At 40.7% G+C, this 72,089-nt stretch overlaps 2 protein-coding genes across 2 annotated transcripts; both read left to right on the top strand.

The window, feature by feature from the left end:
* Positions 1-38,422: 38,422 nt before the first annotated feature.
* Positions 38,423-39,031, top strand: LOC149265145 (uncharacterized). Its single transcript, XM_089401902.1, has one exon. The coding sequence runs from the start codon at positions 38,423-38,425 to the stop codon at positions 39,029-39,031; it is 609 nt and encodes a 202-aa protein (XP_089258028.1).
* A 1,125-nt stretch (positions 39,032-40,156) lies between these two features.
* LOC149265144 (uncharacterized) lies at positions 40,157-40,828 on the top strand. The gene has a single exon (XM_089401899.1). It carries the CDS (start codon positions 40,157-40,159, stop codon positions 40,826-40,828), a length of 672 nt encoding a protein of 223 aa, XP_089258025.1.
* The last annotated feature ends 31,261 nt before the right edge of the window (positions 40,829-72,089 follow it).

Genomic DNA, 72,089 nt, shown 5'->3' with positions numbered 1-72,089 from the left:
TCATTTGCACTTGCAACGTCCTCAACTGAAGTATGCGTCCTCCGCTTCCACAAAATGATTAACTAGTCATCCTCCACCGGTTTTTCTACCTGCCTTTGAGATTCTGTTGTGTATCGGGCTCGCTCAGAGGTACAGTAGCATTCTACAGAAACTGGGGGGGGGTCTTCTACAGGAAGTACGGCACAACTTTCCAGAGCAGGGAAGCCTAGACCTTTCCACGTCGAATTTGGAGTTTCGAGAGAGGTAGGCTCGAAAACACTCTTCCATGCATGGTATGTTTCAAATAGGTGGTGAGATTGAACTGTCTTGAATTGGAAAGTCCGAGAAAAGTCTGCCTGTGAGTTAGTGATGGTAGTTGCCTGTGTATTTGCACGGAATTTCTCAGTCGTTCTGCGTCAAAATTTTCCTCCACAGTTCCTGTTAAAAAAATTCTCCTATAGGAAAGATAGGAAACTGTGAGGGCTCGCCTATATATAAAAAATTTGATTTTACACGTTTGTATGTATTATGGGAGTAAAAATTGAAGTGTTGTACCCTGTCTGTGGAAACCAAATTTCTCCCTCCATAAATGCGCAGCTGAGTTCTGGGTAGCAACAAATGTAGAACCAGGGAATCGGTGCTAATTGATAGTTGAAATCCCTTGTCCAGGGGGGTAATCCATACACGACATACCCTTTTCTGATCAGAGCATAAAATAGAGCACTCTCACCATGCCAGGGGGGTTTATCAGGAAAGAACCCTTGGATCCCAGTAAGTTGCACGAGCATCGAGGTGGTGGACCTTTTCACCCGCACCAATTGGATGTCCTTTTGTGACAAAGTTCAGGGTTATGACGATGAGATAATGGAAGAATTCTTAATGTCCCTAAAAACTGAATCAAAGACATAGGCCAAAAAAGCACAAAAAGAACAGAAAGAAAAAAAGGGAGAAAGGGACAGATTCTTGAGCCTAAAACAGGGGAAGAAACAACAGCAAAAACACCAAGAGAAAAGAGGATGTAGCGCAGAACAGAGAAGGCCGAAAAAATCCAACTAAAGAGTGTCACAGCCAAAGCAACCACACAGAAACAAAAGGAGAAAACATAGTCAACAAAACAGGCAGAAACATGCACAGGGATTTCTACAGGAAGCGGGGAAAAAGAGCAGTAAGAGGAGAAATCACCTGAGATATTGGCTATGGAGGCAACAACTGTGCTTGCTGCCCTAAGCACATATCCAAAACAAAAAGGGAGGCGAAAAAGGGAGATCCCCATGTGCTTTAAGGAAAGAAGGAGCACACGGATAAAAGTGGGCAGACCCAAACCACAGTTAAAAGAGAAAATTACTATTGAGGACGCCACAACTAAATAAAAGGAGGAGTCTCATTCAAAGATAACCATCACCTATGAATGAGGAAGCCAAAAACCTTCACTTGGAGAGAGAGAATTCAGATGATGGACTCAAAGACAGCTCTACAGGAAGCTGAGACAGTTCTACAGGAAGCTGAGAATTCTCTACAGGAAACTTAGGCTAAGCTAAGAGAGACCAAGAAATTAGAGGAAAAGGTGGCCAAACAATCACAGGAAGAAGGAAAGACTAGGAAACATCTGATGAACAACAAAGAGAGGACAAGCTATAGGCTTAGGTTGAGGCGCTAACAAAACTGCTACAAGAAAAGGAGCAGAGGCAGTGGGAAGAAGTAGAGAGAAAAGCATGGTTTCATGACCGAGAAGAGGACATCACTTCAGAAGCTTGGCATGACAGGGAGGCCACTAGGGCCATCAAAGATGAAGAGATAGATTAGTTGCTCAGAGGATGAGCAACACTTTCAGTAGGGTGTGATGATGAGCCCCAAAAATGGATAATTATATGGGCTCATTCAACCTCCTAATTTGACTTAATCCACCATTCTCATTAGTTTATTGCATGTTTTTTATTATATTTATGCTAATAGAGTGAATTGGGTTAGTCATTATGCCAACAAGTCTAATGGGTGCTTTGTGCACTTTTTTGGTCAATTTTGAGACAAAATCAAGGGTTTTAATGAGCACTTGGCAGCCAAATTCGTGGAAGAACAAGGGAGAGGATTTGTAGGAAGGTGTCCCCTTCATTTATGGGCCCTTACCTCAAATTCTCCACCATTAGCTTAGAGTTCAAGGGCCACCAAATCGATTATCACAAGGGCAGTCGAGCAAGGGCTAGTAAAGTTGTTGTTAACTACAAGTTTTGGCAGTCGAGCTCCTAAAGTTTAGGAGGGCTGTTGGGGTCCCCAATTTGTATAAATAAGAGGGTTTAGGACCTCATTTGGGTTGGCAGAAGTTAGCTATTTGGCAGTTCGATTTTAGTCATTTTTTAGGCAGTAGGTTAGCTCTGCATTTTAGCACATTTTCGAGCTTCTCCTTGTGGACAGATTTTGGAATGTAACTATTATTTTGATCAATAAAGATGAATCTAGCTTTGAACCAACTCTAATTTCTCTTAGGAGGCTGTAGCTCTTGGGGTTGGGCCCAACCCAAGTGCCCAGTACTTCGTTTGTTTACTTTTATGTGTTTTTGCTGCATTCTTAGAATAAAATCTGCTATTTAGATTTAAATCTTGTTTTGTTATTTAGGTTGCTTTTGATGATTAAAAACGCTTTTCATGTTCAAATTGATTTGATAGGTTAATAACAGAGAAGATCTTCAGAAAAAGGCTATCAAGTGCCTCTGATCTCACCTCTCCCTTAGTGAGACCATGAGCTGGGACCAAGGTGTCCTTGCTGCCACCAAAAACATTGTTTTTGCTTCATCATGCAATTATTAGTGTTAGATTATCATTTGCAGAAGTTGATACCAGTTGTGATTACATGCTCAGGTTCATGATTTATTAGTTTTCATAGCTACTTCACATGATTTCATTGCAAATACACTGTTGTTCATTTTCTTTGCTGTTATTGAGGACAGATTAGGTTAAAGTAGCTAGGTCCTTGATTTTTCGAGTCCTTGTTTGTTCAGTTTGAGAAATAACTTGCAAAGCACCTGTGATGTTGGAAATAATACTGAGAGGGGGGGTGAATCAGTATTATCAAATTCTTTTCAATATATCTTCCTTATTTATACTTTGAATTATTCTTCAGATATTGATCGTTACTTTGTATGTCAGTACCATAAAATAATGAGCATGAACAAGAAAAACAGATAGTCACACCAAAGAACACCAGATATAAGGTGGAAACCCAATGTGGGTGAAAACCACCTGCTGCAATATGTCTCTATCTTCTTTCAATTAGAAACTCCTTTTACAATGATTTTGTACTGGTGCAGTCCTTTACCAGTACGCAGAGAGCTACAACTCTCTCTTGTTTTCCAGTCTCTCCTAGAAGGGAGCTACAACCCCCTTACTTCTTTCAAGGACCACTTTTCATAAATTTTCAAACTGGATCCAAGAAGATCAAATAATCATCAAGTACATGCAAAATCACCCAAACTCCTTATACAATCAATCAAGAGTCACCCAACTTCTCAGAATGCTGTAAACAGAAAGATAGTACCCGAAATATAAAACCAGAACTCTGCTGCAATAGGTAAAAGATAACTAACAAATGTTTTAAGACAGATCCGTAGTTTTTCTTTATCTGGGCTGCGAGGGCTCGCACTTCACCTTCCGCGTCTCTGCGTATCCCCGCAGAGAGCCTTCCGCTCCGCTGCGTACCCACGCACTGTGCTTTTCAATCGCGCCGCGTACTTCTACTGTGTCCCCGCACCTCGGCTTCTATCGCGCCGCGTAGCTACGCACTGCGGCTTCTGTAGCTCCACGTACTTTTACTGTGCCTCCGCACCTGAACGTTTGTCATGCCACGTACCTCCGCACTGGGCCTTTTGCTTCACTGCGTACCCCCGCACCGAGACTTCTGCTCAGTTGTGTACCCCCGCACTTTCACAGTGAATGGTCCACGTACCTCTGATTAGAACCCAATTAAACAGTCCTCCTATGTGCCACTGACAATCAGATTCGCAGATCTGATTTTGTGTCCGATAGATCACACTTCATAGATTCACTTCCAACTTCACTTTTATATAGATCAAGCTTTTTAAACTGATAACCCAATATTTCATATCTTAAAATATTCAATTTGCAAAGATACCTTGGCCAAGTGATCTCCTTCCCTATTTATAGTCAAGCCCTTTTTCACACCATGGGACAAAACCATCAAATAACCAAAACAAGGGATCCAAACCGGGGATAAATTAGATCCTATACCACGGGCCAAAACCATAGGATCATGAACGATGGGCTAAATACCACGGGCCAAACGTAAGAAACCCCACGTGAGCGCGCTTCTTTGCCTTGAAGTGAGTGAAATGGGGGACCGCACCTTCTGAACAGATAACCTGCGGGTATGACTGCATTTCCTACACGGTGTACCTGCGGGTCTGCACCTTTTGAACCATTCACCTACGAAACTCTTAATTTCCATCATTTTGAGAGCCTGGACAGAGCATTGCCACTTGAGTGAGTTGCCATCAAGTACAACACCTGTATCATAGAGCCATACTAGAATCATAATGCCAACAATCTCCCCCTTTGGACTTGATGGCAACCTCAAGATCCTCAACGTCATTCTCCCCCTTTGACATCAAGGGCAAAGGGTTATGCTCCCCCTAAGAACATGCTCTCCAGATCTGCAAAGAAGAACCAAAGACCATAAATGACCATGAAAGAGATAGAGACATATTGCAGCAATATTCAGACCAGTATCCATGATCTCCTTCTGTACTTCCTCCATAATGCCAACAATGCATTATATGATCCCCCTGAACCTGTGCCATTCGATCTTCGACCAATCTGCAACCCAGCACATGTACGCATATACCCCAGATGAACCTTGCGTACAACCAACAATCAGAAGAGATTCAACAACAAGATGATGCATCAACAACCCCCAGCTTTTGCCTGAGGTATTCAAAGGTCTCCCTAGGCAATGGTTTGGTGAGTATATCAGCAACTTGTTCCTTAGAAGGAACATACTCCAACTTGACCTTTTGTTCAAGCACTTGTTCCCGGAGAAAGTGATACTTGATTGGTATGTGCTTGGTTTTTGAATGCATGACTGGGTTCTTTGAAATGCTGATTGCACTTGTATTATCACATAATATGGAGATAGGTGGTGTACAAGTGATTTGAAAGTCCTGCAAGGTCTGCATCATCCAAAGGAGTTGAGTGCAGCAAGATGCAGCAGCAACATATTCTGCTTCAGCTGTAGACAAGGCAATTGAACTCTGTTTCTTGCTGAACCAAGGTACTAATCTAGAACCCATAAAGAATGCACCACCACTTGTGCTCTTCCTGTCATCCATGCTTCCGGCCCAATCTACATTAGTATAAGCATGAAGTGTGAGATCTGTATCTCTAGGATACCATAAGCCATAATTTTGAGTCCCTTGAAGATGTTTGAAGATTCTCTTCATTGCCTGAAGATGAGCTTCCTTTGGATTTGCCTGAAATCTTCCAACTATTCCCATTGCATGCATGATGTCTGGTCGGGTACGTGTCAAATAAAGTAGACTTCCAATCATAGATCTGTAGGTTGGTTGATGTACTCCTGTTGATTCATCATTTGCACTGAGGCTACATCCTGTGACCATGGGTGTACATACTGGTTTTGCATCTTCCATGCCATATTTCTTCAAAATCTGCTTGAGATACGTGGTTTGAGACAAGAATATCCCTCCTTCCTTTTGTTGGATTTGCAAGCCAAGAAAATATGTCAATTCTCCAAGAAAGGACATTTCGAATTCTTTCTGCATCACCAAGGCAAAGCTTTGACTCATAGATTCTTCATTGCTGCCAAAGATAATGTCATCTACATAAACAACAAGTATTAGCAATTTGTCATTTTCAATTTTTATATAAAGATTGCTATCTGTTGATCCTTTTGAAAAACCTTGTTGATGAAGATATTTGTCCAAACGATAGTACCAAGCTCTTGGAGCTTGTTTAAGACCATAGAGAGCCTTTTTCAGTCTGCATACAAGATTTGGATCATTTCCAAGAATGAAACCATCTGGCTACTCAATGTATACTTCTTCTTCTAAGTCTCCATTCAGAAAGGCTGATTTCACGTCCATTTGAAATACTTTGAAATTTTGAAAGCTTGAGATAGCAAGGAACATTCGGATGGCCTCAAGTCTTGCTACAGGAGCAAAAGTTTCTTCAAAATCTATTCCTTCTTGCTGCGCATACCCTTTACAAACAAGTCTGGCCTTGCTTCTAATTACTTCCCCATTTTCATTCAACTTATTTTTGAAGACCCATTTTGTCCCTATAACATTCTTATCCTTTGGTCTAGGAATCAACTCCCATGTGTTGTTCTTTTCGATCTGCTCAAGTTCTTCATCCATTGCTTTGACCCAACATTCATATTTGCATACCTCTTTTACATTTTATGGTTCAGTGGATGAGAGTAATGCCAAATAGCTTGAAGCTTCTGCAATTGTTCTTCTTGTTTGTACACCTGCTTCTTTTTGCCCCAAAATCTGAGATTCTGGATGATTCTTCTGAACATACCTGGATGGAGTATTCTCTTCTATCCTTATCTATTCCTTTGGTGCTTCTTGAGGTTCTTCTTCTTCATCATTCTGTCTTTGAGGGTAGTCTTCATCTTCTTCGATATCTTCATGATTTACTTGCCTCGGAATGTATCCTTTTTCATTAACAACTACATCAACACTATCAACAATTCTTCCAAGTCTTTTATTGTAGCACTTATATGATTTGCTATGAGGAGAATAACCAAGAAGAATGCCTTCATCTGCTCTAGGTTCAAGTTTGCCAAGTTGCTCATCAGTATTCTTAATATAGCATTTGCTCCCAAAAATTTTGAAATGCTTTACCGAAGGAGTTTCACCATACCAGAGCTCATGAGGAGTTTGAGTGTTGTTCACTCGGACATTTGTTTTGTTGAGAATAACAACCGCAACATATGCAGCTTCACACTAGAAAGTTGCGGGAGTTCTGGATTCGTCAAGCATAGCACGAGCCATTTGTTGGACTGTTCTGTTTATCCTTTCTACCACTCCATTTTGCTGAGGAGTTCTAGCTGTAGAGAATTCCCTTCTTATCCCATGTTCTTCACAGAAATCAAAAAATTCATTTGAGGTAAACTCCCCACCTCTGTCGGACATGAGGCACTTAATTTTGTAACCTGATTCATTTTCAACCAAGGCTTTGAAGGATTTGAATTTCTCGAATGCTTCGTCTTTGTGCTTCATAAGTCCTAACCAAACAAACCTGGAGAAATCGTCAATGAATAATATCAAGTATTCTTCTCCTCGACGTGTCCTTTTCCTAAATGGACCACATACATCTGTATGGACTAGCTCAAGAGGCATGCTAGCTGATCCTTCCTTCTCCGGAAAGTTAGTTCTGGTTTGCTTTCCAAACTGACATGATTTTCATATGGTATTGTCTGGAATTTTGATATCTGGAAGACCACGAACTGCCTGATATTTGCATGCTTTCCTTATTTGTGAAAAGCTTAGATGCCCCAACCTCCGGTGCCATAACCAGTGTTCATCATCCTTGCTCAAATAGCATTGTTGTTGTCCTTCTTCAAATATGTATAGATTATTTGGAGTTCTTCTACCTTTGATCACTGTTTCACCTGTATCAAGATCACGAACACGACATCCATTTGATCTAAATATCACCTCAGTTCCTTGATCACACATCTGGCTAACACTTAGAAGATTATGCTTCAATCCATCAACATACAAAACATTTCCAGCTTTGACCTTTTCTTTTAACTGAGCAGTGACTTTTCCTTTTATAGCTGCAGGAGTATCATTTCCAAAAGAAACTTTCTTTCCCTTTTCTAAAGCAGAATATGATTCAAGTTTTTCTTTATCACCTGTCATATGCTTTGAACATCCACTGTGAATGTACCATAGATTTTCTTGTCCTTCTGCATAAAATGCTATCCCACATCTTTCTGTTTGTGGTTCCTTTATTCTCCATGTTCTGGTGCTTGAGGCTTGTTCCTTTGTCTGCTGAAACCTGCTCCTGCATTTAGAATCTTCATGACCAAAGTTATTTCAAATAGAACATTCAACTTCATTTTCAAGAGCCGAAAAGTTGTTATAGGTCCTTTTTGTAATCCCGGTCATACTTATTTGTTTTTGAGCTTCTCTAGTCATGATTGTTTTATATGCAACACATTGAGCTGCTCTGTGACCAAAGTTATGGCAAGAAAAGCATTGCCCATTGAAGAAACTTCTGCGATTATCAAATCTACCGTCCAAATGATTGTAATTTCTATTGTCATCCATTCTTGAAGCAAATTGAGAATATTTTACCTGTGGCTGGTTGTAGCTTTTGTTCACCCTTAAGACAGGTTGCCCCTGGTTTACCTGATAGTCTTTGTTCGTTCTTGATGTAATTCGTCCCTGCTTTACCTGGTGATCTCCATTGTGCTTTTGCTCATTCCTTCTTGCTGCATCAAGATAACTCTTTGAGGTGGATGCTTGAGATGTTTCTCCATTATACCCCATACCTGTCTTGTTTAGCGGAGAACGCTGTACATTGATGATCTCATCCAGAGTTTCAGATCCTTTGACAAACTTAAGATTAATAGCCTTTGTTTTCTCAATTTCTTTTCTAAGACCAACAATTTCACCTTCTAACTTTTCAAGATATTTTTCTTTTTCATCAATTTGAAATTGTAGAGTATCAATGATCATATTCTTTTCTTCTATACATGTCTTGAGTCTAGAAATCTCTTCACAAAAACTATCCACATCTACAGCATCCATGTAATCATAATCTTCAAATGCCATTAAAAGTTTATAGTCATTACCTTGTTCATCTTCATCACTATTTGATAGACCATCACTGTCTTCATGAGTATAGTAGCTTTTCTTATTTACATTTTGTTTCTTGTTCCATCTAGCGGGTTCCTTTCCTTTGTCAATCTTATCCTTATGAGGACACTTGGCAGCATAATGACCTACTCTTCCACAAGCAAAACATTTAAAAGGTAGCTTACCTCTGAATCTTCCAGTACCCCGTTGAAGATTTATGACAAAATTTGATTCTTCTTCTTCTTCTGGCATGTGACTTGATTCATAGTAGTCTCCTTTGCCTAAAGCCTTAAAAGTAGCTTCTCTCCTGTCTGATGGACCTCCTTTTCTCATTTCATAAGCAGTTAGAATTCCGTGTAGCTGAGACATAGTAAGAGTTCGTAGATTTTCCTTTTCTTCTATTGCAGACACTTTAGATTCAAACTTGGGGGACAATGATCTTAAGACTTTTTCAACCACAACAGCCTCTTTTATTTCTTCACCCAAGTTTTTCATGCAATTAACAATCTCATCTACCTAAAGGAAATAATTAGCCACACTTTCATCATTATACATTCTGAGATTCTCATACTAAATCCCGAGTGTTTGAAGTTTTGCATGTTTTACCTGTTCATCTCCTTCGTAGCTCAAAACAATCTTGTCCCATATTTCTTTTGCGGATTTATATTGCATAACCTTCACGAATTTGGATTGATATAGACATCCGAGAAGAGTATTGACTGCCTTTGCATTTGTTTCATATTTCTTCTTCTCAGCTGGATCTGTAGGAGTAGCTGATGGGAAAGTATACCCTGTTTCTATAATGTCCCATACATCTGTACCCAAAGATTGAAGATAGGCAGTAACTCTTACCTTCCAATATACGAAGTTTGTCCCATCAAAAATTGGTGGCCTGATTGATGCTTCTCTCTCGTAGTTGGTCATGATGTTAGAACTTCCTTCAAGCGATCAAGCTTCTTCAGAAGGACCTGCTCTGATACCAATTGTTGGAAATAATACTGAGAGGGGGGGGGTGAATCAGTATTAGCAAATTCTTTTCAATATATCTTCCTTATTTATACTTTGAATTATTATTCAGATATTGATTGTTACTTTGTATGTCAATACCATAAAATAATGAGCATGAACAAGAAAAACATATAGTCACACCAAAGAACACCAGATATAAGGTGGAAACCCAATGTGGGTGAAAACCACCTGCTGCAATATGTCTCTATCTTCTTTCAATTAGAAACTCCTTTTACAATGATTTTGTACTAGTGTAGTCCTTTACCAGTACGCAGAGAGCTACAACTCTCTCTCTCGTTTTCCAGTCTCTCCTGGAAGGGAGCTACAACCCCCTTACTTCTTTCAAGGACCACTTTTCATAAATTTTCAAACTGGATCCAAGAAGATCAAATAATCATCAAGTACATGCAAAGTCACCCAAACTCCTTATACAATCAATCAAGAGTCACCCAACTTCTCAGAATGCTGTAAACAGAAAGATAGTACCAAAAATATAAACCCAAAACTCTGCTGTAATAGGTAAAAGATAACCAACAAATGTTTTAAGATAGATCCGCAGTTTTTCTTTATCTGGGTTGTGAGGGCTCGCACTTCACCTTCCGCGTCTCTGCGTATCCCAGTAGAGAGCCTTCCGCTCCACCGCGTACCCACGCACTGTGCTTTTCAATCACGCCGCGTACTTCTACTATGTCCCCGCACCTCGGCTTCTATCGCGCCGCGTAGCTACGCATTGCGGCTTCTGTAGCTCCGCGTACTTTTACTGTGCCTCTGCACCTGAACGTCTATCACACCGCGTACCTCCGCACTGGGCCTTTTGCTTCACTGCATAACCTCACACTTTCACTGTGTACCACCTGCGTTCCCCCGCACCGGGACTTATGCTCAGCTCCGTACCCTCGCACTTTCACAGTGAATGGTCCGCGTACCTCTGATTAGAACCCAATTAAATATTGCTCCTATGTGCCACTGACAGTCAGATTCGCAGATCTGATTTTGTGTCCGATAGATCACACTTCATAGATTCACTTCCAACTTCACTTTTATATAGATCAAGCTTTTTAAACCGATAACCCAATATTTTAGATCTTAAGATATTCAATTTGCAAAGATACGTTGGCCAAGTGATCTCCTTCCCTATTTATAGTCAAGCCCTTTTTCACACCATGGGACAAAACCATCAAATAACCAAAACAAGGGATCCAAACTGGGGCTAAATTAGATCCTATACCACGGGCCAAAACCATAGGATCATGAACGACGGGCTAAATACCACGGGCCAAAGATAAGAAACCCCACGTGAGCACGCTTCTCTGCCTTGAAGTGAGTGAACTGGGGGACCGCACCTTCTGAACGGATAACCTGCGAGTATGACCGCATTTCCAGCACGGCGTACCTGTGGGTCTGCACCTTTTGAACCATTCACCTGTGAACCTCTTAATTTCCATCATTTTGAGAGCCTGGACAGAGCATTGCCACTTGAGTGAGTTGCCATCAAGTACAACACCTGTATCATAGAGCCATACCAGAATCATAATGCCAACATGTGATACCTCCTCATCTATCCTTACTTCATCCATGCAACCTTCTTCATCCTCTAACTCAGATTCTTCCCTTCGTTTGCCACATTGTCCCAATTCGACCTAATTTCTACATTTTTGTGCAACATTGCTCTTGCCATCCTCGAACAAACCCAATCGCTCCTTAGCCTCATTCACCAGGTCCTAGACCCCTTAACATCCTTATCCAACCTCCATTTCCACTTTCTCACCATTTTTTCTCCATCAACCCTCCAAAATCCTCTTTTCGGAACATCCTGTAGAAAATTACAGAATATCCTATAGAACCCCTGCAGACTTCCTGTAGAAGCTCACGAAAGAAATTTCTTGAGATCCAATCATTGTGAAACTCTCTGGAAGGGTGCTAGGGACCCCTTAGGCCCTCTTCTAACCTTCCCAACCTCCTGCAAGCATTTCCTTTCTCCAATCAACCTCTGCACAGTAAAAAATAATTAAAGCACATGCACAATAATTCTCCCAACTTACTCAAAAATACAAAAAGATGTTTCTTTTTAGATTTAACTTCAAAAGTAGCTTATTCACATGTATTTTACCTTTCTAAGAGTCCATGGCATTCCTTTCAGTAGCTTTCATCCTCTTTCTTGCATCAGTAGGGCTAGCTGGTAAAATTAGGGTTTGCTAGGGTTTGCATTTCCTTTCTAGCTTTCAACTTCTTTCTGCATGTAGATTAGCCTCTGGTTGAGTTAGCTTTCATCTATCACCATTAAAAGCTTCTTCTGAGAGCTCATAGAAGTTGGCTTGAGCTCCTAGTGGACTTGTGCCAGCTGATCCAGTGACAGCTGCGGCAAGAGCTAGTACTTTTGCATATAGCACCGTCGCTTCCAAGTATGTTACAAACTACTGGGTTGATAAAATTAAAGAATGGAGTCCCAAGAATTATAGCATTATTGTTGCAATACTAGGGCCCACCACAAACCAAGGAATGATGGGATCCTGAGCTTGAAGGCATTGTCATTGATGGCTTTTGTGATGGTGTATGGCCCATATCATAGTAGGCGAAGCTTGCGGTGGGGTCCATTAAGGCGCTCCTTCTGCAAAGGAAGCCAAACTTTTTCACCCCCCTGGAACTTGTGTGGCACTCGATGTTGATCATGGCACTCCTTGTACTTAGCATTGGCTCTCTCCAACATATCATGGACCTATTTGTGCATGTGTTGTATGCACTCAATGAATTTGTTAGCCCTTTCAGCTTCGGACTGCCTGTGAGCCGAATCTACTTGAGTGGATGCAAAGGGGTATGGCCACATCAATGGGGCATAATGGATGAAATCCCAACCCTACCTGAAAGGGGTTGTGGCCTGTTGAGCTGTGGAGAGATCTGTTGTAGCTATGTTGGACATAGGGGAGACTTTCATTCCATGTGCATGGATGCTTCGAGTTGTACATGCACATAATGTGTACGATCATCCTGTTGACAACCTCTATTTGGCGATCAATTTGGAGATGGAAAGTCATGGACTTAGTAAGTTTTTTATCCAACATCGACCATAGACTTGACCAAAATCCACTCAAGAATCTATTGTCCCGATATGAGATAATGGACACTGGGATCCCAAAGTGTACCCACACTCACTTAAAGAATATCTTAGCAGTGGCCTCTGCTATGATACTCTTCTTGTAGGCCACCATGCTAGCCATCTTACAGAATCTATCGATGGCCATGAAAATGGAATCATTTGTGTGCTTAGTAGAAGGAAGGCCTGACATATAATCCATGGATACATATTCCGAAGGTCGACTTAGAGTAGGTAGAGGATTATACAAGCCTTGTTTCTTGATGGTTGGTTTGGTAATAACACAGGTGGCGTAGGATCTAATGTACTTCCCAGCATCATGAAAAAGTTTCGGCCAATAAAAAAAATTATGCAATACTGCAATTGTTTTCTCTACTCCAAAATGTCCAGTGACCCACCTATAGTGTGCCTCCCAAATCATCTTGTCATGCTCACCTGAAGGAACACATATGTGTCCCAAGTGGCATAACAATGCATCCTGAAGGTGGAAATTTGGAACTTGCTTCCCTTCCAAGAGTTTCTTGTATATGCTGCCGAATTATGGATCGCTCTTATAAAGATGCACCACCCTGATGTCTCGTTCCCACAGGAGTTGAGCACAGTGATTAGCGCCATGACCAGTGGTTGGATAATGTAATCAATGACATTATTGGTGTTGCCCTTCTTATACTTAATGTTCAAATGGAACTGTTGTAGATAGGTGGACCATTTCTGATGGCGATTGTTCTGCAACTTTCCTTGTGTCTATATGAACTGTAGAGGTTGGTGGTCTGTGTGGATGACCCTTTCCTTCCCTAGAATGTAATTCTTCCATTGACGGTAGGCCTACACAATGGAATACATTTCTTTGTGGTAAGTGGGGTACTTTTAGACTTTTTCTGAAAGTGTCTCACTGTGGTAAGCCACTGGATGCCCATATTGAGTTAGAACTACACCAATAGCATAGTCAGAGGCATCTGTCTCAATCTCAAATGGTTGTTGTAGGTCAGGTAATGTAAACACTGGTGCAAAACAAAGGTGATTCTTCAACTCAGAGAATGCTCACTATTGGGTTTCCAACCAAAAGAACTTTTATTTCACTCCACCCTTGGTGACTTGACTTAAAAGCCAAGTGATATGAGAGAACCCCAACACAAACCTATGGTAGAAATTGGAATTACCCAAAATTTTGCGGAGCTATGTTAGAGTGGTTGGCGCTGGCCAATCCCGAATGACTTGTATCTTGGATGGGTCCACATGTACACCCTAATCATCAATGACGTACCCCAGATATTGAACCAGGGTAAAGCCAAATGTGCATTTCTCCAAGTTAGTAAACAACTTGTGTTGTCGAAGGGTTTGAAGGACCTGTTGAATATGGTGGAGGTGATCTTCCCAACTTTGGCTGAAGATCAAGATGTCATCTATATACACCACCATGAATACATTGGTGACAGGCCACAAGATGTCATCCATCAGTCTCATGAAGGTTGCATGGGCATTCATCAATCTGAACACCATGAAAAACCATTCGAAAAGGACCTCCTTGTATTTGAAGGCAATTTTCCACACATCAAATGGTTCGATAGGAAGTTGGTGATAAACTTAATTTATGTCAATCATGCTAAAATATTTGGCCCCCTTGAGCTAGTACAAAAGGTCATCAATCTGCGGGATTAGGTACCTATTCTAGATAGTGATTTTTTTCAGTGGTCAATAGTCAATACAAAGCCTCCAGGTCCCATCCTTCTTTTGTACCAATACAATCGAGCTCCCACAGGATGATGAGCTTGGCTTGATGTGCACTTTCTGTAGTAGTTCCTAAATCTGCCTCTTGATCTCATCATTCTCCAGAACAGGGCATCAATAGATCGGTCCATTAGGAAGTGGCGAGCCTGGGGTTAGATCGATGGAGTTCTTGACTTGATAGTGCAGAGGTACCCCTATGGGTGAGGTGAAAATATCCTTGTACTCCTCCATGACCTTGTCCATCTACTTCTATTATGTAGATGAGCCCTTCCTAGAAGTCGTGGTCACAACCTTCTTCTTCCCTTGGGGGCAAATCATAAGGAAAACAAATTTCTTGGTCTAGGAAATGATCTTACTGCATATCTTTGCATTGATAAAAGAGATGACAGTAGGCAGGGCTACCTCAGGTATCCTATACAAATTATTAAACAAAGCAATAATCAAAGAGTGAGGTATAGACTCATATACAACATGTCGCTTCCACAAGTATGGTTGTCCTAAAAATACATTAGAAATGAAACTTCGAGAGGAGAAAAGTCACACAATACCTCATCTATGAAGGTCTTGACATTGTAGAGAAGGCGACACTCCTGGTTGACACGAAGATATCGTCCTTGGTGAACCCACTCGATGGTGTACGACTGTGGATGTGATGTAGTCTTTAGGCCCATCCGCTTCATGACTTCAGTTGAAATGAGGTTCTTTTGATTACCGCTGTCGATAATGAACTGTAGCAGAGAACCCTTCACCCACATCTATGAGTGGAAGAGGCATTCCCCTTCCTCTAGATCTTCAAGCTCAATTTTCTGGATCTTTGTGGTGGCCATGGTGGCACTAGGCTTCACATCAATGATCTACTTCCCTTTGTTAGTCCCCTTATCAGGTTCTAATTTCGAGTCAGAACATGCATCTAATTTGGAATCCTTGATCTCATCCACTAGTGAGTGCTTGGCTCGACACTCACTTGTATTGTGATTGGAGCTCTCACAGAACTCACACCATTTTCCCGTGTTCTTTTTTGTCTTCGTGGTGTTATTCTTTGCTTGCGGCTTTGGCGGGATTTCCTAGGTAGCCCCACCGGCTTGGTCCCTTAATCTGTGGTTTGGGGGTGCCTTTTCCTTGCTTTGATTCTCAAATCCAAAGTCCCACTTCTGTTGTTTAAACTTTGCTCAATCTTTACAGTGTACCGATATGCCATGCCGAGTGAGGAAATGTCGAAGAACTCCATCTCATCCTAGATGTATTTTTGTAGATAGTCACGGTACTTGAGCACAAAATGCTACTCAATATCCTTGATACCCAGCTTCATGCGAAGGGTATGGAAATTATTTGTGAACTCTAGCACATCTTGTTCCCTTCCCTGCCATAGTGTGTTCCACTTTATGTATTTATCTTCATAACTCCCAACAGGGTGATATTATTCCTTGATGGTGTCTTAGAAATAATTCCAAGTGGGTGTAGCTGAAAATAGTGAGGGTTCACTCTTGTCCTTTTCTTCATAGTAGGTTTCCCACCAGTCCTTGACATGTGAGGCGACTTTGAGAAGTATGAACATAATCTTTTCCTGATTGGAAAAGACATGAACTGAAAAATATCTTTCCAATAGATTTAACCATTTATCTATGGTCACTGCATCTATCAGGTGTTCAAATATGGGAATATCAAAGTTAACTTGTACCTTAAAAGGAGTTGCACCTCCAGAGTGGCTTTTGGATGAAGATGCATCGCTTGTGGGTAGTCGTCAAAGGATTTGGGAAAATTTATCCATCATCGCATCCCTCTGTTGCTTGAGCGATTCCTCGAGAAACATTATGAAAGGATCTCCTACCCCCTTGTCTTTCTTTTGTTATACCATGGGACGCCATTGGGTTTTGCTAGGCCGATCGTGCAATGGTTCAGCCGGATTGAGCCCTAACTCCTTATACGTTGACCTCATTGGGGACATGCAAAAAAAAACAGAGAAAGAGCAGATCACTCTGATACCACTGATCCGAAATTAAACAATAATGCAACAACTTACCGATATAATCATAAACATAGAGATGTAGCAGAAAAACATTTCATTTCATTAATAGAAAAATAGTGAACTATGCTTACAAACAGAATGGAAATAAGATAGCTTGGGTGATGGTAGCTTATCTATGAGAAGAGATGTGGCAGCTGCATGCCTCTAAACTAAGTTATAATGAGGCTCAAGGGACTTTTATTATTGAACAATAATAGAAAACCCTAACCCGAGCAGATGTAACACCAAGAGTTTATGGGCCCCATTGGGTTTGTTGGGCAGCCAATGTCCCAGGGTCATAACTTGGTCATATTATCTCTATTTGACATGTATGATACCTCGTTGGAAATATCTCTTCAAATACTATGGCTGCTGACGTGATTTCCATATCAATGAACAAGTAATTTTGCCAAAAAAACGTCGTTTAGGGCCTCAAAATGGCTCCAAAATTTGAGGACCCGAAAAGGTGCCAAAAATAGTGAATTGTGCTACAATTAAGGAAACAAATGAAATTGACGGGGGGGTCTAAGTGGAATAAGCGAGTGGCCACCAATATCTACTTGGATCAGGAAATGAAGGTGGGATAAGTAGACTAATGATTTGATTTTCATATTTACCATTATCAACACCAGTATGAGTGTGACACAAGCAATTTCCCTCTGCGGACAGAGGCAACCCCTCTAGCCCTAGAGTGGCTCTAGTCACAACAAAGACAATACCAAAGCAAATTTCCTTAGAAAGTTGATGTCATGAATGCCTGCCTTCAAATCATCGTTAGATGAAGTCCCTATTGTGTTGCTCCAGCTCTCGTTCTTCTAATCACTTGTACCTGAAAACAACATGTAGAGAACCACCACGAACGTAATAGAAAATGACAAAATAATCTACTTAAAGAGTCAAGGAGCTTCAAGCTATCAATACGTAATTCGACATACAATATAGGAAACAAGCCATTGATTTGTATTAATGTAAATTGAAGTAAAACTTACAACCAAGCCTTGACGTCATAAGTCTCCTTGAAAGGTCCTATCATCATGTCTCCGCAAGCATTTACTAATGAACTATCTCCCAAAAGGTCGAATAACTCTCCGTCCTACCCAAAAGTTTGATGCTAGAAAACTCTTACAATCAATCCAACTCTACTCAAAAATATCCCAAGCCAAGTTACACAAGACACTACTTCCACACTCTAGCAAAACTCTCTACCTATGCTCCTCAATTCCTGAACTCTGAAGCTACCAAGTTACATCCAGGTCCATCAACCTAGCTGATCTCAGCCATGGAGGAGGTATTTATAGGACGGGGAGCTTCCATAAGAGATGGGAGAAAGAGCTTATCCCTTTGGGAGGTTGTAAAAAAGGTGGAACAACTATCCCAAAGGAGAGAGGTGAGCTCATCTGATCCAACAACCAACCCTAGGACTGCCCATGAAGTTGTTACACTTTGAAGCTTCGACGATTTGTTTAAAAAACTTGCCAAAAGTAGCTCGTCGTGAGTGCAACACAGAGACAGAGCGACGAATTTTCTAGGTCTAGTTCAATATTGGCCATCTTCGCAAGTGGAACAACTGCTGACTCGCGACGACCCAAAAATATAGGTAAAAAAGGGTCTGCTCCAGGAGTAGTGAACTGAGGTATTCTTCCTGAGATTACAAGGAAGACATTGACACATAATTTGTAACATGACACAAGGCAGATGTCAATAACACGGACCGGAAGTGTCTGGGATTAGGGAATGCGAGGTCAGTGACAAATTACTATGTAATAGATAACCCCTAAAGCATGAAGGTCAAGAGAGTGGGAGGGGTGAAATGCTTTACAAATCCATAACTGAAACAGAACACCATCGCAGAGAACTCGAAAACGCAAGTACAACTGATATCTCTGATACATAAGTACATAGTGAAAAGAAATATATGCGTATAATGCATGGGCGCAGCCATCTAGAAGATAAACACAAATGATCTGTGCTATGGATGTAGCCATGCAATCAGAAGGACCATATAAAAGACTCAGGTATGGTCCTAGCCATCTAATCAAAAGAGTCATGTATACAATCATGAATCAATCTGTGCAACATGGACTTGTGTAATCTGAGCCCAGGGTCTTGAATCCAAACCCGATCATGGTACAAATTCTGATATGCGAATAGATGTGCTAAAGTTGAGCATACTAGAAAATCGCTTGATTACCGGTCAATGATATAAACCGTTAAATAGCGCAAGGGAGACCACCAGTAATGTAAATGGTTCTCAAGGCACTGCTAGTACAATCCATGAAGTGTGAAGAATGAGTTGAAGTTGAACACCCGTGAAATCACCCAATCAAGGGCCAATAATGAAAGCCTTTCGTCGAATGCGAAGAACTTTCCATTAAGGCATGCAAGCTCCAAGGTACCAGAAAGGAGTCTCTAGATCAACTTCTCGGATAATGAGATGAAGTCGACAGGAAGAAACCAGTCAAAGGAGGGCCATAATGTTTGCCACATCATTGACACGAGACAAAGGAATAAGATGAGGTGGATGAGACAAAGAATTAGAAGAATGTGTTTAAGGATACAAACTACAGAAGGATTAAGCTCTTGAACATATCGGCAACACGACTCCATAGTTTGGCAACATTTTGGTACCAATGTTGGGTTGTGTTATTCTTTCCATGACTATCCCACGTAGTGAACCGGGAGGTTAGAGGGGGAGCTGAGGCCCCCTTCGTTGCGCCAATTGTGTAGCAGGGGGGTCACAGGGGGGTTTGAGAGGGGCGGGTAGTCCCCCTCTACGGGGTCCGGGGCAGCGCCTTGGGAATTTTTTTTTGGACCCTATATTAAGTTGGGAGGAACTACCTATGGTTTTGTGCATGATTTTCGCACATGGTTTTGGACGCAATGGTTTTTGGTCCGTGGTATTGGATGCTTCGGCATGTATAAATTTGTATTGTAACATTGAAAGGAACATAATGAAAAAATCACGCTAGTAGTCTCGGTTTTGGGATCCAGGGGAGAATCTCTGTGTATATGTGTTTATGTGTTATGCTCTTGCATTGTTTATTTTCTTTGTTTTACAGTTTGTATGTAGGTAATTTCTATATGGGGTTAAAACCTACATTTGGTATCGGAGCTACTTTGGCTTCAAGGGGACACCTTTGTTGTTGAGGGGTTTCGATCAGACCTGTGGTAGACCTTGTTCAGTGGGATATTTGCAAGATCGATTCTGGTGGTGAAAGAAGATGGCGAATAGTGGAAAGATAGAGATCAAGAAATTTAATGGTCAGAGTTTTGAGTTGTGGAAACTCAAGATGGAGGATCTGTTGGTGGATAACGATTAGTGGATCGTGGTAGATCCGGGTACTAAACCAACAGGAGTGTCCAATGAAGAATGGAAGAATTTAGATCGAAAGGAAAAGAGAACAATACGATTATGTGTTTCAGATTTAGTATTGCTGAATGTATCAAGGGAAGCTACGACGAAGGATTTGTGGGACAAGTTAGGGACTTTGTACCAATCTAAGTCTCTGGTGAATAAACTGTTCCTATGAAAAAAACTGTATAACCTGAGGATGAAAGATGGAGACTCGGTGACAGAGCATCTGAATGTGTTTAAGACTATGTTAAGTCAGTTATCGTCTGTTGATATCAAAATTTCAGATGAAGATAAGTGCATTAGTTTGTTGTGTTCTCTACCAGATTCATGGGATAGTCTGGTTATTGCAATAGGTAGCAATGCAACTGACTTGCAGTTTGATGAAACAGTCTCATCCTTGTTGACGGAGGAGATGAAATGGAAAAATATGGAGATCCAGAATGGTGATGCCTTGTTTGTACGAGGACAAACTCAGAACAAAAACAAAAATAAGTCATCGAGTGGGAGATCTAAATCTAGAGGGAGATCTAAATCTCCAGGAAAACCTGTAAAGGTGGTGTGCTGGAAATGCAGAAAGGAAGGGCACTACAAAAGGGACTATAAATCTAAATCTCCTGACAAAGGAAAGGGATCTGATGATGCTCCTTCTGCAGAGGAAAAAACCACCTCATATGAAGGTGGGGATGTGTACTTGGCTTCTTCAAGTACACATGTAGATCATGAGGCATGGTTGATTGACTCAAGTGCATCCTTTCACTTCACTCCCCATAGAGAGTGGTTCTGTGAGTATGAGAAATATGATTGTGGTGATCTCTTCTTATGGGATGATAGGAAGGCTAGAATCATTGGTCGAAGAAAATTAAAGTTGAAGTTGCAAGGTGGAAGGGTTAGAACACTTCCAGGTGTTCTACATATTCCTGCATTGGCCAGAAATCTGATTTTTGTAAGCAAGCTCGATGATGCACGTGTAAAAGTATTGTTTGAGAAGGATACCTGCAAGGTGGTTCGGGGATCACTGGTATTGATATGGGGATTTCGGATTGGGACTCTGTACAAGGTGCAAGGTAGCATTTTTGTTGATGGGTGCAACAATTATGTGGTTCCTGAAAGTGGAGCAGAAAATATAGCGGTGTCTGGAGAGAAGACCATGTTGTGGCATCAAAGGCTTGGACATATTGGACAAAAGGGCCTTCAAATACTTCATGGTAAAGGTATGGTAGAAGGTATGAGTAATATCTCTCTAGATTTTGATATCTGTGAAAATTGTGTATATGGGAAGTAGAATCGAGTGAGTTTCCCATCTGGTGGTAAGAGGGAGAAACATATATTAGAGCTTGTGCACAGTGATGTGTTTGGACCTATGAAGGTTCCATCACTGGGTAAGTCTGTGTACTATGTATCATGTATAGATGACTTCTCAAGGAATACATGGATATATTTCCTTAAGAATAACTCTGAAGTCTTTGACGGGTTTAAAGAATTTAATGCTCTGGTGGAAAACCAGACAGAGAAGAAGATAAAGGTGTTGAGGGTAGATAACGGTGGAGAGTTTTGCAGTAAGGAATTTGAAGAATTATGTAAGAAATGTGGAATAGAACGACAAAAGAGTACTCCATACACACCTGAGCAAAATGGAGTTGCAGAAAGAATGAACAAGACATTGATGGAAAGGGCAAAAAGCATGCTCAGTGGTGCCGAGTTAGGACAGGAATTCTGGGCAGAGGCGATGGAGACAACATGTTACCTAGTCAATAGATCACCTTCATCAGTGTTGGAGGATAAGACTCCACAAGAGGTATGGACTGGCAAGAAACCCTCTCTTTCACATCTGAGGGTATTTGGATGTGATGCATATGTACTGTTCCAAAGGAGAAACGAACCAAGTTGGATACTAAATCTGAAAAGTACATCTTTATTGGGTATAAGGATGGTTTAAAGGGTTATAAGCTTTTGAACCCAATAACAAGGAAGGTTGTGTACAACCGAGATGTGGTGTTGAGAGAGGTGAAAGATGTTATTAAACATAAAGTCTAACCAAACGAACCTGAGAAGATATAGTTTGAGCTAAAGGAGGAAGAATCAGACTCTACAACAGAGGAGGAATCAGAAGATGAAGAGCCACAAACTCCGGGTGTGAGAAGATCAACTCGAGAAAGAAGGAAGCCAGAAAGGTATAGTCCATCTGCTTTCTATTCGAATTTTGCTTTATCTATTACTGATGTTGATCCCAGAACTATGAAGGAAGTAGTAGATTTAGAGGATGGAAAACTCTAGAAAGAGGCCATGGTTGATGAAATGGCATCTTTACACAAAAATGAGGCTGGGATCTATTCAAGTTGCTGGCTAGAAGGAAACCCATTGGTAGAAAATGGGTGTTCAAGAAGAAGACAAATGCAGAAGGAAAGGTGGAGAAATACAAAACTCAGTTGGTAGCAAAAGGTTATTCCCAGGTGGCGGGAATTGATTTTGGTGATATTTTTTCTCATGTTGCCAAGGTAGCTTCTATTAGATTACGCTTATATGTTGTTGTTGCTTTTGATTTTGTGGTAGAACACATGGATTTGAAGACATCATTTCTTCATGGGGATTTGGAAGAGGAGATCTACATGAAGCAACCTGAAGGCTTTGCAGTGAAGGGTAAGAAAGAATTGGTATGCAAGTTAAAGAAATCTCTGTATGGGTTAAAAGAATCACCAAGGATGTGGTATCAGAATTTTGATACATTTATACGGGGACTTGGCTTCACCAGAAGCAAAGCAGAGCACTGTGTGTATTTTAACTTAATTGGTGACCATGTTATTTATCTGGTCTTGTATGTGGATGATATGTTGCTGGTTGGAAATGACAAAGATATAATTGTCCTCCAAATTCGACATGAAAGATCTTGGTGCTGAAAACTATATTTTGGGCATGGAAATTAAAAGAGATCAGGAAAAGAGGAAGCTCTAGTTAAACCAGAGGAAGTATGTCAACACAATATTGCAGAGGTTTAATATGCAGGATAGTAAACCGATGAAGGTTCTTATTCCTGTAGGTGTAAAGTTATCTGCTGAACATTGTCCGAAGAAACAAGAAGAGGAAGAGGATATGTCTTGTGTTCCATATGCAAGTGCAGTTGGTAGCCTAATGTATGCAATGGTCTATACTAGACCAGACATTGCACATGAAGTGGGAGTATTGAGCAGGTTTATGTCAAAACCAGGGAAGGAGCATTGGACAACAGTGAAGTGGGTTTTTAACTATTTGCGTGGCACTAGTGATTATGGTTTGTGCTACCAAGGAAGACCAGGATTGGACAAAGTTTTGGATATACGTGACTTTGTTGATGCGGACTGGGTTGGAGATTTGGATCAGAGAACATCTACACGTGGGTATGTGTTTAACCTATTTGCAGGTGCAGTCAGTTGGATGAGTAAGAAACAATCTGTAGTGGCACTATCAATTATAGAGGCAGAATACATGGCAGCCACTCATGCAAGCAAGGAAGCAGTTTGGTTGTAGAGATTATGTTCAAATATGGGGTTAGTATAGGGAGCTATAGGGAGAGACTGTGAAAGCCAAAGTGCAATTTTATTGGCAAAGAACCCTGCTTACCATTCAAAGATAAAGCACATTGATGTTTAGTATCACTTTGTGAGGGATATGATAGAAGACAAAAATGTGATGCTAGTAAAGGTGGACAATTTGAAGAATATTGCAGATGCATTGAAAACATTTGTGAGCTCTAAGAATTTCTCTTGGTGTAGAGAAACAATGGGCATTGCAGGGCTGGATAAATGACAAAAGCTCTCATGTGGCCCCTTGTGGAAAGAAAACAACAAGTGGGAGAATGTTAGGTTGTGTTATTCTTTCCACGACTAGCCCACGTAGTGAGCCAGGGGGTTAGAGGGGGGCAGAGCCCCCTCTTTGTTGCGCCGATTGTGCAGTGGAGGGGGTCACAGAGGGGTTTGAGGGGGGTAGGTAGCCCCCCTCTATGGGGTCTGGGGCAGCGCCCCGAGAAATTTTTTTTGGGCCTTATATTAGGTTAGGCAGACCTACCTATGGTTTTGTGCATGATTTTTGCACATGGTTTTAGATGCGATGGTTTTTGGTCCATGGTTTTGGACGCGATGGTTTTTGGTCCATGGTTTTGGACGCGATGGTTTTTGGTCCATGGTATTAGATGATTCGACATGTATAAATATGTATTGTAACAATGAAAGGAACATAATGAAAAAATCAAGCTGGTAGTCCTGGTTTTGGGATCGAGGGGAAAATCTCTGTGTATATGTGTTATGCTCTCGCATTGTTTAGTTTCTTTGTTTTTAGAATTCATATGCAGGTAATTTCTATATGGGGTTAAAACCTACAACCAAGGGATCAAAGGTAATGATGATGCAGTAAGGATCAGATGGAATGAGGAAAAATGGATAACCCAAAACCCGGAAGGCCAACGATAAAGTGAGTATATCCCAACCCAACATGAAGCAAAAAGAGTGTCGATGTTCAAGAGTGACAAGATGTCGAAATAATTAATACAACCAATGGAATGCTTCCAAATTTCCCCCCACCATTTCTGGTGAGTACCCCAATTATCTTTGAAACACAAGCTTGAAGGGGATAATATATGCTTGTAATGTAAGTTTGTCCTTCAGACAAATCCGAACTAGTAATTTTTAATGAGCCCTAAGAAGGAGAAGCTCGGTCTCGTCAGGATGACAAGTCCAATGTTGTCAGGGTTTAACGAGTCCGACATAGGTAACACTCGGAGTCTTTTTCATATTTAGAGAGTTTTGAAAAAGACATGGAAAAGAAAACTCCAAAGGTCCCTTTTCGTAAATTTGTCCCTCGAATCCAAAAAGGTAGAAAACAATTCCCAAGGGAACCTATTGACCGTGATAGATCAACATATACCTTTTTCGTAAGTAATCTATCCCAGTCCGTAAAAGGGGTAAACTTATATTGGGTAGATGAAACTTTGCAGCCTTTAACAAGTTCAAAGCGACAAGAGCTCCACAACCTTTTCATGTTTCGAGAGTCGGAAAAAAGCTTAAAGATGACTCCAAAAGGGACTTTTTCTTGTTTTTACCGAGTCCGAAAAAGTATAAAATACAACTCATAAACCATAATCACCAGGGTATTTGAAACCTATCGCTACACAAAAAGCAAGTGTAAGATATGTTTTTGACATAAAGACGCATAAACTATTCAAAAATAGGCCTAAAATCCTAACCTAAAAACCCTAATTCACCAAAAGGAGCTTATAAAAGGGCCAATTGGTAAAAAATCAATTCACCTTTTACTTTTACCTTGGAGTGGAAAAAGTTTACCCTTCTGCACTTGCAATTTCGACAATTTATTGGAGGAGTTTCATAGGCTTATCTGTAAATCCGCTTGTTCCAGGTAGGAACCATACCTTTCATCCTGCATTTTAGAGGCCATTTATCTCGTTTTTAAAGTTTTTAGCCGTGATTTAGAGGAGTTTTATGGATGGGAACGTCTGCAGTGGTCGTCGCAGGTCCCCAGCTCGGGACCGCAAAGAGTCGGATTTTCCAACAGAGAGAAAATGAGCTCGTCGTGACTATACACCAAACAGTCATGAAGAGCGAAAAATTTTCAAACCACAGATTTCAGCTCATCGTACCTATTTTAGAAGAAGGCACGATGAGCGTCAAGAACTAAAATTCCTCAAAATTTAAGTCATTTGAAGAGGTTTCAAGCACAATTACAGTACTTACAATTACATATGTGTGTGTTTTTGGGGAGAAAATCATGGTGATCGAATGGAAAGAGCGGGAACATAGCAATGATGATGCGTTGGCCTTGGGGGATCCAAATTGTTTGGATGTGCTAAGGAATTGCAGGCTCCTAAAATTCTTCATGGTGTCGTGCCTAAGAGCACAACCTGATCTACTCCAGTACCTGGTCAGAGCATGGGATCCGAATGAAGGGAAATTCAACATCCGGGGATAGGAGTTAGAAATCGATGCCACCGATATCTATTTCTTGATAGGGTTATCACAGAGGGGACAAAGGCCCCGTAAGATAAGGACCCAAATCATCAGAGAGACCATGGACATGCTCATTGGGAGAATGTGTCCTGAGGTGGATAAGTCAGACAAGGGAGGAAAACTAAAGATTGCAATAGTAGCTGACCTTTCTCTATGAGTCCTCCTTTCCACCATCACTAGAGTAGCTGGTTCACAGACCTTGCATGAGGCCACCAAAACCCAACTTTGGCTGGTAGCCGAATGTTTGAACCCCACCATATTCAACTGGGTAGAGGTGATATCAAATAACCTAAAATAGAAAGTGACAAAGTGTCGGTGAGGTGATACCAAATAGTTTGGGCATGGTTCCATCCTCATACCATTCATCCTAGAGTGGGTTCCCATCTTCCAGAGTCAGGAAGTGGTCGTGGCATGGCCACCACCACAGGAGCCAAAGATTACTCGTTGGGCTATGTTGATGCTTCAAGGAGGTGTGGATCAACACATGTTGTGGAGACCCAATTTCTTCCAATGGTTGGTGTTAGTGCCTAAATCTACCTTAGGTTGAGAAAGGTAGGATCTAGGGTAACATCAAACCACGCTTAACCTGGTAGCTAGCCCTACCAGGTCGGGAGAGGGCTCTCTCCTTATCAATCTCAGTAAAATATGATCAAATAGGCTTGAGATGACTGATGTAAAGACTGATTTTAGGCTAGGCATGTGTTCAAAAGAGTTTTTATTGAATTTGATGATGTTTTGCCAGCTCAAATGTGAAAGGCAGATTTGGGTCCAGGGAATGGACTCAATTTTGCAGAGATCTCTATGGGGCGAGGTGGGCAAATGGTTTTGGTACTTCAAATTGAGAGAGACAGAGAGCTTTTAGACTGATGAGGAGTTGAAGAGGGCATGAAAGTCTCAAGGATCCTCTTCAAACAGCTAAAAACATAAATAACTAAACAAACCCTAGGTAGAGCACTGCAAATATCAATGAATTCTACCTTTATCCTTGTTTCATTTAGTTAAGAAGAACAAATAGAGATAATGGCATACGTAAAACACATGTAAACTTGCAATTATAGAAGGAAACAAAATACCAATTCAAGTTACCACAAGAATCCCATAAAGTGTTGCAAACCTTGGTCTATTCCTTTCCCAAACTGTTGATATGAGTGTACAATAATGCTCAAAGCATTCACAAGAGTCCAACCTTTGCCAATGACTGAAAAACTAGTAGATATAGGCAATAAACAACTCATCCTAGCCTTTAGGGGTCAAGCTCATAAGTTTAGGAGTTGTTTCAACAAGATATAAATTGAGAACTAAAAAGTAGGCAGTGCAACAACTTGCCTCTAAAAGGTAGGAAACTGATTCATTCAGTTGCGAACTACCTTTTCATGGATGAATTTACCTCTATGAGTGAAAATTTAACATATTTACATCAAAATCCATCAAGTCACATCAAATTACATCATGAGTTTGACTATTAGAAAGAGAAAATTCAAACTGAGAAGAAACTAGATGAGAAAAACAGAGTTTTTTGACCAAAATGACAAAATTTCATCCTGTGCGCTGCGCTCCTATCCTTGTGCGTCGTGCTCCTGTCCTTGTGCACCGCGCTACTTTGGAGCTGATTTTGGAGGCCTTCCCGTGCACCAAATTTGCACCAAATTTGCTCCAAGTGGGCTTTTTGGAAAGGTCTACAAGTCTACTTTCCAGAACAATTGGAATGTCTAAATTTGGTCTCCATTTTCCCCTCCAAAAATGAGTTCTCTCAACATTGCTTCCTGTGTGGCCAAAAAGGGGCAAAAAGTTCATTTTTGAGGTGTTTTTGACCATTTTGGAAGCTCAAAACCTGTCAAAATTTCTTGGCCATGTGAGGGAATTCATATTTTTCCATGAGGAATCCGCAAATGCTGAGTTTTCCTCAAAAGGTGGTCTCTAGAAAAAGCGTGCGCCAGGTGGCACGACGCACCAGGTAGAAAAACTTGTTTTTTAGGCCAAAAATTCAAAATTTCCAAAAAGTTTCACAAATTTTTTGAAATTTGGGCTGAGTGTCCTTCATCAAGTGTTGTGTTGGGCTGAGGAAGCCTCAACCAAGATCTGGAGTCTATCTTGCTCTTTTCTCTTCTTTGATGCTTTCTTCAACTTAGCCTTCAAAATCTTGATTCTTGCTTTGCACACCTTTTTTCTCGCCAAGTAGTGGTAGGCCATGTGCCTCAGCATCTTTTTCCCTCTATTGGCCTTCTCTAGCATCTTTTCGAAGTGCATATTTGCCCTCTCAAGCCAAGATTCATGATCAACATCAATTTCTTGTTCAAGTGGTGTCAACTTGATTTTCCTCCTCTTAGAAGCTTGCCGGTTTTCTCTTATGTTCTGGAGATGCATGATGGTTTGATGATCCTCTAGTTGTTTGTTCCTCTACTCAAGATATTTTATTATCCACTTGTCTCTTTCCATGTTGAGAGACAAATCATGAATATCAGCTTGTTGTTCCTGAATGATCTCCTTGAGCTTTGAGCTTTGGGAACCCAAATCGGTGTCATTATCATGAATAAGAATGAAATCTGTCTCTTGTCCTCCTGAAGGCCCCTCATCATGTAATGGCTGCTTACCCTCATCCTATACCTACTTTTTTATTGAAGGAAATGAGACCCCTTCCACCCCAGGTGGAGATAATACTCGTTTTGTTGCTGCAAACAATCTCCTTGTGCCCTTTTGATATGTGACAAATATTGGCACACTGGTGGTTTGTGTCTCATGCACCTCTTGCTGATGTGAAGGTTCTCCTGCCTCATGAAAAACTGATGGGGGAACTTGTGGACCCGTAAAGACCTCATGTGCAATAAAATCCTCCCATGAAACATTTAGTAGACTAAGCTGATGCAAAACCACAATTTTGATTAGTGCAAAGTGATAGATTCTATTATACTGATAATGAGGAGGCTTCCTTTTAACTAAGGTGGTCATCTTCTCAATATTCCAACAAATAAAATACTAGAGGTTCATCATTCTCACCCTAGTGAAGTGCATCAACAATCTGATATGGTAGGCATACAGGCGAGAAAATCTGCCCTCACAACTGAAATATTTAATTATGATTTTCATCAAGGGAGCATATGTGTCTTGAAGGTACCTGAAAGGGAAAACTCTACTAATCTGCCTCTGAAGACTAGCCTTGATATGAGGCTCATAATGTTCCCTTTCTACTAGTTGCCCCTTATTCTATTTCTCGCCGACATTTTGAATACCAGTTGCTTGAGATATAGTCTTAGGTGTTAAGGTGAATGTCACACCTGCCAAATTGACTTGGCCATTATGAAGATGGAATAAAAGCAGTCGGGCAAGCTCATGATGGTATTTAAATATTTACACCATCTCACAAAATTGGTAAGAAGATTAATGTTGGAAGCATGTGACAGTAAGAGGACAGGTCAACAGCTTGGCAAGTGAAGTAGGCTCCTCCCGGTTATGTTTTCCACTCTTATGAGGTCTCCTTGGTGCATGAATTTCTCTAGAAGAGTCACTGACTGTTTCCTCATTTCTGTCATAGGAAGAATCTGACTCCATGTTTGCCAATGCTTGAGTTTACTAGATGAGTATGAAGAGATTTTAGAGTGACAATAGGAATTTCCTGCCAAAGATATGAATTGATGAGGGACTTGTGAGGGTACTGTGTATGAGGGGTTGGGAATGCTACTGGTAGGGTTTTTAGGGAATGAAGGGGTTTAGGGAATGATAGTTAGGTTTTAGGAATAGCAATTAGGGTTTGGGATAATGAGATTAGGGATTAGGGTTAGTAGTTTTATGGATATGGGGAATATGGAATAGGTAAATATGAATGAAAATGGAGGGAGAGAATGAAGTGAGGGAGTGAAAATGGTAGGGGTGGAATTTAGTAGCAAAAATGCAATTTGTAAACCCTAGGCAGTGTTTTTAACAAGCAATGCAAGGAACTAGGGTTTCAATATTTCCCTATTGAATCACCATAAACACTAAGACAAACTCATTCATTGGCCATGAGGGGGTATCCACTTACTTGTAAGATGAAGAGTTTAGAATTTGGGAGCCTTTGGAGGAAGATATGAGCGATTTCAGGCTTTGGAAACCTGTGCGCCGCGCCACCTTATAGGTGCACCACGCTACCTTGGTGTGTCATGCCCGTTATAGAAATACACTATCAATTACTGCTCGGTGCACCGCGATGGATGGATGCGCCGCGCTCTAACCCAGGTGCGCCGCGCCAGGGTGAATGTCAAATTTTTCTGCGATTTTGCCTTTTTTGCCTCAAAACGATTTTTTGATTGCTCACTCTTTCTCCCTTGAGCACAAATGAACTTTTTAACATGGAAAATAGTTTATATATATATGGTTTTGATTTTCCATTTACAAAAACCCACTCTTCCAATTTTTGGTCATTTCACTTTCTTTTAAAACTCTGTTTTAGAATTTTTCTTGGTTTTGTTTCCTTTTATGGACTAAGTACTTTGGCATTTTGTCTCTTTTGCAGGAATTGAAGTAGTAGAGGCTTGGAAAGGTGACCAAGGCTGCCTCTGAAATTAGTACATATGAAAAAATGAAATTACATAAGACTTATTACATGAAACATAAAAAACTCTGTTTTTCCTCAAAACAGGGTTTTGAGGAAAAATCAAGGAAAAATCAATCACTGAGCATGTGATTATTGAAATTATTGTTGTCGAGACTTTATTTGACCTCCTCATGTGTCTGTTGACCATTATTGAGCATTTTCAAGACCTTATTGACGAAACCCTAGACCTAATGAGACCTAAAACCCTAAAAATGACTTTTGCAATTTTAAAGACAAAAAATGACTACAGATGATCTAGATGTATGAAAATGGGCTAGCAGGTAAATAACATGAGGAAAAATGTATAATATTCCCCTACCATCAGGTGATCCATGATCCTAATGGAATGCAGTTGATTGGATGAGACACCTAAAATGCAATGCAACAAGAGATTTTGATCATTGATGGAGGGATGAAGATACTGACACTAACATTGGCTCCAATGGGGATGGTAGCTCCTTGGGGGTGCCAAGAACTACAAATATCTGGGAAAGTAGGTAGCGCCTTCATCCATTGGGCTATGGATTCAATACCTTCAGAACACCCAAAAATCAATTACTATGTAACTTTGACTGAAGACTCATAGTTGAACTGACTTAATTCAAAACTGAAACAAGACTCTCAAAGCTTTTAAATGGCAGCAGACCATCGAGATTTGAGGGCTTCAAATAATGATGAAAACCGCTTGCCTACTGATGAAATATGTACAATCATGTGAAGTGGGCCTTCCAATGTAACCAATCCAGCAGATGGCTACATACTGAAATTCTTCTCTCACTTTCCCTGAGCAGGCAGAACAATGTACATGTAGGCAACTCACAATAAGAACTGAAACTAAGGCTTATGATAATGAACCAGGAAACGTTCATCTTCTCTAGTGCTTGCAAAATAATGCGGAAAGGTCTTGAAAGTCCTGAAGCACTAGCTTGCCTTGAGATCCAGCAGCAAAAATACAAGTACTCCCTTTATTCTGATATGAAAGAACAACTAGTTTCCGAGTGATAGGAAGGCATAGAGAGGTATAAGCTTCTACTATCTGAGTGTTAGCTTAAAATTCCTCGACCATGAGACATTCTGGCATATTGTCTCTCTCAAACTCATATTCCTCAATTTCATGGTCTAGGTCTTTCTTTAATAGAAAGCAATTCTCAAGATTATCAAACATGACACCCTTATCATCTTCATGAAAGAAAATATTCTCTGTTCGCTGATCTATAAATCTAATTTCAATACTATCATCATTTTCAAAAGAAGAAGAAGTTTCACCAACACCTTCTTGACTATGTACACACTACAGACCTGCATTATCTTGAGCTGTAACCTGACCTTTCAGAAGTTGATCTATTTCATTCTTAGACAAAGGAAATAAGACTCTTTGTTTTCTTTTGCTCAAGCAATTATTTTCTTCTTGAAATAACATTTCAAAACATGAAAAACTTGAATGACAGTCCTCATTTCCTTGATCTTCTGAGATTTGGAAACATTGTTGATCATCTTCATATGTCATGGCAATCAAATTATCATTTACCACTGAGATATCGAAAGAATATTTTTCACTTACTTGAACAAAGATCTCATCTTGTTTTTCATGAAATGACTGGATTACCTCCTCATGAAGGCTTGAGTCAATAAATATGTCTTCTTCATTCCAGATGATCTCAACAACAGAGCTCTCCTTCATGGGATTTAGAACAAGGTACTCTTGACCATCACGATCTGAATCTAGATCTGAAATAGCTGACTTGACTATATCACATCTTGAAATTGAAACTTGATTTCCCTACATACTATCATCTACTATGAGCAGATCAGAAGTAAGACCTTCTCTTTCATCATTTTCCATTGCACTAAGATCTTGATCCTGCTGCAAATTTTCTTGATCATCTTGATAAGTATCCTCTAAGTTCTCTTTATGCTACTGAAATGGATTTTCGTACAGGGCTTCCATGATCTCATCATCCATGAAGTCATCATCTTCATAAATTTTCTCAAGATTTTCAATAAAACAATAATAATGTCTGCAACAGTTTTGAACTAAATTTAAGGATGGATAAGATTCTTTATACCTTTCAAAGAACATGGTATTAAAATCCTTTAAACAGTAAATACAAGCAGGCAGCAAACTTTCATACCAAGATTAGGCTTCACATTCCAAAGTGGCCATGAATATCTTCATCAAGCAGTCTTCAGGAAAATCAACCTTCAACTTGCGAATATGTATGTGAAATCTAACCAGATGTAAAGCATCATCATTCCTATTATCATCTTTAAACATAGGCAAATTCCTTTGCCAATCTACCTTAGGAATTTTTTTTGGGAAACCTGGAATGTGATCTCGGCTCATGGGAGCATACCGTCGAGCAAGCAAATCCATTTTGATAACAATGAATTGACCAAGAAATTTTTCAGGCTATTGATTTTGTGAAGAGTAGAGTCGCCATAAAAATTCTGAACCTTGGTATTCTTCGACACTGGAGTCGCTAGGTGAATGATTTCAGTGTTCCTATGTTTGATTGTTGTCCACCATCAACAATCAGATCTAACTTGATACATGTACTAGGGCAGTTTGCAAGTTAGATCTTCAGATTATAAGACTAGACTGGAGATTGACTGAAGCAACTTTTATCTACTTATGCACTCACAAAGCAATGTACAGTTCGAAGGCTACCTGGCATAACTTTAGGCTCCGTCTGTAGTTTATAAAACAAAGAACACTAACAAACAAATAATCTCTTCCCCAGTATGGTCGCCACTATTATAGTGCCTAAATCTACCTCAGGCTGAGAAAGGCAGGATCTAGGGTAACATCAAACCACGCTTAACCTGGTAGCTAGCCCTACCAGGTTGGGAGAGGGCTCTCTCCTTATCAATCTCAGTAAAATATGATCAAAGAGGCTTGAGATGACTGATGTAAAGATTGATTTTAAGCTAGGTATGTGTTCATAAGAGTTTTGATTGAATTTGATGATGTTTTGTTGGCTCAAATGTGAAAGGCAGATTTGGGTCCGGGGAATGGACTCAGTTTTGCAGAGATCTCTATGGGGCGAGGTAGGAAAATGGTTTGGTACTTCAAATTGAGTGAGATGGAGAGATTTTAGACTGATGAGGAGTTGAAGAGGGCATGAAACTCTCAGGGATTCTCTTCAAACAATTGAAAACATAAATAACTAAACAAACCCTAGGTAGAGCACTGCAAATATCAATGAATTCTACCTTTATCCTTGTTTCATTTAGTTAAGAAGAACAGAGAGAGATAATGGCATACATAAAACACATGTAAACTTGCAATTATAGAAGGAAACACAATACCAAATCAAGTTTCCACAAGAATCCCATAAAGTGCTGCAAACCTTGGTTTATTCCTTTGCCAAACTGTTGATATGAGTGTACAATAATGCTCAAAGCATTCACAAGAGTCCAACCTTTGCCAATGACTGAAAAACTAGTAGATATAGGCAATAAACAACTCATCCTAGCCTTTAGGGGTCGAGCTCATAAGTTTAGGAGGTGTTTCAACAAGATCTAAACTAAGAACTAAAAAGTAGGTAGTGGAACAACTTGCCTCTAAAAACTAGGAAACTGATTCATTCAGTTGCAAACTACATTTCCATGGATGAATCTACCTCTATGAGTGAAAATTTAACATATTTACATCAAAATACATCAATTCACATCAAATTAAATCATGATTTTGACTATTAGAAAGAGAAAATTCAAAGTGAGAAGAAGCTAGGGGAAACAAATAGAGTTTTTGGACCAAAATGACAAAATTTCATCCTGTGCACCGCGCCCCTGTCCCTGTGTTCCGCGCTATTTTGGAGCTGATTTTGGAGGCCTTCCCTTGCACAAAATTTTCTCCAAGTGGTCTTGTTGGAAAGGTATACCTATATACTTTCTAGAACAAGTGGAATTTCTAAAGTTGGTCTACATTTGCCCCTCCAAAACTGAGTTCTCCAAACACTGCTTCCCGTGTGGCCAAAAAGGGGCAAAAAGGTCATTTTTGAGGTGTTTTTGACCTTTTTGGAAGCTCAAAACCTGTCAAAATTTCTTGGCCATGTGAGGGAATTCATATCTTTCCATGAGGAATCCAAAAATGCTAAGCTTTCCTCAAAATGAGGTCTCTAGCAAAAGTGCGCGCCAGGTGGTGCGACGCACTAGGCAGAAAAACCTATTTTCTAGGCCAAAAATTCAAAATTTGCAAAAAGTTTCCCAAATTTTTTGAAATTTGGGTTGACTGTCCTTCATCAAGTGCTGTGTTGGGCTAAGGAAGCCTTAGCCAAGATCTAGAGTCTATCTTTTTATTTTCTCTTCTTTGATGCTTTCTTCAACTTAGCCTTCAAAATCATGATTCTTGCTTTGTGCACCTTGTTTCTTGCCAAGTAGTGGTAGGCGATGTGCCTCAACATATTTTTCCCTCTGTTGGCCTTCTCTACCATCTTTTCCAAGTGCATATTTTCCCTCTCAAGCCAAGATTCACGATCAGCATCAATTTCTTGTTCAAGTGGTGTCAACTTGATTTTCCTCCTCTTAGCAGCTTGCCGGTTTTCTCTTATGTTCTGGAGCTCCATGATGGTTTGTTGATCCTCTAGCTATTTTTTCCTCTGCTCAAGATATTTGATTATCCACTTGGCTCTTTCCAAGTTGAGAGACAAATCATGAATGTTGTCTTGTTGTTCCTAAATGATCTCCTTGAGCTTTGTGCTTTGGGAGCCCAAATCGGTGTCATCATCCCGAATAAGAATGAAATCTATCTCTTGTCCTCCTGAAGGCCCCTCATCATGTAATGGTTGCTTACCCTTGTCCTATACCTACTTTTCTATTGAAGGAAATGAGACCGCTTCCACCCCGGGTAGAGATAATACTCATTTTGCTGTTGTAAACAATCTCCTTGTGCCCTTTTGATATGTGACAAATACTGGCACACTGGTGGTTTGTGTCTCATGCACCTCTTGCTGATGTGAAGGCTATCCTCCCTCATGAAAAACTGATGGGGGAACTTGTGGACCTGTAAAGACCTCATGTGCAATGAAATCCTCCCATGAGACATTTAGTAGACTAAGCTAATGCAAAACCACAATTTTGATTAGTGCAAAGTGATAGATGTTGTTATACTTCTGATGAGGAGGCTTCCTTTTAACCAAGGTGGTCATCTTCTCAATATTCCCGGAAAATAAAATAGGCGAGGTTCATCATTCTCACCCTAGTGAAGTGCATCAACAATCTGATATGGGAGAAAATCTGTCCTCACAGCTGAAATATTTAATTATGATTTTCATCAAGGGAGCATATTTTTCTTGAAGGTACCTGAAAGGGAAAACTCTACTAATATACCTCTGAAAACAAACCTTGATATAAGGCTCATAATGTTCCCTGTCTACCAGCTACCCTTTATTTCACTGCTCACTGACATTTGGAATACTGGTTGCTTGAGATATAGTCTCAGGTGTCAAGGTGAATGTCACACCTACCAAATTGACTTGACCATTATGAAGATGGAGTACAAAGAGTCAGGCAAGCTCATGATGGTATTTAACTCTTTTCACCATCTTACAAAATTGGTAAGAAGATTGATGTTGGAAGCATGTGACAGCAAGAGGATAGGCCAATAGCTCGGCAAGTGAACTAGGCTCATCCTGGATATGTTTTCCACTCTTATGAGGTCTCCTCGATGCGTGAATTTCTATAGAAGAGTCACTGACTGTTTCCTCATTTCTGTCATAGGAAGAATCTGACTCGATGTTTTCCAATGCTTGAGTTCACTAGATGAGTATGAAGAGATTTTAGAGTGACAATAGGACTTTTCTGCCAAAGATATGAATTGATGAGGGACTTGTGAGGGTACTATGTATGAGGGGTTGGGAATGTTGCTGGTAGGGTTTTTGGGGAATGAAAGGGTTTAGGGAATGATAGTTAGGGTTTAGGAATAGCAATTAAGGTTTGGGATAATGAGATTAGGGATTAGGGTTAGTAGTTTTAGGGATATGGGGAATAGGGAATAGGTAAATATGAATGAAAAGGGAGGGAGAGAATGAAGTGAGGGAGTGAAAATGGTAGGGGTGGAATTTAGTATCAAAAATGCAATTTGTAAACCCTAGGTAGTGTTTTTAAAAAGCAATGCAAGGAACTATGGTTTCAATACTTCCCTATTGAATCACCATAAACATTAAGACAAACTCATTCTTTGGCCTTGAGGGGGTATCCACTTACTTGTAAGATGAACAGTTTACAATTTGGGAGCCTTTGGAGGAAGATATGAGCGATTTCAGGCTTTGGAAACTTGTGAGTCGCACCACCTCACAGGTGCACCGTGCTACCTTGGTGCGTTGCGCCCGTTATAGAAATACACTATCAATTACTTCCCGGTGTTCCGTACTGGATGGATGCGCTGCGCTCTAACCCAGGTGTGCTGCGCCAGGGTGAATGTCAAATTTTTCTATGATTTTGCCTCCTTTGCCTCAAAACGATTTTTTGATTGCTCACTCTTTCTCCCTTGAGCATAAATGAACTTTTTAACATGGAAAATAGTTTATATACATATGGTTTTGATTTTCCATTTACAAAAACCCACTCTTCTAATGTTTGGTCATTTCACTTTCTTTTAAAACTCTGTTTTGGCATTTTGCTTGGTTTTTTCCTTTGATGGACTAAATACTTTGGCATTTTGTCTCTTTTGCAGGAACCGAAGTAGCAGAGGCTTGGAAAGGTGACTAGGGCTACCTATAAAATTATTTCATATGAAAAAATGAAATTACATAAGACTTATTACATGAAACATAAAAAACTCTGCTTTTCCTCAAACCAGGGTTTTGGAAAAATAATTTACATAACTAGTTAGTTATCAAAGTTGATGGGTTGAGGAAGTCATGAGGGTTTGGATGGCCCGGCTCTGTAATATGGGCTAACGAAACCTGCTTGAACGGGGTTGCAGGCCGGTTACGGCCCTGCAGCCTCACCACCCCCGTACACTCTCTTGGGTTTTGTGCCAGGTCTTGTCCCCCCGCCTCATCGCCCGGTGGATCCTTCCCTTTTACCCTCTCATCCTCGTTTTTTTTACCATTGTTTTTCACCTCGCCTCCGGCTCTCTACCCTCATCGGAACGACACTAGGTCCCTTCAGATCCGTCGACAGCTAACGGCTACAGTTGCTTTCCTTCCAGCCTGCGAGACCGATCTGTGATCTGCTGATCTACTATTGTAAACCCTAACGGTTTTCCTACTGTCGGTGTCGGTCTAAGGCGGTTACCTGGTTTCGAGGCAGTTTCAAGCAGCTGGCGTTATGGACACAGAAGAGGTGGATTACTCGGATTCCCCGCTGGCGGAAAGCTCCATCTGGCGCTCCACGTTCTCGTCTTCTGGAGGTATGTACAACGAAAACATGTCTGCCAGCCTAGAGGATCTTACTCCGTCGATTGACCCGTCTCTCCCCACCTCTCTGCTCCCTGGCGAGCCCTCCTCCTGGACCACATTTTCCGTTCCCTCCCCATCTTCTCTTGGATTCCTTGTGGAATGTTTTCAGTCCTCCCCGACCGGCGCTGCTCCTCTTCAGTCGGGTTTACCCCCCTACCCATCTTCCTGCTAGTTCTGTGGAGAACCCTCCCCCGGCTGACCCTATCCCTCCCCCTGCTCCCCCCGTCTCCTCTGGAAGCTACCACGCTATCCCCCCTCTCCCGGAGGCCATCCCCCCCCCCCCCCCCCAGGCTCGATCCCAAACCCTCCCCCCCCTGGCTCCCCCCCGGCCGGATCCAGGGCACCTGATATCCCGGGCCGCATGTCCTCCCGCCCCTCAAAGAAACAACGCTGCTTCAAATCCAGAGCTGAGGACGTCATCCTGAGGCTTGAAGAAGACATTCAGTGGGGGGACGCTATGGATTTGGCGGACAGAGTCCTCGTCGGTCGTATTCGGGGCAGGCATATCACAGCGGAAAAACTGAAGCAATGGGCCACGGAGATTTGGGGCCAATATCTGGTGGAAATCCCCTCCGTCCAGACTTTCGTGCGAGGCTGGTTCGCACTGAGGTTCGCAAGGGCGGACCACACGAGCTGGGTACTATCATCATTTTGGCATTTTGAAAAAGCTCTGGTACTCCTCAAGCGATGGACGCCCCTCTTTGACCCGGAGACGGAACAGCTTGGGATCGGGCCAGTCTGGGTCAGACTACCGGGCCTGCCCCTACAGTATTGGTCCGAGGACATCTTCAGGAGAATAGGGAACTCTCTGGGCACATTCATGGAATCTGACAAGTCCTACATCTCGACGGGAATGATGGCTTTCGCAAGGGTCCTGGTGCATATGGATACCAGGGGGGGTTTGCCGGAACACATCACCATACAGTGGAAATCCTCTTCAAGGAAGCAGAAGCTCGATTATGAGGGAATCCCATATCGCTGCAGAAGGTGCCATCAAGTGGGAAACCTTTACAAAGACTGCCCCCTCCTCCAGAAAACCCAGCAGGCAGCCACTAGACCGGACTAGCCCACTTCCGAAGGTCTACCTGACCCTCCAGCAGCGGTGGCACCTAGAATGGAGCATATCATAACCTCTGACACGGTGGAAGCGCCTTCAGCTCCTCGGCACAAGAAGCAAGCATCGAACCCGATCCGTCCTCCATCTCCTCCACTGACGCGTTCAAAGGCTGCAAAAGGAGCGGTCTTCTCATCGGGTACGTCTATTCCTACGTCTGTCTCTGCTTCACTTCTTTCTTCATTGAGTTTATCACTCCCCTCCATGCCCCCCCCCGATCAGGATTCCCCCTCCCTCTTCCCCGTCTGCCCTCGACCTGGTTATGAACGCCCGTCCGCCCCCTCCCCCTCCTCGCTCTCTAAACTTGACCTGCCCCATCCCGATGCCATCGGGCTTACCCGCCTCCTCCCCCCTCCCTTCTTTCCCCCCCCTCTCTTTTCCATCGCCCTCCCCATCGGTAAACTCAACACCGAGGTATTCCACCCGCTCGGCCACCAAGTAGAAAGAGGTGGACGCCATTGGGCTGTCTGTGGGGCCTCTCATCCTCTCGCCCAAGCAAGGGCGAAGCAGACCAACCTCGCTCTCTAAAGCGCAGAAACAAGAGGGGGGCGATGTCCTCCTTGACAAACAACATACTATTGACAGGGTTCTTAGAGCACCGGACACCCTCCCACACCCCCCTCCATGAAAATTTTATCCTTAAATTGTATAGGGCTGGACAACCCTGAGAAAAAATTGGCCCTGAAGCGTCTCTTATCCTCAGAACCGGTGGACATCATCTTTTTACAAGAAACCCTATGCAAAGCAGACTCAGTCACCTCCATTCTAGTTTCCTGGTTGCCAGGCTGGACTTTTTCCGCCATTGATGTATCTGGCCGATCAGGGGGCATTACTATTGGCTTCAAGAAATGCACCATAAAACTGAAGAACATCTGGGGTGGAGGAGGTTTCTTGGGTGCGGATATATACTCAAAGGACCTGGAGGAGGATCTAAGAATCTATAATGTCTATGGGCCCTGCCTCAATAGGGAGATCTTTTCGCAAAAGCTCTTCAGCTCCCCTCTCCTCCTAGCCGAGAATATTATATTGGGAGGAGATCTGAATTTCTCTATGGGCTTCTCTGAATCATGGGGACATATGGCGCAAATCGATCCCCTGTCTGACTTCTTTGAGCAGCTGCTCGAGGATCACCATTGGATAGATATCCCATCGGCTAAGATTCAACACACATGGAAGAACAACCGAACTGGGGAACAAAGCCTTGCCAGGAGGCTAGACCGCTTTACTATCAAGGAGGTGCTCCACAACGATCACCCCAGATCTAGGCAGTGGGTAGGCAGTGGAGGGATATCGGACCACAGACCAATATATCTGGAAGTAGGAGCAAGACAACAGAACCCCAAGGCCCCTTTCAAGTTCAACTCCACCTGGCTCTGGGACCCCTCATATATTAAACTCATAACAGATTTCTGGGAAGCACATCCGATCCCTGAGGACACAGACCCAGCCACAAGCTTCGTAAAGAACCTCTCTGAAATCAAAGTGCTATCTAGAGAATGGGCCAAAAAGAAGAGGCAACAGGATGATCTAACGATATCTCAAGCAGAACAAGCTATAGCGGAACTAGAATCCCACTCGGAAGGAACCTATTTCTCCCCTGATCAAAAAGTCATGTATGAAGGCCTTATCAATCGGAGAACACAAGTCCTCAGAGATCGAGAGGAAAGCTGGAGACTTAGAAGCAGAGCCATCTGGCTCAAGGAAGGGGACGAGAATACAATGTTTTTCCACCGCTTTGCAAATGGTTGAAAAGCGATCAATACTATCTGGGAGTTGCAAGATGAACAAGGACGACAGGTCAGCACCTCCAGAGAACTTGCCTTTCTAGCCTCTTCACATTTCAAGAACATATACAAGGCCCCGAGAGAAGCAAGTCTATTAGAAATCATGAGAGTGGCTGAACTCTTCCCCAGATTTGTGGATGACGAGGATGCAGAGGAGCTTACAAAAGAAATTACATTGGAAGAGCTGGAAACTACCATCCGGGGTTTCCAAAAAGACAAGAGCCCGGGACCTGACGGCTGGTCCATCGAATTCTATCTAGCTTTTTTTGAGCTGCTGGGCCAGGACCTCCTTAAAGTGATCAATCATTGCAGCCTCTCAGGAAAGATCCCCCCGGCCATCAAAGCCACTTTCATCGCCCTCATCCCAAAATCCGATAAGCCGGAATCTTTCAATGATTTTCGGCCTATCTCGCTCTGCAACTGCCTCTACAAGATCTTGGCCAAAATCCTTGCAAACAGGCTCAAGCCCATCCTTTCGGCCAATATATCCTCCGAACAATTTGCCTTCCTCCATCGTCGTCAGATCCATGAAGCTATTGGCACTGCTCAAGAGCTTCTCCACTCAATGCAGAGCAAGCAATTGAAAGGAATGATCCTTAAGGTAGACCTCTCTAAAGCCTTCGACAGGGTAAATATGCTATATATCATAATTCTCCTCACACATCTGGGTTTTCCCTACATCTTCATTAAGAGGATTATGAGCTGTATTTCAGATGTGCCGTTCAGTGTCCTTCTAAATGGCTCCCCCTCCCTCTTCTTCTCTGCCGAAAGAGGTCTCCGGCAAGGATGTCCCCTCTCCCCCTTACTGTTCCTACTCATCATGGAAGGGCTTAGCAGGTTGATAGCATCTGAACATAGAAGGGGCAGGATTAAAGGGATAAAATGTTGGAAATCATACTAAGAGGGGGGGTGAATCAGTATTATCAGAAATTTTTTTTCATTTTATGCTCAGAAACATATACGCTACTTCAGTTAAGTGAAACAGCGTGTACACGCTACTGTGTCTAAAGAAACCAGCGTATAACAAGAAAACTTATGATTCAATAGCTTATCTTCAGTAAATGCATCAGGACATTATTAACCATGATAGTAAAACAGGTGCAATATAACAGAACAGATCATCACACAGAAAACACACACATGAACACCATGATATAAGGTGGAAACCCAATGTGGGTGAAAACCACCTGCTGCAAGTCGTCTCTATCTTTCTTTAATATGAAACTTCAGTTTACAATCTTTTGTACTGGTGCAGCCTTATACCAGTACGCAGGCTACAACCTGCTGAAGGCTTCAACCTTCTCTCGTTCTCCAAACTTCCTTAGAAGGGAGCTCCAACCCCCTTTGCTCTTGTACTAGCTAAGATACTAGTACGTAGGTGCTGGCCTACAATCTTCTTTCCTTCAGGTACCACTTTTCATAATTTTTTAGACTGGATATTCCTGAAGCACAACATTACAATCTGAAGACCACAATTCATTCAACTTTCATAACAGATCATTGAAGCACAAAACAACCAATACTAGCATCATCAATATTTGAATCACTGAACCACTGAAACCCTGTCAACACCAGTCACCAGAACACAGAGCAGACTACAGAACTCTGCAATAGCAGTGAGACCCAACTGCAACCCCAAAAATCAAACTTCAAAAGATATACGCTACTTCAATGAGAGAAACCCGCGTATACGCGCGCTTTTACCAAAGACAACCTGCGTACAGATCTAAAAATAAATTATCTTAACTTGCAGCTGTACCAGACATCAGTTAGACCCAGAACATAACATTGCATCAGTATGCAGATCTAGAAATACGCATAATCAACCATATCATAATAGTGCATTTCAAACTATTAGATCCCGATCTGTCCTTAGATCTAGTCTTCCATCAACCGGTGTGATCTCTCCTTAGCTTAGATCAAGCAACCCAGAACCTGCATACCAGATCTCTTTCTTTTTCAGATATTCAAGACTTTTTCAATTGTATTTGCCTAATGATCTTCTTCTCCTTATATAGCCTTAGGCCTTGCTCAATACCAAGGGCCAAAACCATAGAAATCCAATACCATCAACTTCAAAACTAGGGATCAACACGTCTGTCGAGATACTTTGGTCCAAAGACATGGGCTCAAGTACCGAGGACTAACTACCGCGGACCAAAGGGAAGCTTCTCGACATGTACACCCTTTTCTGTTCATGAAGCTGCATGCATACGCGACTTCGTATATAGCGAACCTGCGTATCCGCGACTTAGTATATAGCGTACCTGCGTGTATACACAAATTGGGCTTAATGAGCCTGCGTATATGAAATTTCTCTTCATACTTGTAGTCTGGACTGAGATCTGTCATCAAAGAGAGTTTCCATCAAGGACAACACCTGTATCGTAGCGCCACACCTGTGCCAAAATTCCAACAATCTCCCCCTTTGGACTTGATGGTAACCCCAAGATCCTTAGAACCATTCTCCCCCTTTGTCACCAAGGGCAAAGGGCTGTGCTCCCCCTGAGTACATGCTGATATCTGTGCTTGGCTGTGCTGAAACATGCTCCCCCTGACTGTAGGCAATATCTGCAAAAGGTGTTCTTCAAAAGAACCAAGACCTTCCTATCACCAAAAGACTCAATACATACATCCATACTCCAATAGGGGATACATCAGAAAGTTACATATAACAACCAATTATATTACATCATTCATCCCAGGCATAGTGGGGAAACCAACATAGGCCGTTACATGACCTTGACACCATAAAAGAGATAAAAGAGATACATGACATAGAGACAACAAATCTAGACCAAGACTTATGAAAGTCACAAGCAGCATCTGATAAACATCTTTTAGATCAGCGACCAAGATTTCCTTCTGAGCTCCTTCTCCTAAAATCAACAACAGTTGTGTACTAGAACCAAAAGCATCTAAATGCCAACAATGCTTTATGAGACTTTAAGTTGTTCCCCCTGAACCTGTGCCTGCTGCACCCCCTGAAACTGTGCCTGAAGAATTCTGGCATACCCATCTCAGACCTTCTCCAACCAGAGTCTGCCCTTGCTATTCAGAACTCCATATACGCGACTTCTCCTCCATAAAACAGCGTATGTACGCGGATATGCTTTCTACAACTCGCGCACATCATACAGGCGACTTTCCCAGCATAAATCTGCGTATATACGCGGATATCCCTTACGTAACTTGCGTATACCAACTTTTCTGTAGAACAGACAAGCTTCAACAGCAGGATGAAGCATCAACTACTCCCAGCTTTTGTCTGAGATATTCAAAAGTTTCCCTGGGTAGTGGTTTTGTGAGAATATCAGCAACTTGTTCCTTAGAAGGAACATACTCCAACTTGACCTTCTGCTCAAGCACTTGTTCCCAAAGAAAATGGTACTTAATTGGTATGTGCTTGGTCTTTGAGTGCATGACAGGATTCTTTAAAATGATGATTGCACTTGTATTATCACATAAGATAGAGACTGGTGAAGTGAAAGTGATTTGAAAATCCTGCAAGGTCTGCATCATCCAAAGAAGTTGTGTGCAACAAGATGCCGCAGCCACATATTCTGCTTCAGCTGTAGATAAGGCAATCGAACTTTGTTTCTTGCTGAACCAAGATACTAATCTGGAGCCCATAAAGAATGCACCACCACTTGTGCTCTTCCTATCATCCACGCTTCCGGCCCAATCTACATCTGTATAAGCATGAAGTGTGAGATCTGTATCTCTAGGATACCATAATCCATAATTTTGTGTCCCTTGAAGATATTTGAAAATTCTCTTCACTGCCTGAAGATGAGTCTCCTTTGGATTTGCCTGAAATCTCCCAACTATTCCGACTGCATGCATGATGTCTGGTCGGGTACCTGTTAAATAAAGCAAACTCCCAATCATGGATCTATAAGTTGGTTGATGAACTGCTGCCGATTCATCATTTTCACTGAGGCTGCATCCTGTAACCATGGGTGTACATACTGGCTTTGAATCTTCCATGCCATACTTCTTCAAGATCTGCTTGAGGTACTTGGTTTGAGACAAGAAGATGCCTCCTTCATTTTGTTGGATTTGCAATCCAAGAAAGTATGTCAATTCTCCAAGTAGTGACATTTCGAATTCTTTCTGCATAACCAAGGCAAAGTTTTGACTCATAGTCTCTTCATTGCTGCCAAAGATAATATCATCTACATAAACAACAAGTATTAGCAATTTGTTACTTTCAACTTTTATATAGAGATTGTTATCTGCTGATCCTTTTGAAAAGCCTTGTTGGTGAAGATATTTGTCCAATCGATAGTACCAAGCCCTTGGAGCTTGTTTGAGACCATAGAGAGCCTTTTTCAATCTGCATACAAGGTTTGGATCATTCCCAAGAATGAAACCATCTGGCTGCTCAATATATACTTCTTCTTCTAAGTCTCCATTCAGAAAGGTTGATTTCACGTCCATTTGAAATACCTTGAAGTTTTAAAAGCTTTAGAGAGCAAGGAACATTCGGATGGCCTCAAGTCTTGCAACAGGAGCAAAGGTCTCTTCAAAATCTATTCCTTCTTTCTGCGCATACCCTTTACAAACAAGTCTAGCCTTGTTTCTAATTACTTCTCCATTTTCATTCAATTTATTTTTGAAGACCCATTTTGTCCCTATGACATTTTTATCTTTTGGTCTAGGAACCAATTCCCAAGTGTTGTTCTTTTCGATCTGCTCAAGTTCTTCATCCATTGCTTTGACCCATCATTCATCTTTGCATGCCTCTTTCACACTTTGTGGTTCAGTGGAAGAGAGTAATGCCAAATAGCTTGAAGCTTCTGCAATTCTTCTTCTTGTTTGTACTCCTGCTTCTTTCTGCCCCACAATATGAGATTCTAGATGATTCTTTTGAACATATCTGGATGGAGTCTTCTCTTCTATTCTTGTCTGCTCCTCTGGTTCTTCTTGAGGTTCTTCTTCTTCTTGAGGTTCTTCTTCTTCATCATTCTGCCTTTGAGGGTAGCCTTCCTCTTCTTCAATGTCTTCATGATGAACTTGCCTAGGAATATATCCCTTCTCATCAACCACTACATCAATGTTGTGAACAATTCTGCCAAGTCTTTTATTGTAGCACTTGTATGCTTTGCTATGTGGAGAATAACCAAGAAGAATGCCTTCATTTGCTCTTGGTTCAAGTTTGCCAAGTTGCTCATCAGTATTCTTAATATAACATTTGCTCCCAAAGATTTTGAAGTGCTTCACCGAAGGAGTCTCACCACTCCAGAGCTCATGAGGTGTTTGAGTGCTGTTTACTTGGACATTTTTTTTGTTAAGAATAATAACCGCAGCATGTGCAGCTTCACCCCAGAAAGTTGCGGGAGTACCTGATTCATCAAGCATAGCACGAGCCATTTGTTGGATTGTTCTGTTCATTCTTTCCACCACCCCATTTTGCTGAGGAGTTCTAGCTGTAGAGAATTCTCTTCTTATCCCATGTTCTTCACAGAAATCGAAAAATTCGTTTGAGGTAAACTCCCCACCTCTGTCAGATCTGAGGCACTTAATTTTGTGTCCTGATTCATTTTCAACCATGGCTTTGAAGGATTTGAATTTTTTGAATGCTTCATCTTTGTGCCTCATAAGCCCTAACCAGACAAACCTGGAGAAATCGTCAATGAATAATATCAAATGTTCTTCTCCTCGAGGTGTCCTTTTCCTAAATGGACCGCATACATCTGTATGGACTAGCTCAAGAGGTATGCTGGCTGATCCTTCCTTCTCTGGAAAGTTAGTTCTGGTTTTCTTCCCAAACTGACAAGATTTGCATATAGTGTTGTCTGGAATTTTGATATCTGGAAGACCATGAACTGCCTGATATTTGCATGCTTTCCTTATTTGTGAAAAGCTTAGATGCCCCAACCTCCGATGCCATAGCCAGTGTTCATCATCCTTGCTCAAATAGCATTATTGTGGTCCTTCTTCAAATATGTATAGATTATTTGGAGTCCTTCTTCCTTTGATCACTGTTTTACCTGTATCAAGATCATGAACACAACATCCATTTGATCTAAATATTACCTCTGTTCCTTGATCGCACATCTGACTGACACTCAGAATATTATGCTTCAATCCATCAACATACAAAACATTTCCAGCTTTGACCTTCTCTTTCAATGGAGCAACACCTTTCCCTTTTATGGCTGCAGAGATATCGTTTCCAAAAGAAACTTTCTTCCCCTTTTCTAATGCGGTATATGACTCAAGCTTTTCTTTGTCCCCTGTCATATGCTTCAAACATCCGCTGTCAATGTACCATAGACTTTCTTGACCTTCTGCATAAAAGGCTATCCCACATCTTTCTGGTTGCGGTTCCTTTATTCTCCATGTTCTGACATTTGAGGTTTGTTCCTTCTGAGTTGTCTTCCGAAACCTGCTCCTGCATTCAGAGTCTTCATGACCAAAGTTATTACAAATAGAGCATTCAATCTCATTTTCAAGAACCGAAATGTTGTTATAAGTCCTTTTCATGGTTCCAGTCATTCTCCCTTGCTTTTGAGCTTCTCTAGTCATGATCGTCTTGTAGGAAACACATTGAGCTGCTTTGTGACCGAAGTTATGGCAAGAAAAGCATTGGCCATTAAAGAAACTTCTGCGATAATCAGATCTATCATCCAACCGATTGTAGCTTCTATTCACATTCATTCTTGGAGCAAATTGGGAAGATTTTACATGTGGCTGATTGTAGCTTCTGTTTGTCCTTAAGGCAGTTTGTCCCCAAATTTCTTGATGGTCTTTATTTGTTCTTAAGGTGAACTGTCCTTGATTCACCTAATGACTTTTATTTGGCCTTTGCTCGCCTCTCCTTGCTACATCAAGATAACTTTTAGAGGTAGAGGCTTGAGATGTTTCTCCATTATATCCAAGACCTGTCTTGATCAGAGGAGATCACTGCACATTGATAATCTCATCCAAGGTTTCAGATCCTTTAACAAATTTAAGATTAATCGCTTTTGTTTTCTCAATCTCCTTTCTAAGACAAACAATCTCACATTCCAATTTTTCAAGATGTTTTTCCTTTTCAGCTAGTTGACATTGTAGAGAATCAATAATAGCACTCTTCTCTTCTAAGTAAACTTTCAGATCTTTCATTTCTTCACAAAAGCCTTCTACATCTATAGCATCCACGTAGTCATCATCTTCAAAAGCCATTAAAAGTTTATATCTATTACCTTGTTCATCTTCATCACTATTTGAAAGACCATCACTATCTTCATGAGTGTAATAGCTTTTCTTCTTTTCATTTTGTTTCTTGTTCCATTTAACAAGTTCCTTTCCCTTGTCATTCTTATCTTTGTGAGGACATCTGGCAGCATAATGACCTACTCTTCCACAAGCAAAGCATTTAAAAGGTAACTTACCTCTGAACCTTCCAGAACCCCTTTGAAGATTTCTGACAAAATTTGATTCTTCTTCTTCATCTTCTGGCATGTGACTTGCTTCATAATAATCTCCTTTGCCTGAAGCCTTGAAAGCAGCTTCTCTCTCATAGTTGCTCATGATGAACGATCTACCTTCAAGCGATCAAGCTTCTCTGAAGGACCTGCTCTGATACCAATTGTTGGAAATAATACTGAGAGGGGGGGTGAATCAGTATTATCAGAAAAACTTTTTCATTTTATGCTCAGAAACATATACACTACTCCAGTTAAGTGAAACAGCGTGTACACGCTACTATGTCTAAAGAAACCAGCGTATAACAAGAAAACTTATGATTCAATAGCTTATCTTCAGTAAATGCATCAGGACATTATTAACCATGATAGTAAAACAAGTGCAGTATAACAGAACAGATCATCACACAGAAAACACACACATGAACACCATGATATAAGGTGGAAACCCAATGTGGGTGAAAACCACCTGCTGCAAGTCGTCTCTATCTTTCTTTAATATGAAACTTCAATTTACAATCTTTTGTACTGGTGCAGCCTTATACCAGTACGCAGGCTACAACCTACTGAAGGCTTCAACCTTCTCTCGTTCTCCAAACTTCCTTGGAAGGGAGCTCCAACCCCCTTTGCTCTTGTACTAGCTAAGATACTAGTACGTAGGTGCTGGCCTACAATCTTCTTTCCTTCAAGTACCACTTTTCATACTTTTTCAGACTGGATATTCCTGAAGCACAACATTACAATCTGAAGACCACAATTCATTCAACTTTCATAAAAGATCATTGAAGCACAAAACAACCAATACTAGCATCATCAATCTTTGAATCACTGAACCACTGAAACCCTGTCAACACCAGTCACCAGAACACATAGCAGACTACAGAACTCTGCAATAGCAGTCAGACCCAACTGCAACTCCAAAAATCAAAATTCAAAAGATATATGCTACTTCAATGAGGGAAACCCGCGTATACACGCGCTTTTACCAAAGACAACCTGCGTACAGATCTAAAAATAAATTCTCTTAACTTGCAGTTGTACCAGACATCAGTTAGACCCAGAACATAACATTGCGTCAGTATGCAGATCTAGAAATACGCATAATCAACCATATAATAATAGTGCATTTCAAACCATTAGATCCCGATCTGTCCTTAGATCTAGTCTTCCATCAACCGGTGTGATCTCTCCTTAGCTTAGATCAAGCAACCCAGAACCTGCATACCAGATCTCTTTCTTTTTCAGATATTCAAGACTTTTTCGATTGTATTTGCCTAATGATCTTCTTCTCCTTATATAGCCTTAGGCCTTGCTCAATACCAAGGGCCAAAACCATAGAAATCCAATACCATCAACTTCAAAACTAGGGATCAACACGTCTGTCGAGATACTTTGGTCCAAAGACATGGGCTCAAGTACCGAGGACTAACTACCACGGACCAAAGGGAAGCTTCTCGACATGTACGCCCTTTTTTGTTCATGAAGCTGCGTGCATACGCGACTTCGTATATAGTGAACCTGCGTATCCGCGACTTAGTATATAGCGTACCTACGTGTATACGCAACTTGGGCTTAATGAGCCTGCGTATATGAAATTTCTCTTCATACTTGTAGTCTGGACTGAGATCTGTCATAAAAGAGAGTTGCCATCAAGGACAACACCTGTATCGTAGCGCCACACTTGTGCCAAAATGCCAACATAAAAATCACAGATAATTGCTCACTTACTCACCTTCTGTTCGTGGATGATGTGCTCATCTTCTTAAATGGAAGCATGGCTGACTCCTCAGCATTACAACAAGTTTTTGATCTCTTCCAAAAGGCCACAGGTATGATAATAAATGTACAAAAATCCACCCTAACAGCAACAGGTTGCTCACAACAAGAGATCATCTATATAAAAAACCGTTTCCCTTTCCACATTCACCTTATGGAGGAAGGGCTAAAATATCTTGGCTTCCGAGTGAAACATGGAGGATACAAAATAGCTGACTGGATATGGCTAATCACAAAGGTGGAGAAGAGATTAAATGTATGGTATAATAGATATCTTACTAGGGCAGGGAGACTCACGCTTATAAAAGTTGTGCTGGAGGCAACGCCTGTATACTGGATGTCTTTGGCTTGGATACCAAGAGGAATCTTAACCAAGCTCCAAAAAATATGCTGCAAATTCCTATGGAAGGGGAAAAAACAGGGGAACCTCTTTGCCTGGGTAAAATGGGACACCATAGCAAGGCTGAAGAAATGGGGAGGTTGGGGTATAAAAAGACTGGATTTTTTTGCAAAAGCCCTGGCAGCAAAGCTAGGATGGCAACTACTCACATCCCAAAACCTCTGGAAAAAAGTAGTAGTGGAGAAATACATTGCCACGGAAAGCATTTTCAGCTGGATTCGCAGGGAACATAGGGGGAGTGGAAGACACTCAATCATTTGGAAAGCAGTTCTCAATTCTATTCCCCTTATTCAGGAGGGTCTAACATGGAGAATTCATCAGGGGAACTCAGTTCGCATCGGTATAGACCCCTGGATAGGATGCGGCAATGCACATCGACTGCCAGATCAGCTCACGGCTCATCTTATGGAACAGGGGGTAACACATATTGCACATATTGCAGATCTAGAAAACTCCACTTTTCTCCAACAGGCCTGGAAGACATCACTAGATCTTCACATCTCGGAGTAGTGGAGGCATGATTGGGAGACTTACACTGAAGCCCTTACACAAGCACACATCAGGATAACGGAAGAAGAAGATGAGATTGTCTGGGCACTTGCAAAAAATGGTTCATACACTCCAAAGGATGGATACCAAAAGCTTATGCAAAAATTTCAGCCTGAAAATACTCAGTAGTGGTGCAAAGCTATATGGCATCTAAAAGCAGCTCCCAGAACGCGTATGCTCATGTGGGCCATCCTCTTCAACAAAATCCCCACTGGCGCAAACTTGAAAAAACGATCCTTCCATGGACCCTTCTGGTGCCATTTGTGCAGGAGCAATGAGGAAGACACTGAACACCTTTTTCTGTCCTGCCCTGTAGTCAGTGAACAATGGTCCCTCCTCTCTTCTCTCTCCCCCTCCCTCAATCGATGGCAAGGACAGTCCATCATCGATGCCTGGATAAATTGGCAGGAGCACCACTCGGGCAAAGATAGGAACATCCCTCTCCTCATGTGCTGGGCTATCTAGACGGCGAGGAATCGTGCGATTTTTTACCAAAAATCTCCATCCTGACCTATCATTATTTCCCACATCCTTGCAGATTTCGCTCTCATTCCTGATGACCCTCCGCAGGCCCCCCCTAGATCCATCCACCCGGAACTCATTGATAAATCCTACCCTTGGGCTTACTTTGATGGCTCAGCCCAAGCGGAGGGCTGTGGGGGAGGGGCCCTCCTTTACCTCAGAGAAAACCACTGCTTCAAGCTTCAAATTCATCTGGGACGGGGCACAAACAATTATGCCGAGCTCTCTACAGCCAAACACCTCATACACTTTGCACTTGAGAAACGATGCACCAAACTTCAACTGTTTGGAGACTCAAAACTTGTCTGCAATTGGCTCAACAAAAAATCTACCTGCACTGTTTTTTCTTTGAGACATATTCTGGATGAGACTCTCAGACTTATAGCTGCTTTTGAAAAATTTGACTGTTATCACATTTACAGGGAGCGCAACTCTCGGGCGGACTACCTCTCCAAGCAAGCAGCGCAAAGGTAAGAGGAGGACTGGCTAATTCAGGAAGAAATGGATGGAACCTACTATCAACACTATCACAGGCCCTTTGTTGATCTACAGGCACAAAGGGAGGTACAACTTTGAAGGGGGTCCATCATATACACACTCTGTATTTTTTGTTACTTTATTTTTGCTCCTAGTTCGACCCACGGGGGTACCTTTCCTACAGGGCAGCGAATGCTACAGCTGCTAGAAACAGATGACAGCTTATATTTATAGATGTTTTTTATATCAGTCTGCTATAGACCTGGAGTTTCCTTAGTTTTTTGTCATTGCTTCACATATGTCTCCCTGCGCGGAGCAAGCTAGTAAACTCCCTGCGTGGAGGCAAAAACAGGGGATCTTTTCGTGCTATTTTTGTACATGGTTGAAACAAACTATCTTATATTTTTTGCTACTGTCTAAGAGGCAACCAGCCTCAGTATGCATATGCTCAGACATCTACAGAATGTAATTTCTTTTCTTAATAGAAATTACGACTTTTTCTACGGGGAAAAAAAAAACATAGGGTTTTGAGGAAAATCAATCACTGAGCATGTGATTATTGAAATTATTGTTTCTGAGAATTTATTTGACCTCCTCATGTGCCTGCTGACCATTATTGATCATTTTCAAGACCTTATTGATGAAACCCTAGACCTAATGAGACCTAAAACCCTAAAATTGACTTTTGAATATTTAAAGACAATAAATGACTGCAGATGATCTAGATGTATGAAAATGGGCCAGCAGGTAAAGAACATGAGGGAAAATGCATAATATTCCCCTACCATCAGATGATCCATGATCCTAATGGAATGTAGCTAATTGGATGATACACCTAAAATGCATTGCAACACGAGATTTTGATCATTGATGGAGGGATGAAGATACTGACACTAACAGTTGGATCGCCAATTTGTCGTCGTAGAAGACTAGCCATATGCCGGGATTAACTTCGTAAGTGATCCAGATCTAGTACTCCCTCCTTGGGAACACTGGGATGCTAGAGGTAATAAACTCATTTTTTTATTTTTAAAGAGTTTTGTAATATATATATATATATATATATATATATATATATATATATATATATATAGTCATTATGTTTCAATCTTGCAGATGTTGGACCGGAAAGACCTGCAGGCTTGGCTCCCATTGCTCGGAGAGTTGAGAGGGAGTTCAAGATCCCCCCTCCTAGTAGAGATGTAGAGGATGAGATTGCCCATGACCTGGAGGGCTTGATGGAGGGGATCCTGGATTATGCAAGATTTGAGGATATCCCTCGATAGTACCAGCAACGCACAGCAGGGGTGTCGAACACGATCCACCGACTGCTTAGACGTGGTTTCTGAGCAGTTGTGTTCTATAGAGAGCATCACGTAGATTAGACCTCTAGGTTTATTTTCTGCAATTTTGAGAGACATGTTGTCTCACGATGTAATCAGAGCACATATTTTTTGGGCACCACGATGTGAAAAACTTGATATATATATACCTATGTTTTGTTGTATCAACTTATTATGTCTTAATGTTTACTTTTACAAATGTCGCAAATGTCTATCTAACACATGATTTGCTAATGCATCTATTAATGTATTTAGTCTTCTAGGAATATGTTGATATGTAATGTAATTAAAATTCCTTTCCAGTAAACAAACACGTAAACACAACCTTAAAATCTGAGGGTTCTTGTTGGAATAACGCCCGTTGAGTTGAAGAACAATAAGTTGTGAATCTAGATTTACGATCAAGGACCGAATATTGAGGGCAACAGCCTCAGTAAATAGCTCAATAACTACACTATATTCAGTGACATTTTTCATAGTACATCCTAGACAAACACCTTTAAGATCTACCAATTCACCGTGAGGATCATAGATAACCCATGCCGCGGAGGAAATATTCTGAGTACTGTGACAGACACCATCAACGAAACTAACATAAGGTGCGACATACATCTGTATAAGAAGAAAAAGGACACAATAAGCAAGAAACACTTGCACACCAAGCCAAACATGTACACAATGAAAAACACACTTATGTACATAGAAATGCACAAAATACTCATGCATAATATTTCTTGAGATAAAGCCCATTCTAGGGCTTATCTAAAGGATTGCCTTCATAATCAATCAGCTCATAGGCACCTTTTGGCAAAACACATTTTAATATATAGGGCCCATGCCACATGGGTTCAAATTTCATTACCCCCAGCTTATCATGAGCTTCATCATACAATAGGACTAAATCTCCTTCAATGAAGGAGCGCAGGTTAACCATATGATCGAAGTGAGTTTTCACTCACTTCTGTGCTTCAATGACCAATGAAGCAAGTCGATGAGTCTCATCAAGCCATTCTAAATAAAGAAGATGCTTTTCCATCGGAGTGGTATTTGGCAGTAGTTCGATATCTAATTTAAGAGAAGGAATTTCACATTCAATCAGAAGGGTAGCTTCCAAACCATAAACAAGCTGAAATGGTGTAAATGCGGTAGCATCCTTAATCGAGGTGCAACAGGCCCATAGAGCAGAAAACAACATCAAATGCCAATTGGACCTATGCATTCAAATGGTACGCTGAAGCATGGTGACCAACATTTTGTTCACTGCTTTGACTTGGCCATTGGACTAGGGGTAATATGGCGTCAAACTATCCTGACGCAAGCCCAACTGGGTTGTCAACTTAGTCATCATATAATTAAGAAAATGAGAACCATGATCGGTGACGATGGCCTGAAGGACTCCAAACCTAGTAATCACATGATTGAATAGAAATTGTGCATCTGTCTTATCATCGTTAGTTAATTTAGGAATCACTTCAGCCCATTTCATAAAGTAATCAACGAGAACAATGATATACCCATGCCCCTTGACCAAGCGAGGGTTACAGGTCATAAAATCAATGCCCCATTTTGCAAAAGGGCGAACAGTAACAACATGATGCAAAAGAGAAGGTGGCACATGCATCTTGTGCTGGTAAATTTGACACGCATGACAAGAATGGATGACAAGAATGCAATCCTTGAAAATGGATGGCGAAAAATAACCAACACGAAGAATTTTCTTAGCAGTGTCATAACCAGACATATGACCACCATAGGTGCCAGAGTGAGAGTCACTTAAGACTTTCTCAGCTTCCTTAAGGGTTAAACAACAGCTGAGAATCGAATCAACTCTGACACGGTACAACGTGTCTCCAATAATACGATATGGCTGAGAATGATGGTGAATGCATCACCAAGCATCCTTAGACAAGTCAGAGTGACATGAAGACATCTGGAGGTAAACGATGTTGTCATCATATCGGGGATCGAGGGTACTAATCAGGAAAAGTGTATCATCTCAAATGCGGTCCTCTATCCGAGACGGAGCGAAAGCAGATGGTAAGGAGCAAATCAACTCAGTGAAAAATAGTGACTTCTTAGATTTGGCAGTAGTGAACTCTAAATCAAACTCATGGAGGATAACAATCCACTTGGAGTATTTCCCCCCAGCAATTGTCGTGACAAAATATATGTCATCGGGTTGCAATCTGAAATCACAGTCGTAGTACACAACAAAATGTAATGACGAAAACATTGAATAGCCTAAACAGCTACCAAGGAAAACTTCTCAACATAAGGATAGTGAGTCTCAGTGTCAAGAAGGTTGTGACTAAGATAATATATTACATGAACCATCATCATCGTCCTGTACTAGAACCATGCCAATGATATTATCAGTGGAAGCTAGATAAAGAGAGTAATCACGGTGATAGTTAGGTGGACACAACAAAGGAGCATAAACAAGAAGGGTCTTGAGCTGCTCAAATGACGTTTAGTCAATTTCATCCCAAATGAAGGGAATGTCATGCTTAAGGAGACGCGTATAACCTTTAGCGACCTCAGCATAGTTAGGGATGAAACGATGCAAGAAATTAGCCTTCCCTTGCAAACTCTGCAACTGATGCAAAGTAACAAGAGGCGAGAGATTCAAAATAACTTTGACCTTGAGCGGATGGAAAGGAATACCCTCCTTAGAAACAAAAAACATAAGGAGTCTGTTGGACTCAACGTAGAAGACACATTTGTGTAGATTGAGATGAGTGCGATAATGTCTACAACAAAGAAAAATTTGACGGAGGTGGTCTGGATGGTCTGTGCATTTAGCTAAATGAGTAGGAAGATCATCCAGATAAGGATGAACAATGTGTCTAATATCATGAAAAGCATAGGAAATTTCTCATTGGAAATTCGCACTAGCATTCTTCAGACCAAGAGGAAGCTTTTTATAAGCAAAATTACCCCATGGATAGATAAAGGAAGTCTTGTGCTGATCAGTAGGTAAAATATTGATTTGGTTATAGCCAGAGAAGCTGTCCATAAAATAGAATATTTCACTCCCAGCATAGTCATCAATAAGTTGGTCAATAAAGGGAGTGGGATAGTTATCTTTTAGACATGCACAATTGAAATCACGATAATCAACACAAACTCTAATAGTGCCCTACTTTTTAGTCATAGGGACAATGTTAGTGACCCAGTCTATCAGTGGAATAGAATAAATGAACCCAGCCTTGAGAAGTTTTTCAACTTCTCCCTTAATGGCAGCTTCCTTTCTTGGGTGCACGGGACGTAAACGTTGACGAACTAGTTTCACGTCAGGATACATAGGTATCTCATGCACCACAATAATTATATCTATACCAAGCATTTCTTCATATGACCACGCAAACACGTCGAGAAACTCTCGGAAGAGAATAGTGTAAATATTGATCTCCTCGGGAGAACAAGTTACTCCAAGGTGAATATTTTCAACAACCCCTGCTTTAACAAAGATGTCGATAGGCATGGCTTGTGTGATATTTCCCATATTCCCTTCAGAAAAGACCTCATGAGTTACTATGGGCATTTGAAGCGGCTGAGAAGGAACATGGGAAGAAGCATTATCTAGACAGGTAGTCATTGCCCCAAAGCTAGGAAGAAATGAGGAACGATGATGACTATCGACCTAAGGAGGATCCTCAAAAGAAAAAGTTTCAAGAATTGCCTCATCAGAAGGAAACATCTCTTGCAAAGGATCCATAGAAGCAATATCTCCAATCCAAGGGGATTGCATATACGTGTCAAGAGATCTACTTGAAGGAGTAGAGTCAGAAGAAGAAATCGAAGCTGAGACAATTTCAACATAGTTAAGCTTAGTAGGGCTCAACGGCATAGCATCACCCCAAGAATCTACCTGATTGAGGGGAGGAATCACCCAAGGATCAAGGCTGACAGAGATCATATTGACGGAGGCGACATTAGGAGGTGGGAGTGGAAAAATGCCCATGAGGGTAGGATCTTTAAAGAGCCCAACACCCACACTCTCATAAGGAATACTGGTATGCTCCACAAACGGAACATTTCCTTCCGAGGAAGAGGAAGCAAAGAAGGACAACTGATCAACCGTAAAAATTTCCCTTGGTGAGGAAAATAGAGAATGAAAAACAGCGACGAGGCAATGACATGCATACCATACATCCAACTTTGACCTAGTAGAAGGTTGTAAGTCAAATTGGCGTCGACAACCTCTACTTCGACGTCGACCGTCTTACCTTCCATTGTGATAGGAAAGCATGGGAGAATACCAAATGGATGAGAATCTCTTCCATCAAATGCTTCCAGGGTATTAGGGGATTGACTCAAAGATGGAGAACCAATGGCCTTCCAACAAGCAATAGACATGATGCAAGTCCAGGCTCCTTCATCAATAATAATATGATGAATAGTCTTTGAGTTAATAACAACCTGGATAAGAAAAGCAATCTGGTGAGGAAAACGTGACACATGATTTTCAAGATCGAAATTAATCAACTCAGAATAAACCGGATCAATTCCACCAATGGCGGATAGTAGTGACTTCCGTTGGGGAAGACAACTCTGGAGAACCTCTAATGTGAACATAGTTGAAGGAGCTTGAGTTAGGTCTTCAACAATACTATAGTGTTGTGTGGCATGAGCATTGGGGTTATAGGAGGATTTTCAGAGGACTCCTTTAGCAGGTGGTCGAATGATGGACTCGTTACTAGGCCGTTCAATATGAAGAGGGCAAAGAAATTTTAGAAGGTACTTCAGGTTCCTTCCTGACCAGTGGAGCATAATCTTTCGATCGATTACTCACATGAATAGGGATAGTCCCAACCATAAGGACCTAGGAACTAAATGAGGAAGAGGATTGAGGCTAGTCCACCACCATTTGGGTTTGCTGGGAAGGAAAAGGTTCTTTAAGCACAACAAGAATCCCTGAAGTGCACGTAAGCAAACGACTTATGTAAGACTGTTAAGGACAATCCTTAGTGAAGTGATCCTCATCATAGATAATACAAGGATACTTAGGTTTGCGTTTAGAACCATCATCGGTTGGAGTCTTAGGAGGTTCTTGATTTGGTGTGTCAGACTTATTTTTACCTTTCCCTTTCGTCTTACCCTTTGAAGTTTTCTTCGCCATGGTGGACTGAACGGTGTTAACTTCTGAGGTTTTCTTAGAATTAGATGGAGACTGAGGAGCGGTTTCAGTAGGAGTAGTGGATTTCTGTTTCGTAGGAGTCGTGGAAGACTTTCGAGAATACTGAGCGATGGAATCAATAACACCATCGACAGAGGGTGTCGGCGAAGCTTTAGAGGTTCCAGGTCACAGAGCATTGGGAAAGACATCATAAAGCATGCTAAATTGGGAATATACCAAATCAAGATATTGAGCATGTGCGATGGCTTGCTCTTCAGTAACACATGCCCCCATAGAAATATCTCTAGCTATTGGACCGACAAAAGAGGTAGTGAACCAATCAGTCAATAGCTTATCAAGAATCCAGAACTTGATCAAATGGTGATGCCTTCTCCATTCATGAATATGATCAGAGATGTGGGTAGTTGTGTCCTCTTTTAGAGAGATAAGAAGATGTGTTCTTGTTTCATAGTGAATTGGTAACTGAAAATGTGTAAGAAATTCCATCGCAAGAGAATTAAAATCTTGGGAATTCTCGCGAGTGAGTTCAATGTACCATTTCACAGCAGAACCAGTAAGGGTCCTTTGGAAAAGATGGAGATGAATAGAATCATCAAGCCAGGAATTGGATGAACACCAAAGGTGATAAGTCATGACATGTGCCTGGGGGTCTTCTCCAGACTTGCCTTCAAACTTAGGACAGTCACCAGGGATCTTGGTTGGAACCGGTGACCAATATGGATTATGAAGAATAGGATCATTCGTCAACTTCGACACATCAGGTATTTCCAAATTCGCAAGAAAAGGTAACTAAGGATTTAAAGACATCATGGGCCTTTGATAAGGACCAACTTTAGGGTTCCAACCAGGGCCTTGTTGCTCCCATGGATCCTGTCCCCGAGGATATTTTCCATAAGGGTTATAGTTTGGCAGATTAAAACCATACCCTGGTTGTTGACCTGGATTTTGACCTCCAAAAAACCATTGATTACCAACTTGACCAATAGGGGAACCATATGGCTGCTAAGAATTATGATAAGGATTAACTTGAGGTTGTTGATAGTTCTGATATGAATTACCCTGAGGTTGCCCTTGGGGTTGCTGAGGCACTTGAGGAATGAATTGAAACTGAGGCCCAAATTGCACCTGGGGCCCAATTTGTGTCTGATAAACAAGTTGAGCTTAGAATCCAAACTGAGCCTGAGGACCGGGTTGAGTTTGGGGACCAGCTTGAGCTTGAAGTCCAGGTTGCATTTGAACACCAGGTTGACTAATAGCTGGATTGACTTGACCAAATAGATGTCCTTGTTAAGCAACAGGTTGGTCTTGTTCGATCTGAGGCTGACCCAACTGACCAGAAGGTTGTCCTTGCTGGGCAACAAGTTGGCCTTGTTGGAACTGGGGCTAACCTAACTTACCAGAAGGTTTTCCTTGCTGGACAGCAGGTTGGCCTTGCTGGAACTGAGGCTGACCTAACTGACCAAAAGGTGGTGATTGAGATAAATGAGGTTGTCCTAAATAAATAAAGTATGAACCTATTTAGGCTAAGAGTTTTCCCTGAAAGGGTTGTCCTTGCAAGCCCAAAGGTTGCCCCTGTTGACTATAAGACTGCCCTACCGAGGCATAAGGTTGTCCTTGAATGGGTTGTCCTTGCGAGCCGTGGTAAGTAGTGTGATTCCAGGAAACTGAATGTGGAATTCGAATATCAACTGGAGCCATTTGAGGAAGAGATACAGTGTAATAAATATGAGCTCCACAATGATCATAATAGTGCGGAGGTTTATGCGGAACGGACATCGGCTAAGAACCTAGAGGGTTATAAGTCAGACTTTGAAGAGAAAACAGATACTGATCATATGACAATCCCCCCGGAAGGGAATTGAAGGAGATATGTACATTTATCGTAGGTTGACTGACTTTGGATGCCAAAGGCGAAGGACCACTGTCAACGGGTCTGGAAGATATCCCAGTAATAGCAGTTACTACCGAGGATGTGGTAACCGCACTAACAAGAGGAGCTGAAGATGCCACACAAATGGTGGGCATTGATGGAACAAATGTAATCGATGTAACCTACGTCTGAGGAATGGAGGTCATAGCCGATTTAGTAGACATGAACGGTCCTGAAGTCAGAACCGTTGTACAAGACCATACAAAGCTCTGGTGTAGAGATGTAGAACCAAGTATGTTAGCCAAAGCGCGATAGCGAAGTGGTAATGGAACATTTGGAGAGGTGTGAAAAGGGAAAACTTCTGGGGGAAACTGATGTTCACCAGTCGACACAAGGCTCTCTTGACTGCTAATAGGATTCAACTCATCCATGTCGGAAGAGACCATAGGAACTGAAGCACCAAGGGGAGTAGATGGAAGATCCTCATCTAAAACTTCCCAAACGTTGGGAGAATTCTAATTGATATCAAAAGGTTCCTCACCCAGAGCTCGAGAGGCAAGAGGCTAAACACTCGGAACAATAGCAAGAGTGCCACTAACAGATGATACCTCACAAGAGATAGGAGAAAAAGGCTCTCTGTCACTTGGTAAAGATGACAGAACAAGTGAGTCCACCAATATGGCCGAAACTCAAAATACCAAGAGAGAAGATGTAATTAAGAAGGCTTCTATTCTTTCAAGGATATTAGTCATGATGTGGCCAAAATTAACATGTAGGATGTTATCACAGGAAAATAAATTTTATGGCATTGGAATGAAACTTTTCCTTTTCATATTTAGAGAGTCGAGAAAAAGGGAAAAATATGACTCTAGTATCCTTCAAAGTTTAATGAGACTAAAAGGACAAGTGTTCAGATGATCCTTTTACTTTTAAAGAGTCGAAAAGGAATGAAAGTGACTTCTCTGGAATTCTAGGCAAAAGTTTTACTAGACAAATCGTAAAACTGCATATACACCTTGGTAGTAAAATGAAAGAGAAATGACCAAGGACTTCCTGTACGAAAACTAATCTTCTCGAATGATGTTTTCGATGTGTTACGATTCATAAGGTGGCGTACTCGGCTTCCTATGGATAATAATATTGTAACCTAGTGGGGTCTCCCATCATATACGTGACAGTACAAGGAGCACAAGTCCGTACTAGTACTTATCAAATCAAAAAATGAGGAATCACCCAACCTTAGTGAAAACAACAACCATTAGGTTTAACGATGCCGGAACACATCTCTAGCCTAGACCTCTAGATATGTGAGTGTTAAGTTCCAATGCGTTTTTGATTAATTCAATAAATTTTAGCACTTAATCTTGAATTAAATCTCAGTTTCAAGGCCCTATCGAATGTATCTTCAAGACTCCTAGAATGCAGCTAAATGAGTAAAGAAACCATTCCTTTTCAATGAACAACTAACTAAAGAAGAGTGAGAAGTTCATTTCAAAGCAACTAAAGGGACAAGAAAGCAAATGCAAGCAAACCAATCAAGGATAAAAAGAAATACTTCTATCATTTACTAACTTGCAAGAAATCTAATCAAGAAAATGAAAAATACATCCTTTTCTTTTCTATGTCTAAATATCAATAATCTACTAATGCAAAAGATTGTTCTCATTTCCTAACGCAAAATGAATGCAATATTTTGATTTTTCAAATAAATGACAAGCAACCAAATGAAAAAGTCAACGCAATGCTAGTTTTAAGCCTTTTTCAAATGAAATCATTCAATAAGTAAAGAGAAACATTCTACTCTACAATGAATCAAAGACTCAAAACCAAGAAGATGTTTCTATTTGCAAAATTGGAAAGCTTTCTTAGTGGCCAGGAAACAATGTGATCTATGCCAAGTGAAGGAAGGAAACCGTATGAACAAGATGTGAAGGTTTTGTGGCCAAACGTCACATACAAATCAAGAAGATAAACAAACAGTTAATAAGGAGAAGCCTCAAACAAAGCCAGGGATCATGCCAAACAGAGTCCAAAGATCCAAATGAACAAGTAACCCAAGAAAAACTAATGTTTCAAGAAACCCTAAGGTAAATAGGTCACACAGTTCAAGAGGAAAATTTCCAAGGGAATGAAACCTCGAATAAAAATTCTAGCAATCAACAATTTGACTTACAATAAAGAGGCAGAAGGCAAGCTCAAAAGGATAGGACACACTAGCCAATCAGAAAACAAACTTCAAAATTGAAACCTACAGTAATCTTCGCGAGCGTAAAGCTGACAACGTGCACTGATAATGAAATGTCACACCTTTCTAACTAGCCACTTTGTGATGTTATTGTTGAAGTACACCAATTAGCAGCGTTGAGCCGATTTCAGATCTCTTCGTGACTGTGAGGCGATTTAATCGCGTCAAATAGTAGAAGGTGCAATTAATCAGATAGCGCAGGTGCGAGCACTTCACGACTGTCAGAAAATAAACTACGATGACCCTAAATCAAAGGAAAAAAGTAAAAAATTTGGCTAAGGCAAGGCCAGACCTATTACTTATGATAGTGGGAAGACTACTAGGAGTAGTCTAACAACTTACAAAATGGAGAATTCTACCCAAAAAGTAAAGGAGACAATAAACAAGCAAAGAAAAATCAAATCAAGAGACAAAAAACAAAGCTCCCCAACAGAGTCGCCAACTTGTGACACAAGCAAGTTCCCTCTATGGACAGAGGCAACCCCTCTAGCCCTAGAGTGGGTCTAGTCACAACAAAGAAAATACCAAAGCAAATTTCCTTGGAAAGCTGATGTCATGAAGGCCTACCTTCAAATCGTTGTTCGATGAAGTCCTTGTTGTGTTGCTCCAGCTCTCATTCTTCTAATCACTTATACCTAAAAACAACATGTAGAGAACCACCATGAATGTAATAGAAAACGACAAAAAAATTTGCTTAAAGAGTCAAGGAGCTTCAAGCTATCAATATGTAATTTGACATACAATATAGGAAATAAGCCATTGATTTGTATTAATGTAAACTGAAGTAAAACTTACAACCAAGCCTTGACATCATAAGTCTCCTTGAAGAGTCCTGTCAGCATGTCTCCGCAAGCATTTACTCATGAACTGTCTCCCAAAAGGACAAATAACTCTCCCTCCTAGCCAAAAGGTTGATGCTAGAAAACTCTTACAATCAAGCCAACTCTACTCAAACATATCCCAAGCCAAGTTACATAAGAGGCTACTTCCACACTCTAGCAAAACTCTCTACCTCTACTCCTCAATCCCTGAACTCTGAAGCTACCAAATTACATCCAGTTCCATCTAGCTAGCTGATCTCAGTCATGGAGGAGGTATTTATAGGAGGGGGGAGCTTCCATAAGAGATGGGAGAAAGAGCTTATCCCTTTGGGAGGTTGCACAAAAGGTGGAACAACTATCCCAAAGGAGAGAGGTGAGCTCATCTGATCCAACAACCAACCCTAGAACTGCCCATGAAGCTGTTACACTTTGAAGCTTCGATGATTTGTTCAAAAAACTTGCCAAAAGTAGCTCGTTGCGAGTGAAACATAGAGACAGAGCGACGAATTCACTAGGGCTAGTTCAATCTTGGCCATCTTCATGGGTGGAACAACTGCTGACTTGCGACGACCCAAAAACATAGGTAAAAAAGGGTCTACTCCAAGAGTAGTGAACTGAGGTATTCTTCCTGAGATTACAAGGAAGACATTGACACATAATTTACAACATGACACAAGGCAGATGTCAATAACATGGACCGACAGTGTCTGGGATTAGGGAATGCGGGGTCGGTGACAAATTACTATGTAATAATGAGGGGCCACCATTTTCGGTAATGAGAAAGGAGGAGAAGGGACAAAAAAGGTAGTATGTTCCTCCTCTAAAATTGTAGGTGCCTCATGATCGATATAAGTTGGAAGAGAAAAATCATCCAGGGATTCAAATTCAAATTTTTTCAAGGAGATTCAAACCAAATGCTGAAACGTTTCACCCATGAAATACCAATCCATGTATTCTTTGTAAAACTCATAACAAAGATGAAGAAACCAATCATTAAAATATTTTAATGATTCATCAGGTTTCATTCTAAGTTGATTAATCATTTTCAAAAGATATTTATAATTATAGTTGTCAAAATCTTGATGAAGCTCTTTGAAAAGTTGTTTGAACGAATGAATAAAAGAAACTAGTAAGGTGTGACACCATTTCTTAACATGACCTCCAAGTGTGAGGGTGAATTATTTACAAGAAGCATCTTCACAATTCACTTCATGAGAATAAATTAACTCAAGAAATTGAAGCGTGTGCCCAAATATGGATGTTTCACCCTCACCATCAAACTTTAATTGAGACAAGTTGTAAATTAGTTATGTGGGGACTGTAATATTCTCTCTAGTAGAAAATCATCCCAGGATTATGATTTGGGAATGAGACATTCAAGATGAAATATTAAAAATAGATTCAATGGGCTTAGCATGTCATTTGGCCCTCCTTTTAGCATTGATTGTTGACAGCGATGGAAATATGCCAACAAAGGAGGTCTCCCCGATATGAAGTCCCAATTAGGCCTCACACCATTTTGGATAGGAGCCCCATCTAGGAATTCAGCCGGGCCACCATTATATTGATCTTAAATATTTTCCTTGGCTGCAATTATCAACAGAAGAGAGTATACACATAACTTTGTGTTAAGCATGTTAGTAAACTTTTTGAAACACCAATCGCAATGCATACAAAGAACTTTCACGAATGGGAAAAGAAAGAGTAAGCCTTTAGAAGAAAATTAATAACACTATCCTAATAAAGGCACACATGAGGATAAAAAGAATCATTAATTAACCTGTGAAATAGTTCACAAAGTAACAATGATCATGAAAGAAAGTAACAATGCACATTCAACAAGATATATACCAAATCCAACGAAATAGTTCATTTTCTTTAGTATGTATGAACACAAATATATACCATAAACATTAAAATAATAGCCTTAAAATATACACGATGCATGCATGAGAGTGTTTTGGCCCTTAGAGCTTCAATATATTAAGTGTGAGTTCCAAGTACATAATTACAATGATGCAACACTAGCCCCAATAGTAGAACATTAAGCCACCACTTTCTCCTCCAAATAATGATCTTCTATCCTATGCTAAGCTAGAGAATATAAGGTGAAAGGTCCATTTTCTTGAGCTATGAGGGTTTATTTATAACAAACGAGGTGACCTTTCACCTCCCATGTGACTTTTGACCTCCCTTATGACTCTTGAGCTCCCATATGACTTTTGAGCTCCTACATGACTCTTGGACTTCCTAGTGACTCTTTACATTCCATGTGTGAACCTCAAACTTCCACACATTTTACATTTTCCAATTTTCAAAATTACATAATTACATTTCACCAATAATGTGGCAAAAATACATGAGACAAAACAACACTCTTTTGTTGACACTTTGAAGAGATACAATTTGGCAATTATGACATGAGATTTCATTGTAGTGTATCGATTCCAAGTTCTTATGTTTTCTTATATGTCTTTAACTCTTCATGAATGATTTGAGATATGCTTCATCTTCACCCTCCAAAGGGTCAAGATAGGTATTGGAACCCTTTAAGAAAACATGAGTTGTCATCTCTCTGTTGTGGTCCAATATTCCTTTACTCCTGCATGATATCATCGTTGTGTCTTATCTCAACAAGTGTCCTCTATGGAACCTACTCTTGCTGATCTCCTTGAGAATCATCTTGCCATGATAGGATGAAAATAACTATAAATTAAGTTCACTCATGACAAGGAAACATCAGTCCATAAACTTCACTTAATTTATCTTTCTTTTCTCATGTGAGGTGTTGACTATGATGCTATAGTGGACAAAGATTGAGATAGGGGACTTCTTGGGCATAGAATACAGATTCAAGAGGAAGAGATGGATGTATAGGCTCCATAAGTGTGCATTTTTCAATGGAAAGAGATAGAGGACAGAATTTACGCAATGGGAAAGTCTAGAAGACAAGGGTAACAAGTTTGGGCACTACGACTATGCAATGTGCAATGATTGAGGAAGAGGCTCTATGGATTACACAAGTCACCAATGCAAGGGCCAAGGAATGGACAATTTTCAATGAATGAAATATTTATTAACGCATCATGTAGAGGGAAAGTGTAAGAAATAACAAGTTGGATCATCATGCCCTAGGAATGCGCAATGGCAATGAAGGGAGGGAGGCCTTGGTATTGTGTAGTTTTCCATTACAAGGGGATAAAGGATACCTCACTATCAGCTTGGAAAGCTCAATGCGAAATAAAAGGGAGAGATAATCAAGGATTTTCATAGTGGGAAAGTGTAAGCAGAAAGGGTTGAGTGATTGTTCTCTAGGGATGCACAATGCATAATGTAAAGGGAGCTTCCCTCAAGATGGGTGTAGAAGGTAGCAAGAGGATCATAATTGATACTTGAAAGTGAACAATGCATTCATCACTTGATTGAAGGTTAAAGGTGTTCATAACTTGTGTACGATGCAAGGACAAGGAAGAATCCGAGAATTGACTAAGTATTAGATCAGTGAGACAACAAGGATAGAGTAAGAGCATACAAAGAGCTCCTAAACATTCGCTCATGCATTCACAATCGAACACATGTCAAGGATATGAAAAGTACCCAAAACCAACATGCATACATTGAAGCAACAATAAAACAACACTTATCTCCAAGTGCAATAGTTAGGATGTAAGCCTTTATGACACAAGTGTCGACTACAATCAAAAGATGTGTTATGCTATGGGAGAGTGTCCAACACATTTTATTATGATAGATAGCATCAACTAATGCAAGAGAATGTGTTGTAGTTTCCTATAAAATGTGTCCCAAGGTGCTCTTAGGATGTGTGAAAGTAAACAAAAGTGACATATGCAAGATTGAAAGTGACACATGCAAAAACAAAAAAAAACACAAGTGACACATGCAAGAATGAAAGTAGGAAAAAGCAACACTTGAAAAATAAAGAGCAAGTGAAAATGATAGATGTTAAAGCAAAATGGATAGTTGAGAAACTCACCCGGATGATAGCACACTTGCAACCATGAGTGAGAGAATGCTCCTTGTGCTCCAAAAGTGCACAAAGCTCAAAAGAAAAAGATGAATGTGAGATGAGCTCTGGGCTAGACTCTTTATATAGGGAGAGAAAACATAAATTTAGGGTTAGGATTTGTGAGGGCACTTAGTGCATGTCGAGAAATTAAGTGTAAAGAGTGAATTTACTGCCACTACGAGGTGTGATAGAATCGACTTGAAGAAGTATGTATGCACCAACAATCAAAGAAAAAATGGCTTCCACAAAGGGAAGATTAGTCGTAAAATAAAAACTCATAAACACATCATGCAAATATAATATGATGGAAAGGAATCACAAACGCTCATTAATCAACAACGGAAAATACATAATAAAATATAGCCAAGAAATGAGATCCTCTCCTCCAACTTGCAGCATGGTCTCCTTCTCCCAATGCGCCAAAGTCATGTCCCACATTATAATATGGATACTAAATCTATCCCCATTTCCTCTTGGTGAGATTATATAGCTTCATTCTATCCTCCCGTAGAATATATCTAGACACGTAGGGACTTGAGAAGTTAATAAACTTCTACAATAATGGAACCCTAGCCAGCTCATACACAAGTGTGTCAAGTTGATATCCTTGGGGATGACAGACTTTAGAAACCTTTTTCATAATTATGTGTTTTTTCTCAATTGTATCAATTATGAAATAATTATTATCTCACAATTATAAAATTTTGACAAATTATTTCTAAGAAATAACTCGATCATGTAATTCCATCCTTTTAACATGTAATAAATCCCACATAAGGAAAAGAAAGGGTGAAAGGGGATGCATTCTATCCAGAAACTAAGGTAAGTTGAACTTGGGTCTCTCTCACTATAATGGATTGGAAAATGGTTTATAACATATCCACCCAATGCATGAGGTCATGAGAGAAACTAATGCCTGAAATGCATTACAACAAAAGTCAAAGCTCAAAATGGGAGGAAGGAACCAAAAGTGTGAAAATTGATCAGAGGAACATAAATGCTAAAGTATTAACTATGCTAATAATATCCCTAAGGTGGGAATACCCATGTTCGGTCTAAAGATAAAATTGAACATGACCACCAAACATACATTACATATCCATGAAATGAAATGCTAAGACATGGCTACAGAGAATAAATTGTGGATCCATGTGACACATCAAAAATATCATAGCCACCATCAAATACAATGTGGATCTATATTACATTATACATCAGTAGGACTATGTACACATAATATAGGAGTTCCCAAAAATAGTCCTTAAAGCACATGAATGGTACATAACTCCATCGTAACTTGTGAAGCGTGGCATATAAGAGTGAAATGTCCCTAACACAAGGTCTTCTACACAACCTTGATGGTACAAATCTATGACATGTGAATACATGTGTTTATGTCTAGCATGGTAGAAACCATTTGATTACTAGTCTATGAGGTGTATCATTAATATATGTGAGGGGACCCACCAATGATGAAAATGTACCCCAAGGTACCTAGAATAATCCACAAAGTCTGAATAGATGAGATGATTTTAAACACTTGCAAACTTGTCCAAACAAGATTCAATTGGGAAAACCCATTTTTGATAGCGAGGAAGCCTAACATTAATGACTAGAAGCTCCAAGGTACTACTGGTTCCTAGATCAAGCTCCTAGATAATGAGCTGAAGTAAGTAGGAGAATATTTTTCGAAGGAGGTCCTTGATGTATCCCCCATCAATGAACACATAGACCAATAGATGATGTAATGGATGAAGTTATGATATGAATAAATGCAACAAACATATGGATGGCTAATACAAAAACTTCAATGAGGACTGAAGATGGTCGACATAGGTTAATACATCCATTAAACACATAATGGCATGACACAATATTGACTTAGTAGCATGACTAATGAGCACCATATGATTGTGTGCAACAACACAAAAGGAATTAAAGCAGGCTCCATAGTGACTAGAAGAGTAACTAACCAGAGGAGTAAACATAATCATATGTATGGTATAGCTCCTAGGTAAGCAAAAAACCCAGATATGAGATAATGACCCAAACAAGTTCCATGTTCAAAGGTGACATGACTGAATTGGCCATCTTGAGGACTAATATAAATAAATGATCCCCTTCCTATTTTATCTTTTTAGTCTCCTTCATGGTTTAATGATTACGAAAGGGAAGACAAGTAATCTCAATAGGCTCCTTTATCATAATTTTTGACGAGGCTGAAAAAGAGATAGAAGTACATGCATGTCATTCTCATGGTTTAACGAGCTTGAGAATGATTAAGATATCACTTTTTGACTTTCAATTTTGTTAACGAGTGGGAAAATATGGAAAGAACTCAACATTTTCGTATAGGTTTTACGAGCATGAAAAGATGGAAAAAAGAAGCTCAAGATTTTCATAAGTTTAATGAGTCATGAAAATAAGACCAAAATAGACTCATATTTTTCATATAGATTTAATGAGGATGAAAACAAGGTAAAAGGGAATCTTTTCCTAGAGGAATGAGTGGTATAAGGGTAGCAATTATTTCCAGTATTATGGAATTTCTCAAAGAATAAAGAGGTAAAGAGGCTAGCAAAGAAGATCGCTCATCACTACAACCCCTCCAGGAAAGGGTAAAGAACCAATTGAAAGAAAATGGTAGGCCAAACAAAGGATGAGAGTGGTGGTGAAATGAAACCAAGGGTCATCATGCAAAAATAGGCTAATAAAATATGGAAATCGTGATGTATAAAGTGTGGAATCCTCCCAAGGTAAGGCCAGAACATGATGAGGAAGAAAATGAGGCTTAGATTCTAAGTCAAGGCAGGTCAAAAGGAGGAATTTAGACAAGGAAATAAACAGACACTTCATGTACACGAATACAACAAAGAGGTACTAAACTAGGGAATCCATGTATAGGTAATCTCTACCACTAAGATACGATGTGCATGAGAAGGAGAGAGAAAGGATAATGTTGAAACTTGATGGAGTCGGACCTAGGGCATAATGAAACTGGTAATGACAGTAAAAAAAGGTGACGGGGGATGGAAATATTAGACTTAACCCTATATGCCAGGTTCAAAGAAATAGACCTAAGGTCGAAGAGATGTCGCAATAGAAATTCCACCCTATCCTATAAAAACCATCCAAAAATACTAGACCCTTGGTTAAATCATATAAAGAAAGAAATAAAATGTGGATTAGGCAAACATAGGACCATATATATTTTGATTTTGGGTTTTTTTTTTTTCTTATCATTTGGAATATATGATGTACTGTAAAATAGATCACATCACACACCAAACCAAAAGAGAGATAAAAATAGCACACACTTCAATGTAAAATATGTACAAGAACAACTCATTCTACTAGTTCATGTCAAGGTGTGCCCACTGTCAAGTAGAGGTGAAGAATTACCATATATGAACTCATGGAGGAGTGGAGGTACCATATGGCACACCATAAAGGGTCCATTTCATGAAAAGTTTTATTTATTTTTCTTAAAGGTTGATGATACTAGGGGAAACCTAGAACCATGAGGTTATTAGGAATGACTCGAGGACATACAAGGTGAGTGGTCTTGTGAGCTAGTGGAGCTCCTTAACAAGGAATATCAAGACAAAAAGAGAGTTCAAGGCACATATCTATAGCTAGATGTGAGTTGGACAATTCATTGGAAATTTTAGCATTAGAAACCCAAGACTTGACTTGATCCATGGGTGGCACTTCCAAGGAGGGTCGAGGAGTTTCCCCCTAGATCGATTCAAGATTTTATTTTCCAATTTGTACCATTTCAAATTTAGGAAAGCTAGAGGCCCCCAAGAAGCATAATATCTCTAGGATTGTTAGTAGGTGACTGCATGACCTCCAATATGACTTTTTGGGAAGGCTTATCATCGAGGGAGTCACATGGAAGAGGTGGAGTGACACCCCATGTGGGCAAAGAATCCTAGTCATATTCCATATTGGAATGGAGTTTCTAACTAATGTTAGAAGGTACTGATAGAACTGTCGATGAGGCAATATATTCCAATAAAGGTGATGTATGCTCACCATTTCGATCTACATCTATAGAAGAAGACACCTCCCAAGGGTTAGGAGACCTATGGGGTCCATAAGTGACAGAAGAAATCATGTGAATAAGATAAGTGGTAGACAAAGAAGGAATGTCAAGTAGGGGTAAATGAAAGATATCAATAAGAGTCAATTTTATAAACAATCCCACCCCAATAATCTCATAGATGCCATGGCTATATCTAATGAATGGCATTGAAGTACCTATAGTAGTAGACTTGGTTGATGGTATGCAGTAATCTAATTGATCTATCATGCCAATCATGTATTATTGGGGAAAGAGAAGGACAAAAAATACAAAAGACACAATAGAATATGTGGCATAAAACCATCTATGACCAAGGAGTATATTATAATCTAAGGGAGTATATACAACTTCAACATCAACATAGATAATCTTACCCCTATATCTATGGAAAATTTTGGAAGAACTCCATGAGGTATAAAATGTTGTTCGTCAAAGACCTGTAAGGTGCTACTTGACTTAGCAATTACTGGAGATCAAGATATTTCTAGCATGATGTTTATATAACAAGAGTGGAATAACATCCATCCCCCAAAGTGTGATAGATGTCAAGATTA

The sequence above is a fragment of the Pinus tabuliformis genome, chromosome 6, assembly GCF_031772625.1.
Source record: "Pinus tabuliformis cultivar Carrire ecotype Pingquan chromosome 6, CPIR1, whole genome shotgun sequence".
In the NCBI taxonomy this organism is placed as follows: Eukaryota; Viridiplantae; Streptophyta; class Pinopsida; order Pinales; family Pinaceae; genus Pinus; species Pinus tabuliformis.
Note: the sequence above shows the minus strand (reverse complement) of the source record. Positions and strands in the feature narration are given on the sequence as shown.

Coding starts and splice junctions, on each gene's coding strand:
- LOC149265145 (XM_089401902.1), top strand. CDS start 38,423: ATGGATTTGGCGGACAGAGTCCTCGTCGGTCGTATTCGGGGCAGGCAT.
- LOC149265144 (XM_089401899.1), top strand. CDS start 40,157: ATGGCGCAAATCGATCCCCTGTCTGACTTCTTTGAGCAGCTGCTCGAG.